Raw genomic sequence first — 72,089 nt, 5'->3', positions numbered from 1 at the left:
TCACTGCTGAGCTGCTTGTTTACTTGCTGCTGCTGTTTGCGATATATATATATATATATATATATATATATATATATATAGGTTTTTTTTGTATTGCTGATATTTTGTTCGTGATTGCTCAACTAGACTCTCTAGGGAACGCTAGTCGAACACTTGTAGAAGTTTGTGTGCCTTCTTTTGTTTTCTTGCACCTTTTTCCTCTTTTTGTGGTTAGATACTGTAAATTAGTATGATACCGTAAACCAACTGAGTTTGTTTTCTAGGCAGTGTGTGTTTTTTTTTTCTATTTTTATTTTGTTATTTTTTAGTCTCCATGACCTTGGTCCTGCTTCCTCTAGTTTTCCACAATGTAAATTGGTTCCTTTTTATTATCTTATAGTTTAACAAAATGAGGGGTTGACTGTGGTGGCGAAGTGGAAAAAAACAAGATTTCTTTTGGCCTCAGTCACACAGGCTTAGAGACTTGTGAGCTTCCTGGCTGGTCGCTAAAGAAAATAATTCCCAACTGGTTGACAAGTGATTGCTCAAAGGTAATGGCTGTAGCTGTGTAAAATTGGACACATGAAGCATGCTGTATCAAAAAACACCTTGTGATTACTTTGGTCACCCACAGTTTATGTGCAAGATGCTGACTGCAAACATTCGCTAACTAACCATCGAGCCAGAGTGAAACTTGAAAGAATGTGACACAAATCATTTTATTCTGTGCCTTTTCAAAGGTCTTTGTTTTAATTGTAAGGTTTTAAAAGGCACAACTTTTGCATGGAAAGCAAGCAATGTCTGTTTACCATTCTTCACCATTTTCCCCTATGTTGCAATAACTTGTCAAGTATTTTTGGCAAGAGGTAGGTAATGTGGCATCTGGTTTTCAGTGCAGCACCGTATATCTCCTGATAACCAATTTCACCTAGCAACAGCAAGAAACCTTTTTTAACCACTCACCAACTCGTTGGCTGTTACAATTTTTTTCCCCCCCTAGCAAATGTTGGTGGTCTTCAGGTGTGCATAATTTGGGTTTAGCAGTCTTCTTTAAAACAAGTGCCTACAACCTCCAGGAACCACTCACAACTGGGAATAGTAAAGGCAGTAAAGACAGAACTCAACACTTCTTTGTTAATATTTTTTTAGATGAAGCCAGTTGAGAGTTTGAGAAAGGCGAGTGGATTTGTTGGGATTAGTCAGAAGTTTAATGAACCTCCTGGGTTCTTGTGATTACTTGAAAAAGAGACAACTCTTCTAACCAACCCAGCATAAACAACATGTGAAATTAATTTAGAAATACTAATAGACTTCCCAATGAAACCCCACTAATCCATCAATATGTTTTGTGCCATGTTGGTGTAGATTAGATGACTTGAGGTGTCTCCTTTAAGCTGTTTATCTCAGGTGCTCATTAAGTGCAAGAGATCAATGCATTGATTAAATATCACCAAAGATATATTTAGCTTGATATAAGCCTCTTATCAAGGCTTTAGGTACTGTCTCCAGATGAGGCATAATTACATGCACAAATGAGCCACAAATGCAGAAGAGGGTGACTAATAATAAACACTTAGTCTACTGCCAACCAGTCTCCGGTTAGAATGTTGGCTATAAGGGGGCTGCTTTTCAAGGTAATGGGTAATTGCTCAATGTTATATATGTGTGTGTGTGTGTGTGTGTGTATATGTGTGTGTGTGTGTGTGTGTGTGTGTATGTATGTATGTATGTGTGTATATATATTTGGAGTGTGTGCATGCATATGTGTGAAAATCTCATTGTTAAGACTGACCTTTAAATGATATTTTTAGCTTTTTCCTTTCTTACTTGAACACATTAGTTCCCAGCTAGCATTTAAAATTACACACAGCTGCTTAATTCACACAAATGCTGTCATTAAGCAAAAAAAGATGTTGGTGAAAAAAAAAGAAACTTTCATTTTGCTATCATCATCACAACTACTTAAAGGTAACCATTGTAATAATAAGCAGAACATTCCCCGGACTACATCGACCTTTTCCTGTGGCCTTTTCCTGTGAAGAATGCTGTGAGACAGCAGCTCTTAGCAGGATTAAATTGCTGAGTAAAGCCCATTTTATCCTGACCACCGCCTCAGGATGTATAGATACTACCATGAAGCAGAGACTTGGCATTTCATTCCCTGGGCTGCAGGTCCAGGATATTTCATCACAGCAAATATTTGCGATTACACAGATGACTAAAGCACTTTCAAATGACACTGAGCATATTATGAGTGTAACATTTGGTTATCTTCTAAAAAATTGTGTAATAGATTATCTGCAATTATACAGTGCTATGATGCTGATTGCTATTTGCATACATAAACAAATATTAGTTTTTTTTTTACAGCCGCTAGGACACATTTCACAATACTTAGGTCACTTTTGCAAAATTGATTCATTCCAGTAACATATATTGAAATTATAAAGAGAGATGTGTCCTTGTTTTACACAAGAAAACACTGTGTAATGCTACATGTTGTTAGTGTTTTTTAGGTCATTGTTTGGTGGGTGACAAAGTGTGTTTGTCGACTGTCAACCTTTGCTAGTGTTCTGGAAGAATGAGTTTATTTGAGACCTGAATAAAGTGTTTTGGTAGTTGTAGTGCATTTTGAATGTGAAATGAACTGCTTTGCCAAGCTGAAGGTCAGTTAGGAGAATTGTGTGAAGAGTTTTGCAAAAGTGACCTAAGTATTGAGAAATGTGTCCTAGCGGCTGTAAAAAAAAAACTGTAAAGTGGTAAACAACAGCCAGAAAGCTACTCTCCCTACTTTTTTCTCTCAGTAGCCAAAAGAGTTCCCCAGGGCTCCATATTAGATCACTATTCTCTCCATACATAAATAACCTTTGCAATAATGTCTCAAATGCTTCATTCCATTTATTGTTAATCTCCTTCAGTAGTACAAATCATGTTAGCAGTCTGCCTTTAATGCTGATCTTATAACTATCGAAGCATTATTACAGATCATAATGATTTCTAATGATGCCTTTCATTCTTCAACTCACACTAAAATGCTGGTGTGCAAGCTGAAACTTAAAATAGGTTGTTGCTTTTTGTTTTGTTTTTTTTTGTTTTGTTTTTTACAAATAAATCTTGTTTATGCTGCTCAGGGTGGTGTGCACACCTTGCCAGAGTTGAATATTGTCATATCATTGTGCTTCATGTTTTATTACTAGCTGTGAAAATTGTGTACATCACTGTTTTGTGTATACTGCTGCTAAATAGCCATCTCTGTATATCCGCAGACTTTCTAGTTCGTTGGCTTTGATCCATAAATCTCTGCTCGGGCTGGTTCCTTCTTATCTGTGTGCCTATATGTGTAAAAACCACAACAAGTATAGCTTCTCACAATATTATAAAAATGTGTGTCCCAAGAGTCAGAATAAGGAAAGGAGGCTTTTAATTACACTAGAATAATCTATAGAAAGAGCTGAAATCATCAGTATGGGTATGATGTGGGAGTTTTAAGTCCATTTAAAAGAAACAAGAGAATAGTGGCCACTGTGTTTGCTTTTAATGTCACTCTTATCATGATGTGTATTGTTTATGATTTTAATGTTTATGTTCACTTTTCTGTATGGAATATCAGTTGCATTTGTTTCTTTACTTGTTATATTGTTATGTGTTATATTTGTTGTAACATCTAGTGCCCTGTTGGCCAGGTTTCTCTTGAGAAAGAGATTTTAATCTCAATGAGACTTACCTGGATAACTCAAGGATAACAAGGATTATTTCAGCATTATAATGCCTCAGGCTATATTATAAACACTATATTATTATATTATTCATATCAGGTTTTGGCATTATAGTTAGATTTAATCATCACTACATTAAATAGTTTTAATTTCAAGTACCACACAGAAATTACCTTTTTATTGCTCACCCGTTTTCATATTGTTATCAATGTATTACTGTATTATTACTATCTGGTGTTCTCTCATATGCATTGTTACATTTTTTTCCACACCACTAGCCATTACGGCATAAAATACATTTTAGTTTTATGTTACTCAGCTAAATCCATAGCTGATACAGCGCTATTAATTGTTATTGCCTTGGTAATTACATAATAATTAAATTATGTGGTATTATTAACAGGTTTTTCTGTATTTGCCAGAATGTTACTGTCATGCTCTTACCTTGATAGATATGTGTGTGTGTGTGTGTTCTTGTTTTTCATTATTTTTAAGCTATGTATAACCAACATTAACTATGCCTTCAATTTATTACTGGTTACTGGGATAATGTGTTAAATATGCAGCCATTTGTGTGACATTGTGTAAAAAGGGGAAGTCATTTGTTTATGACATTAATTCCCTCTGAATTATAGTATCACCCACTCGTCAAAGTGAAAAGTCTGTGACTCTCTCAGTCTGGGAACTAAAGGGAAAAAATTAGATGACAGTGATGTCTCTTAAGTTGCTACACAGTGTACCAACCCTGGAGAAGGCTTTAGGAACACACTTGCATCTGTTTGAGCACTGATGTAAGCAGAACAAGACCTGTGTTATCCCTGTTACGAAGCTTTTTAAGACTAGCCTGAGCCTCGCACTTCCAATATTATTTTCTCGTCATGGAGCTGTAGAGTCATACAGCTCAATGTAAGACTGACTCTACCGCTCATCCTGAACTACTGTAACTGCTGTAACATTTTCGCTTCACAGATACAGTGTGCTGCTCATTTCATGCCACAGTACTTTTCGAGTGAATCTATACTTTTTTTTTTCCTGTTGACTTTTATGCAGTCATGCCACCTCTAAAATATGCTCCTCATTTTGTCTGAACACACCTCTGGTTCTTTGGGAAGCAGAATTCACAGTAGATATGAGTATAATATATTTGACTAGAAGGATTTGGTACTTGATACTGCGTATCCTATAAATTAGGGTGTATTTTACAGATGGACATAGTAATTCTATTGGGTTTGGTCTTAGAGCAGAGATTAGACAAAACCTTAAACTAATAAGTCATGGTGGTAACCCTCAGTAAATGTCACCTTGTGTGACATTAAGAGTAATAAGGTTAATTAACCAGAACAAAATTATTGCATTCATAGAAAAGGGTACAGTATTACCACTTAATTACAAAACATCCCTTGCTGGAGTGTCTCACTGGAGTTATTTTATGTGTGTCAGTTCAAGTGGGAGTGCATGTTTGGGTGGATACCAGTGCGTGTTTGTGTGAGTGTTTTTGTGTGATTAATGGATTAGAGGTGGCTAGAGATGGTGCTGTCATGTTAGATTATATGCAGTGACAAGCTTCACTGCATCTTCTCATAGATCATATCATACATACCACTCACATTCCTGCCAATTTTCAGCATCAGTGCATGTGCTCCTCAAAACTGTATGAGTGTGTGTGTTTGTGTTTGTGTGTGTGTGATTTATCCATTATCACTTCAGCACAGTGCAAACACTACCATAACTACTGTTCAGCTGAAACCTCCAGTAATTTTCAGGACTCTTTAGGACACCAGAGCTGCGAGTCATCTTAAAGGTACATGAAGTTTTTATTTGGCCACATGGCAGAAGATGACCTAACAGCCTTTTTTCATTCTTGGCCTGCCTGTTAAGGCTGTTTTATTGTGGTGTCCTTTAGTTTAATTCTGAGTTTGATGCATCCAGTTATTGCATAACTTTCAGAGTGTTACATTTAATTGTGCAGGGTTACTTTTTTAAAGGGCTAAACCTAACCAAGAGTTTGGTTAGGTTTAGCCCAAGTTTTTGTACATAAATCTGGCCCAGTGAACAACAAAACACAATCAAAATGAAAAAACAACAAACAAAAACAACTATGCACCCACCAACCCTCTAGCCTCTTACCACAGAGTTTCTAGGTCTCTATTTGGCAGCCAATATTACATCAACACAATAGTGCATCAAGGCACTGGGATGAGAAAATGATGGATCTTCGTAAAACTGATGGACAAAGTACTTTTTTTGTCTTTTAAAGCTGTGAACATTAAATCAAATTGGATCCAAGTGACATTCCTCAAAGATCTCCCAGAGGAGACCCATCAAAATGACTTCAGCGTTTTTGATATTTGGTCATAGTGGAACAGAACAGCTAAAGGCACAAAAGAGAAAGTTTAAAAAGTGTAAGTATAAGAATTAAACAAGAAAGAAACACCAAAGAATGATGTCGTGAAAATGTTAGCTCATCTAACATGAGTGAAATTGTGGGGTTTAAAATGCAAATGAAATGCACATCCTTGAAAGGTAATAAAGACAAAACAATGAGTCAAATTAAACATAACTAATACTGATCTTCTGTTCCCCGAGTTTCACAAGTTTAATAACTCAGGTAGTTTATTAATATCTGGGAAACGTAATGCATTTTCTTCACAAGTAATGCCAGTTTTTCCCAGCTCAGAAATTAAACTTGGGGGTTGACTACAGTTGTAAGAAGCATTGGTCCATGTGTAGTGAAGTGAGTGAATCAATGTCACCTGATCTGACCAATATCGAAGGATTTTTCTGTTGGGTTTTTTCCTAATTGTCATGGTCCCTGTGCCCCGCTGGTCAATCCTCTATTGGGCAATATGTTTGTGGTTTGTTTTCTCTCTCTCTCGCTCGCTCTCTCTCTCTCGCCACGGCGACGCTCATTGCGGGCTCCCGCTGCTGGCCCACACACCTGCTCATCACCACACCGGCCGCTGATCCCAGCTGATTACTGCACTACTTAGATGGCGAGTCTGCACTAGTCTTCGCTGGATCGTTGAGCTATCAGTGTCAGTTAAACTCGTGTATCCGCCAACCTGTATTTTGAGAATCTCTTGTAATTATCCCGCTAACCCGACTTTTTGTGTTTAGATCGTTTTTTTGGAACCCGATTCTGAGAGGAGTGATTGAGGAGGAACATTTGTACAGAAAGTGTGGAGCACCCTTCTCCCAACCCTGTTTCCCACGAACCCTGGCGACCCGGACCCGTTTCCCCTGCACGTTGTATATAGCCACTTGGTGAATGTGTTCACTGTAAATAAACGCACTGTTCTTCGCTTAAAGGAATACCCTGGCCTGCGCCTGAGTCTCTTTCGGAAACCTTATCACTAATAATTTTAGAAACTGCTGCCATGAAATGTTTAGTGAGAATCCAAAGGGAGGACTTGTAGACAAAGTAAAACAGATAAATAACTTTTTAACAACAGGAAGTCCAAACAGTGCAAAACTCCATCATGAGAACAAATTCAAGGAAAAGAAACAGGCATCACACAATGGAGGTACAGGGGGAGAGTAAACTGTTTATACACCCACAGGGCTAATCAGCAATGCACACAGTTGGTTGACACAGGTAAAGACAATCGGATAATCAAGGGCAGGGAGTCAACTCAAAATCAGGTATCATGTTTTACTAACCAAATAAAACATGAAAAAAACTAAACGGTAACTATAATGAGTAACCATGAATATACTAAGCTTGAACTGACTAATTTAAAAGTATTCAGAAGAACATTACACAACTCAGTTTGGAAGAAAAGAGGAAACAAGAGAACTTTAATAAAACAAGGGCCTAATATACACAAAACTGACCCTATGATGAAGGTTGGGGGATATGTATGCCTACCATAAACTGAGAATAAAAAGCTTAACCTAATAAACTTCCAATTAGAATCATATGAGCACAAAATCAAAACAGGAATAGAAAAAGAGTAGGAATTCAAATTCAAATAACTGGAATAACAATGAAAACCAAATTCACAAGAAAAACCTAGGACCGTGACAACATTAGTGCCTGTTATGGATGGATGTCATGTTTAAATTCAAACAAATGAATAAAGATAGTTTGGGGTATTCTTTGTAGCTGGTGTTAATTTTACACAATCCTTTCTCAATTCCCCTTAATTAATTTGAGCTATTGCTATAATTGTCTAGCATTAATAATATGAAGTTAATTTAGAGCAGAGAGCCATGGTGTCTGAGTTTACTGTCAGATTACACCATCCAGCCCATCAGAAAGGTGAAATTAACATTGACCACTATATATAAAAATTTTTACTCGTGATGTCATAAAATTCAGAGTTCACTATTAGAATTTTGCAGTAGTCTTTAGTGTGGATGCACTAGAAGCACTAGAAGCAGGGTTGGTACCTGGTATAGCAAGCACAGAACATAAAAAGTGAATGAGATTCTGCAACGTCAAGTAAAATAACCACTTGTGATAGAGTCGCTGTCGGCAGCAAAGAGATCTAAATCACTTCTAGTGTGTACACAGCCTAGGCAAACCTCTGCACATCACTGTGTGTGTAGCCTTTCCTGTGTAAACCATTTTGTTGACCCTCTGACACTTTTGACAGCAGACTCACTAACATCACTTCATAACTTAAACTTCAATTTTGGAGAATTCTATCCTGGGTATATCTGTCTCCATTTCCAACTGCCATAAACAAGCTACTGGGATAAATCTGGCTGACTATTTGTCAGAGTTGGTAGAGAACATTTAAAGTGGTTGGTTTCCTGGTATAGACATGGATTTTAGGCATAATTTCAATAAGGCCGAGGTCGGGACTTTGGCAAGGCCATCCCAGAAACTTAATGTTAGCAGCCAGTTCTGTCCCAGTTTCAACTGTGTAGCTGCTGATTTGATGTGAAGTTGAAGAATTTGGAGATAGTCCTCCTTCTTCGTTATTCCATCCAGTTTGTCCAATATACCAATACCACAAGACCCAGATTATGATGGTACCACCTCCATGCTTGATTGTTTCTATAGTTCTTGGTTGCCCTTATGTTTTAAAAGCCTCACCTTTATTTCTCCACACTTCTTGCACTTGTGGCCGAACAGCCACTCATCTACGAGTATTTGACTCATCTATGTGGTCATCTGCCAATTTCATTCTATCTTATAGGTGTTCACTTCATGGCAGGCGTGAGCCTTGGTTATTCCTGAGTTCTTCCTGAACATTCTCTTATCTGAGGGTGTCAGGTTGGGTGTTGTTGTACAACGTACAGTTGTTTGCAATGATAATTTTTGAATCTGCAGTTGTTTAGAAATGTCTCTACTAGTCTTCCTAAATAGTGTTCCCAAAGCCCTGACATCATCTGTGTTGAAAATTTATGGACTGTGTTTAAGAGCCAGGTTCATATTGTGAAATCAAACAATTTAAATGAACTCCAGCCAGAATTTTGCTAAAAGCTTCTTGATGGCTTCCAACAGGGCTTAGCTAAGGTGCAACTGGCTAGGGAAATTTAAACAAATATTAGCGAAGGTCTATGTATAAGTTTAAGACTGTGTGCATGCTTTTGGCCCTGTGTGGATTAGAGAAAATGCAAAATAAATTTGAATTTCTGCACTTGGTTTTTAAAGACTTTGAAGATCTATGCTGTATAATTATTCCACTCTGAAAAAATAGCAGTTCAAAGAAATCATTAAAAGCCCAAATTACCATGCCATTCATAACCTGATGATTGTATGTAACCTTTTAACCACAACTGTATGTGCTTTCTCTGCGTTCCATCTCCACCATCACAACAAGCCTCACATAACTAGCAACCACAGGTGGGCTTTGAAGTTCAAAATAGTTAAAAAGTATCTTTATTACAGGGAGCTTGGGGCAACAAACGTGCTAGTTTGGACTGAATTATTAAAAATATAATTAAAATCTAATGTCTCGTCACCTGTAATTTTAATGTCTGTAAAATGCAGGGCATGTTCAGATATTGCTCTGTCTTTTTTTCTTTTCTTTTTCATGGCTACTGGTGTAATTATTGTGTGTAGTCTTGGTGTTAGATTAGCAATTCTCAACAACCGGCGGGATCACACCTCCTGAGAGTACATTTAGTTCAGCAGCCTCCCTCTCATCTCATCAACACCCTCCCTTTGGGATTTTCCATGCAATTATAAAACAAATTGGTTATGAAACCAGGAACAGGCCTACAATTCTTACTAAGTAGAGCACTTTTTATTTTTTTCTTGTTATACTTGGTATTAAAGGCAGCCATAACTTCATAAAATCTTCTTATCTCTCTCTTCTTTCACTTTATTTTTCTGTTTCGTGGATGAATGAACTTCAAAACTAGACATCTGATATGATCAGCCATATGTTGTTGTTGTTATACCCTTTTCATCTATCTGATTATTTAGTCTTCAAAAGGCTTTTGATAGATTCTGGTGTCCATTTTGTGCAGTCTGGGCTTTTGTTTTGCATTAGAAAGGTTTTTTTTTTAATATCCTTTTGGCACTCTTTTCTGATATGTGTTTTCTAAAATGGTACAATGTTCATCCATCATTAATTTAATTTTCAAATTGTAACACTAAGCAGAGCAAACTGTCAGCTGTGAACGGTCCGTTCAAAGTAAATGTCTATAACATGGGTGCAGGGTGCTGCAGTAGCTTTGCTGATCTGGTGGTTACACATGATGACTGTTAACTGTGCAATAATGTGGAACAATTTTACAACGGAACCCATATTTTATTTGTCTTTTTTTTTTTTTTTTTTTACTTTTTATTTTCATTTTTTAAATTGAAAACAATCAACAACCAAACAGAAACAAACAATAAAAGACATTCACAGTTATGGGACAGAGTAGGTATCATCAACTAGCCAAAGCTTGACTGGCCATTATGACCAAAAAAAAAAAAAAAAATTCTCAGGAACACACTCTAGTATCTTTATCTTTCAAACATAGCCTCAACCATCTGAGGACCGAGCACAGAAAATACGGGCGTATTAATAATAATAATAATAAATAATAATTATAATAGTAAAAGTATTGGTAATTACAGAAATTTAAAACAAAAAAATAAAAAAAATAAAAATAAAAAGCAAAAACACAAAAAAAAAGAAAAAGGAAAAAAAGAAAAACATATCGTGTGAACCCCTCCCACCATCCCCCCACCCCTTTACCCCTGTATGGCTCTCAACTTCATTACATTCGTGTATCTAAACAGCCCATATTTACACCCGTGTATACACAAGAATCAGCACAACATTCAAGAATTCTGATCAAAAGGGCCTAACCGAGGATCAATTCAGGGTAAACCCAGAGGAATTTACGTCATCTCTATATTCTGTCAAGTCCAAAGACGGTAATACTGAAAGAAATGGTCCCCAAATTTTTTTAAAGGTTCCGTATTTCCCTTTTACACTATGCGATATCTTCTCAGGTGTACAGTAGGATGCTAACTCATTAATCCAATATCTCAGTGTTGGAGAATTTTCAGATTTCCAATGTGTCAGAATACATTTTTTAACTGCAGTACTCGTAAGTAAAATAAAATATTTCTTGTGGTAATCCACATTTATAGAATCTATGTCACCTAAAATCCATAGTTTTGGGTCCATTTCGACTTGGATCCCAATTACCCTTGAAATTATTTCAGTAGTCCGTCTCCAGAACTCCTCTATTACTGGGCAATTCCACAGCATATGAAGGAGATCACCATCTATCACCTTACATCTCAAACATTTGGGAGAGTAATTAATATCAATTTTATGTAATCTGTAAGGTGTATAATATGTCCTGTGGAATATATTAAATTGCATTTGTCTATGATTTGTAGAAATTAACATGGTCTGTGCCTGTTCCATTAGATGGTACCATTCTACCTCTTCATAAACATAGCCCAGATCTGCCTCCCATTTTCTTTTCAGAGACGTTTTGTTGCAGTCAGGTAATTTTTCATTAATAATAGTGTATATTGAAGATGCTATTCCTTTTATTGACTTCCATGGTTTGGTGCAAAGATGCGTTTCAAAAGGACTTTCTTTAGGAATCTCAGGGAATGTTCCTTTGGTTTTTTCTTTGATCCAGTCTCTTATTTGTAGAAATTTTAAAAAATTTTGGTCTGGAAGTTTAAATTTTTCCTTTAGTTGTTGGAAGTCAATAAATGTATCATTATTGTATAGATCGGCAACAGTTCGAATATTTCTATCCTTCCATCCCCGCAATATGGAGTCAGAAATATGATGTGAGAGATCAGGATTGCCCCATAGGGGTGTCCTTCTAAGAAAATAAATATTTATTTTTAGAAGTGAGTGGGATTCCTGCCAGGCACGGAAGGTGTTTAATATTATCGGGTTATTTGTGAGCTTAGATAAACATTTTTTCGTACCTAGAAATGGGACGTCTTTTAATGATATGGGATTCATCTCATATTGTTCTATTGGAACCCATCGAACCTCACTCCTCTCTGCATGTAACCAGATCAAAATTGATCGGTATTGGGAGGCCAGATAATAATTCCTAAAGTTTGGTAGGTTGAGTCCTCCCCTTGAATAAGGGGCCTGTAATGAGGAGAGTTTAACTCTTGGGTTTTTCTTTTGCCATATGAAGGAGGTTATAAGTTTATTTAATTCTTTGAAGAAACTTTTAGGAACATTTATAGGGAGACATTGAAATATATTTGTCTTTTTTTTGCGCAAATGTAATTTCTGTGGTAATGTCAACCTTCCTTGTCACCAATTTGGTAGATATTGATTTTGATTGATTTTGATATTGATAGAATTTGATTCAAAAATAAATTTTATGCAGAAGACAAATGTCTGTGAATCCTTATGAAGTTGGCATCAGCCACTTTGTTAGGTAAACCTGTTGAACTGTACTAATATCTGGGGACACACTGATGCCGATAGGCCAGTTTGAAAATAGATGCCTCAAAATGTATCAAATTAACCGCTATGTTAGCTGTTGGGGCTGCTGCACTGTGAGCAGTAGTCTGAGGAACAGCTAGTAACCAGGCCACCCGGACCAAATTGTGACTAGTTAGTAGGGATGGGTATCGTGTAGGTTTTATCCGATACCAGTGCCAAACCGGTACTTTTGAAACGGTGCCGGTGCTTAATGAATGGAAAACACAAACTTTGTCCAAAAACCTCTCATGTTTAACTGTTTTCCACTTTTTCTTTGGTCATTTTAGCCTTTTTGGCCAGGGTGAAGGGAGTATCTGCCATCAAACAAGAAGACAGCCGCATGTAACTACGACGATGTTTGCTAGTTCACCTTGCATGCATTAATTTAATAACGTGGTTAGCCTACTCAACATAAATTACATATGAACAACATTAAGCTACTCACCCAGAGAAGAACGGCTGCTGCTGCCATCATCATCTGTCATCATTTCTCTCGCAGCAGCTACCAAATACGGCGCATTTAAAAAAACGCTATGCGTCACCAGGTTCGTCGTCAGATTCGAGGTTTTACCTCCTTTTCACAGTATCACCTTAAATCACTTCTTGCAGGCTGCTGAGTTTGCATCTTTTGCTGTGAAGTACAGCCAGACTTTTGACTGTTTCGCCTTGGGCGTTTTTAATCTGTAGCTCTGCTTTAAAAGAACGTACGTACCTGGGCCCACCTACTACGCTTGCAAAGCTAAAATGACTGGCTAAAATCCAAAGTGTATGACATCTCAGGGGAAAAAAGCACCAAAATGTGCGCTGCTTTTCGGTCTGGTTACTACCGTTTATGCCCATCCCTACTAATTAGTGATTTACTGTGATTTTTCCTGTACAACCTTTATTTGTGTGTTTGTAGTCAAAAGAAGAAAAAATATTTCATATTGGAAAAATGTTGTTCTGACTGCTACTGGTGGTACTGTAATGGTGTGGGCGATATTTTTATGGTGCCCCTTAGCAGCAAATGAGCATAGTTTAAATGCACACCCTACTTGAGTATTGATGTAGACCATGTTCATCTCTTTGTGATCACACTGCATCCATTTACTCATAGTAGAAAATACGTTTTCCATGTCACAAAGTTCAAATTATCTCCATGGCCTGCACAGTCACAATATCTCAATCCCGCAAGGTGTACCTAACAAAATGGGCAGTGAATGTATATTTCCTGCCTGATACATTTACAAGTAAATACTTGATGACTATGATTAATTAATTCAACAATAAATTAATTCAGTTCATTTATTCAATTAACTTTTCATATTTCTGTATTTTACTATTCATTGGCACTTTATAGCACTTTCCTCTGGATAATCATTCATGGCTAAATATCTGTTGACATTATTACCATTTTTTTAAACAACACCTGCAAATAAATAGTTTCAAGAATATAAAAATCCCTATAAATGATGGATCTGAAGATGTGAAACAGTGTCATCTTCACAGTGCTTCGGTTAGGGTAGCAATGTTTGATAAACCTCTGGAAAACGTCCTTATCCCATTGCTAACTGTAAGAGAGTGTTTGCGTACAGAGCATAGTTAGCTCAGAGAAGAAATCATTTCCCCTGGTTCTCTTGTGTGTGGTGAACACGAGAGAAAGAAGAACAACAAAACAAAAATTCATTTTAAAAAATAAAATAAATTAACAAACACATAAAATAAAAAGTCCCAAGGACACCAAACAGCTTGTCCGTCTTCATCTTCCCTCTGCATCTGTTGTTGGGTGACACCAAGCAATCACAACACCCACCAGTCTCACATACACACGCGCGCGCACACACACACACACACACACACACACACACACAACGTAAGGAAAGACACAGACAGGAGAGTGCAGGTGAGAGGCAGTTGTAAACACTGGGTAAACACTTGCCTCCTGTGAAATGGAAAGCATAGACAAGCTCCACTGGTTGAATTAGTGACCCCAGGAGAGAGTGACTGCTAGAACTACAGACACACAATCAACCAGCAAACACACATTTTTCTCACTATCGAGCTACTTGCATTTGCAGAAAAGATACCTTTTGTGCTGCTCACTAAATCCCAGTCGATACAGATGCCTCTGTAGAAATGCCATTTACAAGTCAATATGTGGATGTGGTGGCATTTTCCAGAAAGATAGTACAGTTTGTATTGTTGATACTGTGTGTGTCCTAGATTTGTACCAGACATAGACACAGCACAGTAGTAGTAACATAATCCCAAATGCTGACAAGAAGAAGACAGTGACAGAATGTCCAACCCTGGCACAGCAGGTATAATTATCTACTCATTTTGTCACAAAAGCTGCTCGTGAGACTTGTGAGATGGGGGGCGAGATGGCGAGAGGAGACATGAAGAGAGAGGACAAAAGAGTAAGAAACACAGACACACCGAGGATTTAAAGAAAAAAGAAAAAAGAGCAACCATTAAAATAACTGAGGAGGAAAGGGGATTGGATCAAGAAGTATAACCGAGTTACACGGGGTTGTGCAGAAAAAAAAATGAGACAAACAACAGAACAATCGAGTTTAACAGAGCGCGGGCAGGAGAAAGGGTGAGAAAAATACATGAAGACAAATTGCAGCTCGACTCAGTTACCTATGAGGAAAATATTAAAACATACAATATCAATATTTCTCTCCTTTCTTTGTTTCCCCCAGTTGGATACTTTATACAACATCTTCAAAAGTTCACCAGAGAAAAAGGCTTGTTTACAAAACCCTGTCTCCAAATATGAAGATATTTAAGAAGTAAATATCTTGCACTCGAGGAAGTCCAGTAAAAAGCTGTGGTTGAAACATTTTTTTTTACAAGGATTTGTTGTATACAGTAAGCTGTAAAGCTACTTTCAGCTACTTCCTTATCCACAGTGGTCACTACAACATGTGACACCAAGTTTTGTGAAGTCCTCCGAAATATATGTTGAATGGTGAAAAAAATTCATGTGAATTTCTTTCTCATAAAGCTGTTGCTGCTCATATAGCCTTCTGTTTACTGCATGGCATAAAAAGCTAAAAGAAAAAAAAACCATGTCAAATGACATCATAATAGGAAATTAATTCAAATTTGTGAGATCTCCCTCAAGGCTACATCTATATGTGTAAAACTGTGGAAGTATATCTCTACAGAGCCAGTGTAAAGGTTTTTGGAGGTTGCACCACATCAGTAAAGAAAGACCTGACCTCACAGTGCTAGATGTTAAGTACAGTTCTCTGCACGTTTTTGTTGCCACTGAGTTTGCTGATGGACATCCTTTCAGTCCTTTTTAGATTAACAGCAGAACCTTCAACCTCTGTGATTTTCCTGGCTGGCTCTTTGCTGGTTGCTGATGACCCTCTTTCATCAGCTCAGTGTGAGGCTGCTGGCTATAAGCAATGACAACAGTGATCCTAAAGCTGCTATTAGCACTGTGTGTAGTCTATTTCCTGGATTCACTCCCTGAGTTTCTGCTTCCTATCTATTGTCCTCCCCTTTCTGTCTTTTTCTTTTTCCTGTCGATAACTGTCACTCTAACTGTTGGTTTTCCATGCAGATCAGGATGAAGTAAAACTGAAGCACAGAATCTCAAAAGGGTGGATGTGGGGAACGGTGGTGGGGCCATGCACTGACTCTGAAGCATTCAGCTAAGAGTTTTATTGGAGACAGAAGACCCAGACAAGCCTGGTGTTTAAACGTACAAAATGTCGTGCCATTATTTATTTGTTATCTCTATTATAACAGCTGACCACTTTTACGGTTGCATTCAGTGTAATCTTTTAAAGGGTAGATCTCTATAAAATTTTGAAAATAAAAACCTCACACTTTTAAGGGTTTGGAAAATGCCGTGGCACCCCTCAACCCTTAGGCTGCAATCAGTTTCCGATCAAATGAAAGGCACTAAACTCACATGGCCTTAAATTTCACGTGAGTTTACTTGGCAGTTTACTTGACACATATTAAAAAAAGCAAAAATTAAGTTTTACTACAAGCTCTAGAAGAGAGAGAGAGAGAGAGGGGGAGAGAGAGAGAGAGAGAGAAATGCAGGAAAAGATGTGTTGGTATATGCGATTTCTAGTGGCATAGCAGATGACATCTCAGCAGCGATAGGCCTCAAACTTGTAAGCCTAGTTTCATTATGCTGTCACCAAACTTTGAAAAAGAAATGCTTTGTAATAAAAAAGCAAAATAACAAGAGTAAATAAACAGCCATCTAAGTCTCAGACGTAATTCTGTGAACGTTTGTGTTTCATTTTCTTCTTAATTATTCAAAGTATGGCCAATCCATTAGATAGATCAAGTCAAATTTGTCACGTTAGGGTTCATAGTCTGACAATGAAATGGAAATGCTAAACCACTCGGTGACAACAAATCTAACAAGGTGAATCAAAAGATCATGTCCAGTCTCAATCTGTAATTGCCCTTGCTGAAATGCAGATATTCCTGTACAAACAAACACATCCCCCATCATTATTTAGGGAATAGATAACTGAGAAATGGAATAACTAGCAGGTAGAAAAGGAGCCAGACATGCTGCGTCCCTCCTCATGCTCATGGCTGTCTTGTTTTGAGACACTGATGGAAGACAGGCTGCCATTTTTCTGTTTGCTTGTCATCATTATGTGAATTGACAGGGCCTTGGCATCATTTTGTTTGCCTGCTATCTTGCTAACATAGATTTTCTGAATGTTGGTAGACAGTCTGCTTGTTGTATGCAGCAGAGTTTGAATGGAGATTCATGAGTTGCATTTTTTAAAAACTTTCCAACAAGCACTATTTCATTATCTACCCGTTTACTCTAAAATGCTGGAAAGACTAGGTGGGGTTCGGGGCTGGGGGGAGTATTGTTGACAAACTATTACAATAACTGCACTATAAAATGTCAGTATTTTGCTCTCACTTTGCTATTGTTAAGTGCATATTTATGCCCATTCAAATCTATATGTATAGCTAGAAATTGTCCACTTTAGGTAAAAAGTTCCCATATTTAATTTAATTTACATAAACTGTATGTAAAGATGAACGCAATGATAGTTCCTGAAAAGTGAAGCATATAATTTCTGATCAAAAACTCTTTGCAGAAGCAAAATATATTTTAGCCTTAAAATGCTTAACAGTATAGCCTCCATTTGGTAATTATTTGCATTTGTGAAATTATAGAGTTAAAATAATGAAATTCTTTTAATTTTTTCACATATTTTGTTAGCAGTTAACACATAGTTTGAAGTTATGTAGACCACAATATTACCCATTTGTACCTGCAAATGCATAACCCCCGACAGGGCAACAGCAATGCCTAGAAAGTAGGAGGGGCCCGGTAAAGATGATAACGAACGAGCACCCTCCTCTTCATGAAAATGGATCTTTATAGCGACAATATTTTTGGTAAATTAAACAAATTATATGTTTAACTCATGGTTCTATCTTGTAAAACTTAAACTAACTTAGTTTCTAATAATGATCAGCTGATGTTGGTGAGACTAAACATTTTTACAACTGTATAGAATCAGTTACAACAACTGTAGATGGGCTAAAAAGGCCTTTAGATCTACAGGTTGTAACGGCGGTCTGGCGAGGAAGGAGCAGCTAGCAGGTCCAGCAGGCATGGAGGTTAGCAACTCGGAGGCCAGTCAGTTAGATAGAACAACAAACCTTTATTGGGCGTTAACAGAACAAGACCATACAAGCCAGATCTCCACGGCTCTTCGCTATCCGTACATATATGTGCCAGTGTTAGGTAGCTGCCGGCGCCAACCCATTACAATGGTATGGTCTCTCTAAACAGACGCACAGAGGGCAGCATGCTCGACTGTAATGGATGACGCTGCACTCACACTAGGAGACTCCCCAACTACTCCAATAATAGGACGAAACCCTTAAGCGGTGCAATGCCATCACCACACAATAGGTTGTTACAAAGTCATCATAGTTTTTCAGTTTTAATTATTAAACTGAAGTTGTAAAAGAGAGGTGCATTATTGACAGCTAAGTCTCAAGGAAACCTGCTTATCTTCTGTTTTTTATTTGTGTAGAATAGGATGTTATGAGGACATTCAGCATTTATTTTGCTTAATATGAAATAGTTAAATGTTGATTACATTCTGCTGTTAAAAAATAAAGCATGAACTGCATTCCTAATTAAAAGCATAAAGAGATAATGTAATGTCTTTATATGTGGTTTGTGATCCTGGACAGTGATAAGAGAATCCAACATATGATATATGTGCTGCACTATACAGCTAAAACAAAATAATTACCCAATGAGAGATTGTTGAAAGTAGAGCGCCTACACTAACACAGAAAGTGTGCCCACAGACTGAACACAATCACAGCCTTCATGCATGAGTGGGCTGTCTTGATGAGCTGCTGTGTTTGTGTACTTCACATAAATACAACAAAAGACACAGGAACAAACTTTACTGAAGACATATGCAGTTCTATTTTTTTTTTTCAAAGAGATTGGGACTGACCTCTTTATTTTGACTCTGTTCTGCCCTTCAGACTTTGAAATACCACTTCAGAGGATTTCAAAGTTTAGGTGTTTTCTTGAATTGCTTTATTAGCTAGATTTTAATGGTCCCATTTCTAAAATGTTATATTTCTCTTTCAACCATTCTTCTTCTTCAGGCTGTTCCCTTTTAAAATACTGGCAGCGCCCAATGGTACCTCTCAGCCTCCTAGTAGATACACCTATGGTATCAATTTCAAAATCCTGCGTCGCCTTATTCTCAAGTTATCACATTCATGAGATTGTCAGACAACTTGACCTCTGACCTTGAGGTCGAGATCACTGAGATTCTAACTCATCTGAGATTTTTAGCAGATACAGACACCTGTAATGTCAATTTGAAACGTCTAAATCGCTTCATTCTCAAGTTATCACATTCACAAACTTGGGTGCCTGCCCATCCACGAGGGTGATGACAATAAGCTATCAGCCTGTTTTGGCTGATGGAGTATTCCCTGACATTCATGCACCCTCTCTTTTCATCTCTCTCCTGCTCTGTCCATTGTTTCGGATGGTTGAAGCCAGGTATTTAAACTCATGTACCTTTAAACTCACTGTCTCTACATCTCATGGCTTCACTGTTACACCCGTCTCCTTCTCGTTCACACACATGTATTCTGTCTTGCTTCTACTTACTTTCATATCTCTTCTCTCCAGAACATACCTCCACCTCTCTGCACTCTCGTCCACCTGCTCTGAACTCTCACAACAGATCACAATGTCATCTGCAAACATCATAGCACACCAGAATTCCTGCCTGACCTCATCTGTCAGCCTGTCTATCACCACTGCAGATCCATAAAGACACTCCATTAGCACTAGCATTTTCTTGACATGAAGCCATACTGCTGCTTGAAGTCCTTTTTTTGTTTTTTCTTCTTCTTCTTACTTAGTGTCTAGCCTACATGTAAATATTACTATTTATTAATACGTCCTACTGTTCTAGTAGAAAAAAGTTGCTTCTCATAAACGTAATCAATTGTGATTGCTTTAATTTGCTTCATTGTTTTGGTGCCAATTCTTTGTAACATGGAAGACTTAAGCCTTGAGTAAATTGCTATTTCTCCTTGCACACTCATTTACACCAGTAAATTAAAATAAATATGAATGTGATGCTGAAGGATTTGCCCAAAGTGCTTAACTGACATGGTGATCAATGGTCATTCATGGTAAACAAATAAAGGAATTTCAGTTATTGGAACACATTAACAACGGAGAAAAACTACAATATCTGACAACACCACAAAATCCAGGATTAACTTTAACAGTAAAATGCAAATGTTCTGTATTTTCAGTGGTTATATCTGTGCATGGCAATGTGCAATGGTTATAGACAGCAAAAGACCCAACAAATAATAACAAACACTCCTTGCAACGGCTTTACCAGTAAACAGTGCAAACGTACAGAGTTCTGTTCTTTCGATAGAGAGGTCAGTCAAAAGTATTTGAAGAAAAAGATTTAATTTAGTGCACAGCAGAAAAAGTTCTCAAAATAACAGCTTGGCACATTTCAGATGGTTACCCTCCTGAGAAGCACGAGGTCTACACATCCCACAGACCTCACTGTTACTCCTGATTGTTCCATCAGTCATTTTGCACACTGCAAAAATGGCTAGTCTATATTTAGGAAAAAAAATACTACATTTGATACAAAAAGCACTGAAAACAAGTGAAATTATCTGTCCATGCAGCAAGTTTATTTTACTTAATAAGAAATCTTGAAATAAGATTTTTTAATCCAGAAATAAAAGAACACATTTGAGAATTGAAGAGGGTTAAAATAAGCTTTAAAAAGCTCAATTTAAGATAAAATTACTTTATATCAAGTCCCAAAAGTAAGTTAAATATGCTAAATTACAGTCTTTTTTTTATGTTTTGAATTCTTACTTGCAGCAAATGAATGCACTGCAACGAGAAAAATAGTTCTAATACTATGAAAAACTACTCAATATTAGTGAAGTATGATTAATTTGTTTCTTGATTCAGGTTGGCTTATCTTAAAATAGAGCTGAATCAATATTAAATCCAGGCAAAAAGACCTTAAAACAGACCTTTTTCCTAGAATACTCCTTGGCTTCTACTGAAATCACAACCAGGACAGGAGTGATATATGTCAACATTTATTTCTCTCATGAGAACAAAATTCTTTTTTTAAACAATATAGGGCTGCTGCACAATCCCTAAAAGTCTAAATCAACCCTTTAAAAGGCCTAAACAGAGAAAAGAAATTACATTTTTGGCCTTAAACTTTTGTGACAGTCACATAGTCTCACAATGTTGTAAATAATGGCATTACTGACTTAAAACTTTACATGCCTCAGGTAAAGTGTCACTAAGAAAAAAAAACAACAACTTTCATTTGTAAAGCATTATAAGTACAGCCGTTTCTCAGGACATTGCTAGGCAAATTAGGAACAAAGTTGTACAAACGTACTACAAAACTAAACAAACTGCAAATGACCTGATAAAATCCTGCTTGGTATTCACCTATTTTTCAAAGAACGACTTCCACTCAGCTATTGCTTTCTTATATTCACTAGTGGCATCTTGATCATGGATGGCATCAGTTATTACCTCAGTTTGTATGACAGAGAGGACCGTTGCAACACATTTTGGGTATGTTAAGTGCAAGGTGTAGTAATATGCCATCAACACCAACATTCCTTCCCAGAAATCCTCCAAGGAGAGAGTGGTCACTGGTATGTTTCCTACAGCAACAATGCTGGTTGTTCCATCAAAAAGCAGCACTGGGGAGGAGAGAGGCCGCTTCTCCAGGTATAGCATTGCATCTTCACCCGGCTAGAAAAGCACAAAAAAAGGACAAATTCTTCAAGATTTTCAATGAAAGGGTTGCTGTGCATCCAAACAGCTTAAGACACAAAAAGCAATATCAAGAGTTTAGAATGCTCCAACTGATTTACTGTTGGAATAGAAGAAATAAATGTAAAATATCTGACTTACATAAATATGAAATTTTGGAAATGTACACAGCAAAATCTCCAGTGTTAAATTAACACTGGAGAGTGTCTATATGGGTCCACTCCTCTGAGTGTTAAATACAACACTGTTGAGTGTTAAATTAACACTTTGACAGTGTTATATGTTTAAAAGTAACCTAGTCAGTTTTGAAGATTAACAATGGCTAACACTGAGCAGTGCTGATTTTCTAACACTGGAATATTTCTAACATTTTGATTTATTTTCCAGTGTTAGAAAATCAGCACTGCTCAGTGTTAGTCTTTGTTAATCTTCAAAACTGACTAGGTTACTTTTAAACATATAACACTGTCAAAGGTGTTAATTTAACACTGGAGATTTTGCTGTGTATTAATTCTGAGCATGAATTTTCTCTAGTTTGCAGCATTTTTATCATGTCTATTTGTGCTTTTTTTCTCATTTGTTTTTTAAAACTATTTCTTTTAACTTTGTTACATATTCTAGTTTTTGAAGGCCTTTTTAAATATATCATTTTACTGCTTCTACTTGTATCCTAACTGCAATGTGCTTTTGCTCTGTGCTGCCTCTCTGGAGTAGGTTTTGAATAACAATTAAGAAATCCTGAATAAGGAGTAATTTAATCCCTGCTGAATTGAACTTCAACCCACTCTTATTAAGCAGGAAAAGCAAAATAATAATATTAATAATAACAATACAAGTAAATGGAGTACAAGTTACAGTGGCTGGTATTGCAGCTGTTCGCACCTTGAGGATATGAAGGAGAGCCTCACTGGCACTTCCCAGCCGCTTTGGTGGTGTAGTTTTTGAAGGAAAAAGAGATGGAAGTGCATTGAAGAGAGTGACAGTAAAATCCACTGTGAACGGAGAAAAGTATCTCAACAAAGCAATCCGAACATATCTGATGTGTGGATTTAATGTATGAAAAGGCCACTTACCTCCACGTACATCCAAGGGGAGAGGAGGTTTCAGGACCTTCTTCCAAATGCCATAGAACTGCACCTTCGAACAAAACTCTGCCCATCGACCCTTCATTTGATCTATGTATTTGCAGTTGGAGCCACCAATGATGCGACGCAGTTCATCCATCGCCTATGACAAAGTTGTGCTCAGTTAGTCAAGAACTAACTAAACCTATCCAGAGAAAGCAAGGAATTTAACTGAAGGTAGTTGAACTTACATTTCGTATGTCTTTGAAGCACGGGTATGCTTCAAATATTTTTCTAGGCCTGTCTTCTTCCCTTGTAACATCTGCGTCAATAAAAGCTCGTCTGGCCTCAAACTCCAGGTCCAAAATTTGAGCGACGTCACTTTGGTTGGGTTTTGCATTGGGTTTCCTGTACATGTTGCTCAAGGTTTTGTAATGTCTTGCCTGCATCTTCAGGCTGTCATGGTCTGCTAGGGAAAGCAAAGAGCAATTGTAAGACATGGTGTAACTAGACTAAATTCAGATTTTTCTAATCAGTCATTTCTAGTAAGGTTGCATGGTTGTTTTTAAGTATAATATTTATGAGAATTAATGTTTAGGTTAAATATGTTTGAGTAATGAACTGACCCTATATGTCCTGATCATTTCCCTTTGTGTCCTTTTCTTATAATGATCATGGATTTATGTTAATTGTTAGTTTGAACAGAATCAAATATTAAAACGAAAGTTTAAGATGCCCGTGAATAAAACTGTGGTGAAAATAAGGTAAAGGTTGTTTACTGTGTATATCGTTCACATCAGTGTGAACAGTGATTATGAGCTGATGGATAAAAATCTTTTAGGTAATTTGATCTATGACAGAAACACTGTGATAAGGCATGATAGATGTGACCAGCATGAGGATTTACATGTGTAAATAATCAGCACTGAGTAACACCCATTACAACACAAAGTGGTAAAATACTTACTATGGCTAACTGGCAAACTGGAATGAGGGATCTATCATATGTTGATTTTACACACCAACTCGAGTTAATGCCAAACCACTATGATTTTTGGAATAAACACTTAGAACGGGGTTCATTGCTGCAACCATATTTTGGAAAGAGCTGTAAGAGGAACCACAGTCAGACTGAGAGGTAGATAAGGGTGATGGTGGACTTACCAACAACATCATCTGGAGGTGCAGTTGAAGGACCTATATCAGACCTGGGTGCAGAGCATGAGGCTGACTTGGATAATAGTGGTAAAGCCAGCGTAGTATTGTTTGACGTAGTTGGTACAGTGGAGGGTAGCGGCAATTGGGATTCTTTCTCTGAGGAAAAAACAGAAGATGAACAGAATGTAATAACAGGGAATAGCTAGAAAGTTAAGGAAAATACTCAACACTGTATAAATCTTGTGATGCACTCTGAACAGAAAACTGAGGGCAGGTGGTCTCTTTGAAGTTTTAGATGTCCAAAAGTCATTAGTACAGCAGACCAAAGTACACACCTGCATTTGAGTTATCCTCGCTGAGGTCATCATTGCTCTCAAGAAGTATGGTACAGTCACTTGAACCACTTGCTTCACCACTTAGGTCACCTTCAGTCCCATTGTCTGTGTCATCTGAGCTGAAAAGAGTCTTCCTGGGCCTGCCTCGTTGTGGCATGGAGCCCTGCCTCTTCCTTGGAGACTTCATATTTTGGAGTCGTTTGTACAGTTTGGTGTAGATGGTCAGCTGTGGTAAAATAATATATATTTGTACATCATTTTATTATCTCACTCAATTTTAGATATTGTAGTGGGTAAAGAATGACTTACGTATGGCATGTGTGTGTCAGCATCACGTAACATGGGGTAATAGTCGACAATCTTCTGTGACATTGCTCTCATTTCGAGTTTGGAGGGGTGTCTTACTTCTTTCCCCATGGGACTAACACGGAGGATTGCAACCATGCTGGTGACTGTGTTCCTTACAAGTCTGCAACAGAGCTCCTTCGACATCCTGCAGTCCTTTTCCTTTCCACTGTGGAGCAATGCAAAGTACTGACTGCGCACCATGTCCAACTCTGAATCTGTATACACCACATACTCTGGTGGGTCTGGCATTTTCATTTTTTTGTCAGCAGTGTAGGAAATGGGAGTGGAAGTTTGAGGCTGACATTGTGACACATCAAAGCCGAAGGGGTTACTCTCGCTTCGATGGAAAGTGTTGGCATCTTGGTCAGTACTCTTAAACTATAACAGTTGTGGGATATAAACAAAAATACACAATTAGGCAAATTAATGCTAGACAATATGGACAGTAATCATCTTCTTAGTGGTATAATGTGTATTTACCTTTTGGCTGATAAAATCCCAAATCTTCTTTCTACGGAAGAAATTTTCATGGCCCGGAAAAAGATCCTTTAGGTCATCCCGGGTAAAGCTTCTCAAAGTTTCCTCATCAATATTCGCAGCTGTAAAAGAGAAAAACAACTTCAAAAGTGATATTTATTTCTCTTTTCCTGGGCGTGGCTTATTACATGTCGAGGTCATTTTTTGTCAATAAATGTATTTTAGCAATAAGTAATATTAACAGGATAAAATGTCAAACTTAAAACAGTTTATCAAATTTTTGGGAATGCAATAAAACTATTTTTGGGTGTCTTCAAGAATGATGTTCCAAGTCTATTTAGGCAAAGACAGCTCAAGGCTATAATGTGGATAAAGGTCAGAGTAGAGTGCAATCCTAGCTCCAAGTTTCAGAAATGATGCTAACAGATGCTAAGGCTGCTTAGCTAACGTACCAAAATAACTGAAAATTAAGACTTACCCTGCAACACAGACAGTATGGCATCGTCAAACTTGTCCATGCCGTGACAGCAGTTCTCTAGTTCGTTCCAAAGCCTCCACTCACAGTGCCTGGAAATATCTTACAGCTTAAATAAGATCATTTAGCTAAAGTTAACACATTAGCTAGATTGCTAACTAGCAGCAGCCCTCACAAAACACGACTTTATCTTAATAACACCGTTGTACCATAGTATTTTTCAAATCAACTTAATGTTACCAACCTTAAATTACTGTTCACTTTGTTTAGATAAATAATTTTGATCTTCCTAACGGTCCTGATGGTTAACAAAGCAGGGGAAAAGAGTTTGTCCCGCGTGAAAGTAACGTCACGACAGGAACTGAGAATGCGCATGCAGAAAATTATTTATATTTAATTTTTTTTAAGTAAAAAAAAAGAAAAGAAAAATATAAATTCAGTCTTAAACACTTATTGCCTAAAAATAAATATAACTGATGTAATTTAAACCTGAAAAATTGGATAATTAAGGATACATATATTTTAAAAATTGCCTACCTTTCCCATGGTCCCACACTCTCATCTGTGGCCTTCAGTGGAGAGCGGTAAAGTATGCTGTATGGCTACAGCGCGAAAACAGTTCACCATGGCGCTCTGGAGATGTATGATCTGTTTTATCTTTGTTTCTTTAACTCTGAAGGTGCTCCTTAGCCACATAAATGCAGCTCATGGTCGAAGGCAGGATTTTTGGGTTTACTGTGGAATAGATGGCTGTGAACAAGATTTCAGAGTTTTTAACTCATTCTTTCGCCACATTAAACGGACGCACCCTCTGTATTTGACGAATGGAAGCCCACCAAGAGGATGGAGGATCCCCCCAACATCCCACTCTTTAGGATCGGAAAATGTTGGTGTTTCAGTCTTTGCCAACTGTAGTACTGCAACAACAACCAGCACCGTGGAAATATCAACTGGTGGATCTTTGGCTGAAGTGCAGGAGCCTCAGGTTGTTGACAGCCCGATCACGGTAAGTGTTAAACTAAATAAAATGTAGTGTGGCTTCTGATGACAAATTTAGCTATGTCTAACTCCTCGTATTTGGTCCTATATTACTTTTAATCCTTTTCTCCATTTTTAGTCAAGAGAAATTTAACGAGATCTCGCGATATTATACCGCTAGATATTGTTCTTCAAACTGTTACAAGCGATTTCCACTATGGTTGGATTTTAAATCACAATTTCATCCTGCAGGATGAAATAAAAAATAAATAAACAGAATAGCAGTTCAGTGTAGATAGTACAGGCTATGCTGCAGCCGGAGAAGGCACACACTCTGCGGCTGGCATGTCTCCTGGTGAAGTTTGCATCAAAGACACTCTCAGCGCGCTTAAATCTTTCAATGTGGCAGCAATTTGGGTATCTCGTAGGAATTATAAGTGGTGAATACGGTTTCAGGTAAGACACAGAGTATTTGGAAGCACTGTAAAAAAAATCTGTTGGCCAGAAATACTGCCAAAACATGGATAAGAATGATTTTCTTGAAAATTAAATAAATTAATAAATGCATACAATAAAATATATCCATATACTAATACTAACATAAATTCTGAGTGCAAATCTAAATTACGTGATTTAAAAATACATAAATAATTTAATAAATACAACAAACATGTAAAGAAACTAATATCTAAGTGCAAACAAAAATTCATTATTTAAAAAGATAAAATCTCATTCTCATGAATCCAATCCCTAGCCTCATCAAAAAAATGGACAACCCCTTTTTTATTGTTTCTTTGTCTTTGATTTCTTTTCCATTTCTTTTTTCTTTATTCCAAAGAATGAATATTATATTATCTTATATTATATTGAATATTCACAACTGTAACACTAGTCACTGTCATGCACTTTGTTTTTTAATGGACCAATCATTAGGTGTAACTGATTATACCTGTTATGTAAGAATTTCTATAATTGGCCAGGAATTTGGAGTAACTTTGTTTTTCTGCTCTAAAGGAAGAAGCTGTTGCTACAACATCCTTTACCAGACATGATATTACCAGATCTGCTGCAGCTTTTGCTATCTGTGTTCAAGAACAGTGCCACTTATCACAGGTATGTTATAGTCTTAATGGATCAATACATTACATAAGGCAATCAATGTCTTACTTGTTCATAATGGAATTCAGAATTATTATTATTTTATATAAATGCAGAATAAGTTACTTTTGTTTCAAATGTTTTCACAGAGAACGGTCAAACATATCATCTCAGGAGTGCAACAGTATCAGGCTGTTCTTTTGGATACGCTCAAGGAAAGAATGAAGACAGTGTTTGAAGATAATGCCGAGGGAACCACTCAGCTTCAAGATGAGGCTTTGGCTACATTTGATAAATTCATGGATCCTTTCTCCACCATTGCATATGGACAGAGTAGAGCCATAGGGGAAATGTTCTGTCCAGTCAACGCAGAGGAAGTAGTAGTATCCCAGAAGATATGTTGGGTAAAGCAAGGTCTTTCAAGGGTCATGTCTTTAAGGAACAAAAGTTTTTACTATGTACCATTAATTGAAAGTCTAAAGCAGTTAATGACTAATGAGAGAATCTTTACCATGTTGAACACTGCACCACAAAGAAGCAGAGAGGGATTCTTCTATGATTTTAGAGACGGGTCCCTCTTTACATCTCACCCCTTGTTTTCTCAGAGGCCAAATGCATTGCAATTAATACTGTACACAGATGAAATTGAAATATGTAACCCCTTAGGGTCCCATGCTTCTGCAAACAAATTGGTCATGTTTTATTATACTTTAGGAAATATTGATCCAAAATTTAGGTCAAAGTTAGCTGCAATACGACTTCTTGCTATTGCTAAAGCAAATGACATTTCTCAGTGGGGTATTGATGTTGTACTGAAAAGAATACTTCAAGATCTATCACTGCTTTACAATGGTGTAAGGATTAAAATGTCAAATGGTGAAATTGAATTGTTTGGTGCTGTTATAGCCATTTGCGGAGACACGCTAGCCCAGCATGAGATTGCTGGCTTTAAAGAAGGGATTGGTTTTGCTTATAGCAAATGTAGACACTGTGAATGCAACTTTGATGATATGCAAAGTGTTTTTGAGGAGAAGAAGTTTGTTCACAGAACTCTGGAGAAACATATCAGGCAGTGTTTTGAAATAGATAAAGCAAGCACAGATTTATTGAAAGCGTCCCTCAAAACTACTTATGGAATTAATAGAAGAAGCAGACTAGTTGATGTTCCTGCATTTGACCTGATCAAACAAACTCCACAGGACATAATGCATGTTATTTTTGAAGGTGTTGCATCAATGGAAGTTAAATTTGTATTAAAACACCTAATTCTCTCAGGACAATTAGAATTAGACAAGTTTAATTCAGACATTCAAAATTTTCCTTACTCACCTCTTGAAATACGGGATAAACCATGTCCTATTAGCTTTGGCACTTTAGCGGCTAATGACAACAAATTGAAACAGTCTTGTGGACAGATGCTAATTCTTTTAAAAATATTACTTTTTCTTTTGTATGGTGTGGAGAGTGAGTATGTTGTATTTATTAGAAAGTTAATTATGATAATTCAAATAGTTCTTGCTCCCATTATTTCTTTACAAACTGTATTGCAACTGAGAAGTATGATTGAAGAACACCTGTATCAGTTCAAGCAACTTTTTCCCGAAGCCAATATAATACCTAAGCAACATTATATGTTGCATCTTCCCAGTCAAATCTTATCGCTTGGACCTTTAATAAGGAGTATGTGCATGCGCTTTGAGGCAAAGCACTCCTATTTTAAACAGTGGGCTTCTAAGTTAAATTTTAAAAATATTTGTAAATCCCTTGCAAACCACAATCAATTTCTTGAGTGTTGTCAAAATGAAATAGGCACTGAACATCCTATTTTTGCGAAAGAAAAGGAATCCGGGCCAGTATCAGCTAAAAATAATGAATATGTTAGGAAAAAAATTAAAGAATTTTTTGGAATAGATGTCATGCAGTCTGTTGTCTCAGTGAAATGGTATGTTCTAAATGGCAATAAATACATTGCTGGGAAGTCCATGATTATTGCAGACGTGGATGGCACTTTCCCTGTGTTTGGACTGATAAAGGATATCTTTTTGATTGACTCATCTTTTATTGCTTTTGAGTACCAACGCTATGAAACTTTGAATTTAAATGAAGACTTATTGGCATATGAAGTAACTGTGCCCATTGTTGCTCAAACTACAGAATTAGCCCATGAGCTCATTGATTATACTTCATACTTTTCTATTAGTTTTAGGGACAGTGTGTTTGTGCCAATCAAATACAGTCTTTCTGATATTATTTCCCATAGAAATCACCCTTAAGATTAGGGTTGCACCAAGTATTGGCTTAGTGTAGTTTGTGATGATATCAGTTGACAGTCATTAAATGTTCCCTAAACCAATGTCAATGTTGTACCACATAATGCTGGCATGCTGTGACAAACAGCTGTCTTTGAAATGTGATTTGTATCATAAATTGTGGTTAATTTTTTTCCTTTATATGTACAACTTTGAAGTCAGACATGATTTTGAATAAATCATATTTTCAACAGGTGCCTTGTGTGAATTTCCTAAATCAAGCAAATTGAGTTTGTCACTCTATCTTGAAACAAGTGATATTTTGAGAGACATCTGGTGAGAGACCTAATGTAGGCTATTTTAAGAGTTATTCTTCCCATTTCTGGATTTCTGTACTAATATAGACACAATTATATGGTTATTCTCAATTTAAGTTTATTATCTAAAATCCAGACTTAGAAACAAGTAAATCTTTTTTAAAACAAGGCAAATAATCTGGCCTGTCTAAAAATAGGATTTTAAATCATGGCAAGCACCAGATAATTTGCAGTGCACACTTACTTTTGATGACTGATTGTGGTTAGTGCTTGCTGCTGTGGTAAACACTCTATCTTTCCATGTGTTCACCAGCTGAATATTGTGTCCTGTGGCACTGATTCCTAGTTTCGATTTGAAAGCCAGGCACCTTCTTTACCTTTCAGAATGGGCTTAGAACCTTGTTTTTTTTTTTGATAGATTGCAGTCGGGGCTAGCTCAGATGATTATGTACCACTGCTCAGTTAGGCTATTCTTAGGCTGCTGGGAGATCTCTCATGATAAACTTCATACTCTTTTCCCTTTCCCCATATTTTCATATGCCACCATTGCATGTTTGCAACTTTGTACGTTCACTCTCCCCTCTTTTGTGCTTTTTCTTCTCTGTCATCTGCATCATGTAACCCTGGCTGCAGAGCTGCATTTTCTCATATCTGTAGCCAACCTGTGGCTCCAGATATGAGACAACCAAGTGTTTCTCAAGTAAGAAGCATTGGGACTAGTCAAATTTGTGATATCATTTTAAGCTGTGTGACAAGGAATGAAAATGCTGTGTAATGCCACATAAAGAGGGATTTCTGGTCATCCTAACGCTACCTATAAAATATTTTCTAGTATTCATATATATATATATATATATATATATATATATAGATAGATATATATAGATAGATATAGATATATATTTAAAAAGGAATAGGTTGTGGACAGTATGTGAATACAGATATCCACTTTCGTCATCCTTTTAACCTCTGAGTGGTAGGTGACACTCACAGCATGTATTGACAAGGTCTGGGAGATAAGTATTAGTGTGGGGCTTAAACAATGGCCAAAGCCATGTGTGATTTTTAACAGACAGCTAGTTTAAAGAACCCACACACATAATTCATCTCAATCAACAATTTATGTGCACTATTGTGATCAGTGCTAATTAGTATACTCTTTTTGCCACACAGGTATCTTTGTTTTTCCTGTGCTCATGATCCAGAAGAAAGATAATGTGATGTAACAAGCTTTGTCAGAGTTAGACAAAAGTTAGTCCTGTGCTAACTCTATGAGTCTTTCCACAGCAATGTGTCAAATGAGTGACTAATGATCTAAATCAAAGTCATTCATCATGTTCAGGTTTTGTTTAGTTTTTTTCTGGCAAAGCTTACACATTTAGACAAGCTGCAGTTTCTTGATTATTAAACATTCCTTGTCTGTAAAAATAAATTTAAAAAATGCATCATAAAAGTAATAATAATAATTTCTGATTAATGTATACTTGCAAACCCGAAATTCCAAATAATTCTTTGACTATGTACGTTTTTGATTATCTCCCAAAATTTTGAATTTAAAAGTCTTTAACTACCAGGATCTTCTTAGGTTAATTCACATATCCAAAACTAGTAATTGACTAAGAAAGGTTTCAAGCAGGGAGGTGCCAAAGAATTCAACGTAATCACAGAGTTTCAAAAGTCCTCTGTAGAGCAGAGAACCTGCTGAACTATCTCATCACTCCATCAATCAAGCCTTTATGGCAGAGTGGCTGCAAGGAAGCTGTTTTGAATAAATGGCCCATGATAGCTTGCTTGCAGTTTTCTAAATTATTTTAAGCCTGTAAAGTACACTGACATCATGAAAAAAGATCTATTCATCTAAAGCATTCTTACTTCTACTGATGTGAGCTGATCATTTTCTAACTTGTATTATCTTGTTCCCTGATGGGGAATTGTGTGATGGATTTTATAATCATGTGACCTCCACCTATTAAGCTAGGTTTAAGTCCTATCTCGGACTACTATTGTTTTAAGTTTTTTCTCTCTCTCGTTTTATGTTTCACTTTTGTTTTTAACTTTTCAATTGGTGTTGCTGCTTGGATAGGTTAAGGAGCCCAAGCAGCTGGTTGGATACAGAAAAAGTTCAGTTATAATGCTTAATTTAACAATGTAAATCTGCATCAACCTTCATTGGTCATTGCAACAGTGACAACAAAAGCAGGGTACAGGTAACTTATGACATCTAAGAAAAATGTGATGCCGACAGCTCCTGTAAAAACAAGGTAAAAACAGTGCACCTCTCTTTGAAAATATGTAAAGGTTGCTTTCATCAGAAGCCTAGGCTCCTACGGCTGGCTAACATCTGGTACTGCCCATCACCTGGCTAATACCACACCTTGAGTAAAGCATGGTGAAGGCAGCACCGTAACAAGATCTTCCTTCTCAGCAGTGAGACATAGTGCAATTGACCTGAGATTGAAGTCACACTCCACCTTTAATTCAAAGTGTACACCCAGGAAAAGTCAGGAGTGGCTTCAGGTCAAGATTTTCATTATCCTCGAATAGCCAAGCCAAAGCCCAGACTTAAACCCTGTACTGTAGAGGGAACTGAAGACTGCAGTCTACTTTCCATCCAATCTAACACCTTTTGGGGATGTGTGCAAAGACATATCCCCAAAAGCCATTATGAATTACTGAGAGTAGACAGATGGCAAAATGACAGTTTAATTAATTTACAATAAAATCTGCAATTAAATGGGTTTGAATACACGCAGAATCCCCCGGATGCATATGTGCTATTCTTCTTTATGAGTTTATGAGATATGAAATCCAATAAATTCAGGATTCACTTGTCTTCCAGAAAAATGCAGATGAATCAGGTTCTTCCCAGCTGGAGGACAGAAATGGTCTGTATTTGTATAGCGCTTTACTCGGTCCTAAGGACCCCAAAGCGCTTTACACTATACGCAATCATCCACCCATTCACACACTGGTGATGGCAAGCTACATTGTAGCCACAGCCACCCTGGGGCGCACTGACAGAGGCGAGGCTGCCGGACACTGGTGCCAACAGGCCCTCTGACCACCACCAGTAGGCAACGGGTGAAGTGTCTTGCCCAAGGACACAACGACCGAGACTGTCAGAGCCGGGGCTCGAACCGGCAACCTTCCGATTACAAGACGAACGCCCAATTCTTGAGCCACGATCGCCCCAGTAGGGACAAAAAGCACAGTGTCTTTGCATATATAGTCTTATTGTCTCAGCAGTGTTGAAACAGTCTGTTCTTTGAGGTTAAAGTCAATGGTTTCGTTCAGATGTCGGTAGATGTTGTCCAATTTTGGCAAGGTGGCCAAGACAACAATAACATCCTGCCGCAGTAATGTAGAATTTAACCTTACACACAATGGGTGCACTGCAGAGCACCTCTTGGTCATAAATATGAAATTAATGAGTCAAGAAAGTAAAATATTAAATATCACACATAGCATCGAAACCACATTTTAACTCCTCTAGAAAAGTCAAAAGGTGAAGAACCTTCTGTTTTATAGTTGTACATACTAATGGACATGTGATGTTGCTACTAGTTCTGAGCAATGTTACAGCTCCCACTTTTTTTTTCTTTGTGTTCTAGTCTTTGAGATTTTAAAGAAGCAACTTTTCCCTTCTACCCCGACATCATGTGAAACATTGGTTGCATATATGTTCCTTTGGTAAATGTTGTTCTACTGGTCTTATATTACTGCTGTCTCTGGAATGGAGACACATGATATGCCTCGTATCAAAATACAGCTTAGTGTGCAAGGGATGTGCTCCGCTATGAGTCATATTGCATTAAACAATCAAAATCTGCTGCAAAATCTCAGAAAACAGATTGGCTGGCTATTATTAATTGCATCCTCAATTAAATGTGTCTGCGTGGGTTTTCTCTTTTTCTGCTCCAGCTTCCTCCCACAGTCCAAAAACGTGCATGTTAAGTTAACTTGTTTTCTAAACTGGCCGTAGGTGTGGATACAAGTGTTGCGTCTACGCTGGTATAGGGTTTAGCACCATGTGAACCTGGTTTTCTAAGCATTCCAGAAAATTGATGGATGGATTTTTGTCCTACTTAGACTGAATAAAATCTCTTTACAATACAGTGAAATATAAAGACGTTCAAGCCAGCTGCACATTCTTATTTTTTTTTTTACATTTCAGGAACCACATACAGAACAAATACAAACGGATCTACACCAAATATCTTGTTCGTAAGTCCTTTGTTATATAGCCTGACATTACAAGGTACTTTTGTTGTTTGCGCAATTGTCAAAAAAAAGCAGTATGCAGGCACAATAAGAAGCTTATGATATCAAATATTCGCTCCAAAATATCTGAGGGATATCCATCACAAATGTCACTCGTGCTGCATCTGGTGCTTACAGCACACGCTGAGGGATGGGCTCGCAGTCGAGCAGGAGAAAGCTGCCCACTGATCACATGGTGAAATGCTTTTAGTTTTAATGGACAGCACAAGCACTAGCACAAATATCGACAAAATTGGGAGAGGGTTTTTTTTTTCGCCCTCTGTTCCTTTATCCTCCATGTTGTTACAGGCCATCACAGGCTGATGCTGATCCCAGCTGTGCTCTGTGTGACAGGCAAATGAACAGAGGGGATAGGCAGACACAAACATACCTGTGGATAATTTAGACTTTCCAGATCACAAGATGTGTATGGCTATGTGAGAGGAAAACTACACCAACAAAGTATAGGGGAAAATATATATTTTTAGGGTTAGCGTGAGTAAAAGGAAGAAAAAAAAACCCTAGAAAATGTTTTTAATCTTTTCACTCTCCACACAGGAGGGATATTGGATTTAGTAACAAGCCAGTGCAATGTTTCAGTATTATAAGAAGATAAATACTCAGACAGATTTAAGATGATGCCGTTTAACTGAATTATACATCTTGAATTCATTAAAAGTCGACAAATCATCTGACATAAAGGAAAACTGTGATGCCTGCCAGAAATGAGTAGCCTCAAAATGCAGCATCCAGAGACGAGCGACAAAGCTAATTGTCTGTGTAGCTTCTCAGTCATCCAGGTCGTAGTAATTGGGCTTTCATCAAATCAGCAAAGATGCACAGTAAAGAAGGTCAGACAACAACTAGGGAGAAACAGAATGACAAATGGAACAACGTTGTCATCCCTTATGTAGCAGGTTTATCAGACAACTCAGGAAAGTCTTCACCAAGCACAACATCTTAGTGCACTTCAAACCCAGCCACACACTCAGACAAAAACTGGTTCATCCCAAGGACAAAACTCCCAAACACAAACTAAACAACAGAGTATGATGTGCTGTGCAGCAAGGAGTGCTCAGGCGTCTACAATGGAGAAACGCATGGCACAACATAGTAGCGCCACCTTGACAAGACAAGTCTCAGCTGTACATCTGAATCTAAAGGATAAAGGTAACTGTTTCGAGGATGCCAGTGTTCACATTTTTGACAGAGAAGATGGTTTCAAGTATGAGTGAAAGCCGCCATCTATGTCCACTGTAAATGACTATTTTTGAGATGGCTTATGACTCAAACTGTGTGCCACCTACAGTCCAGTTTTGAGATCCCTTCCCAAGCGCCTTAATGCCAAATTCACATCAGCTGATCTCTGTAAGTCACATAATAGGGTTTCACCCTAAATCTCTGCTGATAATGACCACACCCTTTTTCACACCTTGGCTCATGTGGTGAGGCACATGATCAATAGTGTGTCATTTGGTCTTAGAACTAAAGAAGCTCCTCAGATAAGAGGTGAAACGGTTGTTGATGCCAAAGTTCAAAATGGCGGCGCGCACAGACGCAGCGGCCCGGAGCTCCTACACTTTTGCACTTTTGGTGGTACTGTGTATCATTTCACACAGTCTGGGGTTACTTCAATATAATAGAGATGATCTACTACAACTAAGCCGTGGAGATCTTCAATTAACATCCGAGTATCTCATCCCCCCGGAGATCAACAAGCAACCCCCGGGGCTACCCGCAACAGCAAGCCGCAGGAGGAGACGCTGCGAGCGGAGGCAGAAGAGAGGCAGGCGGGGAGGCCCGTGGGCACGGCTAAAGGCTAGTCCGTTTAAACCACCACTCCCGACCATATTCCTCTCCAATGCCCGTTCAATCCGTTACAAACTGGATGAAATACGACTGCAGATCGCCACTCGACGGACTTTCAACAACTGTTCGTGCATGATTTTTACTGAAACCTGGCTGGACAGCGCCATTCCCGATGCGGCTATTGATCTAGCAGGCCGCACCGCCTATCGAGCCGACAGGTCTGCGGACTCGGGTAAGAAGACCGGCGGGGGGCTGTGCATCTATATTAACAACTTCTGGTGCACGAACGTCACGGTAACGGAAAGACTGTGCAGTACAGAGGTAGAACTGTTGGTGTTAAAGTGCCGTCCATTCTATCTCCCTCGGGAATTTTCTGCCGTTTACATCTGCGCTGTTTACATTCCACCAGATGCTAATGCTAAGCTAGCGTTAGCACAACTGAGCAGCAGCATTAATAACAGCCTGGTAGCACACCCGGACAGTGTCTTTATTGCGGCTGGGGATTTTAATCACGCGGACCTGAAATCTGTACTTCACAATTTCCACCGAAATGTGAAGTGTGCTACCAGAGGAGATAGAACTTTGGACCAGGTGTACACCAACATGGCGAACGCATACGGAGCCCAGGCCTATCCCCACCTGGGTCTGTCAGACCATCTCTCCCTTCTGCTACACCCAATATACACACAAAAGATCAAGAGCACTGGGATTACAACCAAAACCGTGAGAACATGGCCGCAGGATGCTATTCCGATGCTTCAGGACTGTTTCCACTGCACAGACTGGGAGGTATTTAAGGTGCAGGACACTGACAATCGTGTCGCATTGGACAGTTACACCTCCACTGTCTTGGACTACATCTGTTTCTGTGTGGACAATGTAACAACTTGGAAACGACTTCGTGTGTTCCCTAATAATCCACCCTGGATGACACACAGAGTTCAACAACTTATTCGAACGAGGAACAATGCTTTCAACTCCGGGGACCAGGAGGCATACAGTGCTGCCAGGGCTAACCTGAGAAGAGGCATCAAGACTGCCAAGCAGCAGCACAGGAGGCGTATCGAGGCCAGGTTTGAGAACATCACAAACCCAAAGCAGGTCTGGGAAGGCATCAGGGCTATCACGGACTACAAAAGGAGAACACCATCACCCTCAGCCGATAGTCCTACTCTGGCTGAGGACCTAAACCTCTTTTATGCCCGCTTTGATAGGGAGAACACCGACCCTGTCCTGTCCCCTCTCCCCTCAACCGACCCTGCTCCGGTCCTGAGCACTCATGAGCTGAGGCGTGTGTTCCGGAGCATTAACACCAGGAAGGCGGCCGGGCCAGATGGAGTGCTGGGCCGGGTGCTAAAAGACTGTGCTGCGGACCTGGCGGACGTCTTCACCTCTATATATGACACCTCGCTGTCCTGTTCACTGGTACCATCCTGTTTCAAAGCAGCAACAATCGTTCCCATCCCAAGACAGTCAAATGTCACATGTCTGAACGATTTCAGACCTGTGGCACTCACCCCCATTCCCGCCAAATGCCTGGAGAGACTGGTCATTAAACACATCAGAGCTGCTTTTCCACCATCTCTGGACCCGCACCAGTTTGCATACAGGGAGAACCGGTCAACTGAGGATGCGATCGCCATAGTGCTGCACACATTATTGAAGCACTTGGAACACAGGAACACCTATGCACGGCTCCTCTTTGTAGACTACAGCTCGGCTTTTAATACCATCCGGCCATATAAACTCCGTCCCAAACTCCACCAACTGGGACTCAACTCCTCTCTGTGCAACTGGATTGTGGACTTCCTCACTAACTGCGGACAGAGTGTCAGAGTGGGTAAGAACACCTCTTCCACCCTTGTGGTCAACACCGGTGCCCCTCAAGGGTGTGTTCTGAGCCCTCTGCTATACACTCTCTTCACCCATGACTGTATTTCCTCCTGCGCGTCCAATCTCATTGTTAAGTTTGCCGATGACACCACAGTGCTCGGACTTATATCCAACAACGATGAGACAAACTACAGGACAGAGGTGCAACAACTAGAGTCATGGTGCCACGACAATAACTTGGTCTTAAACACCAAAAAGACCAAGGAGATCATTGTAGATTTCCGGAGGAAGGGTCATAACAACCATCTGCCTCTCTTCATTGGTAGTAAGGCGGTGGAGAGGGTGAGCAGTTTTAAATTCTTGGGGGTAACTGTGACTGAGGACCTGTCCTGGGGCAACCATATCACCTTAGTTGCACGGAAGGCCCAACAGCGCCTCTACTACCTGAGGAGACTGCGGAGCGCACACATTCCCAGACCTCTGATGTTGAACTTCTACAACTGTGCCATCAGCAGCGTTCTGACGCATGGATTTCTAGTGTGGTTCCCCAGCTGCACCAAGGCCGACCAGCAAGCACTCCAGCGGGTGGTGAAAGAAGCTGGCAGAATTATTGGAACAATTCTGCCAGAGATTAGTAATATCTTCCCCACTCGCTGTCTGAGGAGGGTGCACAGTATCCTGCGGGACCAACATCACCCTGTGCGCCACCTTTTCCACCTGCTGCCCTCAGGGAGAAGGTACAGGTCTATACAGGCCAGAACATCCAGACTGGCCAACAGCCTGTATCCACAGGCTGTGAGGCTCCTGAATTCTGCCCCCCTCCCCTCTCTGCCCCCCTCTCACGGACAATAACCATATCCAACTTCTTAATAGCACTGAACTGGTTTGCATTGGTGCATTATATCTTTATTCCCCCCCCCCCTCTTTCTTAAATAGACAACCATCATATCTCACAGTACAATAATATTGAACGGGTTGCATTGTTGCATTTTGTCATGTTTCTCAGGTCTTTGTCTGAATGTCCTATGAACATTACCTGTCTTGTTCTCATGTTGTTGCTAAGGATTGTCTCATTGCACTGAAGTCACACTGGGTTAAATATTTACACTTGGGTTTTAAGGGGTATTTGTTTTGTTTTTTTGTTTTTTTACGGGTTGTACGGAAGCCCCAAACACAATTTCATTGTTCTTTGACAATGACAATAAATAAATACTTGACTTGACTTGAAACGGCATCAAGAAACTTAAAGAAGTCCAGATGCTTTTCTGTCCAAACTCCCTAGATGACAAAACTAATTCATCACCCAGAGGTCAAGTGTGACCATTAGATCTATTAATCCAAAACACACTTTGGGAGAAACGTGCTTTGTCATGATTTCAAAGCAGGAAAATGTTACTGGCAAATGAACCATTAATATGGCTGACTTCGTTTCGTATTGGCTTCACTTCAGTGATGTGTTGGGCACTTTAAAAAACAAGAAGATAAATACGCTGCAATGAAAGAAATGACTGGATTAATCTAGGTCAGGCTATTCTACAGCAGTCAGATAAGTGCTTTCTTTCAAAAGCCTTCATTGTTACTGAGTGGTGTCCAGAGAGACAGTAAGTCAGATCCATTTGCAGACACGGCTCTTTGATCAGCTCTATTATGCTCACAAGCATGTGTTGGTTTTGGCTTTGCCTGTATCAGACAGGCAGATAGAGAAGGAGTTTGTTCACAAAAAAGTATTTCCAGAGAGACAGAAGTCATATGTGAAGCACAGCATTGTGATCTTTTTGCAGGGCTTTTAAGGTTAAATTAAACAGAGCAGTTACACAGAAGGGTGATCTTGTCAATGCTGTTATTCCTGAGCGGACTCTAACTAAATTTACTTTAGAATGTGCACACACCAACAGACATATCTGTCACTTCAACGGAGATTGCATTGATTTACATTTCTTTTGTGAAGATCGCCCAAGTATACCTAATACCAGCGTAAACCTAGCTTTCACCATAACTTTCATAAACACTGCACTAAAATAAGATGATTTACACTGGATGGCTGCTTTTAATCCCTAAAGGGGATTCAGTTCCATGTAATGTGACTGTGCAAACACATTTGTATGTCCACATGTTACTATATATATGAACACACCATTTCAACAATCATAACAAAAAAAATGTGCTGTTATCCCTGTTAATTTAATGTAGGACTCTTTCAGAAGCAGGCAGAAATACACTGTGAATTTATCACTTTGCTCCAGTCAGTCATTTTAATCCTTTGAAAGTTTGCTGAGAAGCTCTGAATTCATCTATATTTTTTTGAAAGGTGCGTGGGGAACCCTGTTTTCATCTACCAACTATCACTTTCAAATTCAAATTCAAATTCAAATTTTATTTGTCACGTACACAGTCATACACAGTACGATATGTAGTGAAATGCTTGGACAACTGCTCGTGACCTAAAGAAAACAAAAAAGGAAAAGGCTATGAATAAGAAAGGAAATAAATATGAAAAATTAAAAAGGGTAAATTTAACTAGGAAGGAATAAAATATAAATTAAGGTTAAAAATGAAATAACTGTACAACACAAATTAGAATGAAGGGTAAATTTAACTGGGAAGAATAAGATAAAGATAAATATATAAATTAAAGTTGAAAATAAAATAACTGTACAACAAAATACACAATACACAATATAGAACTATATAAGAATGTATGAAGAAATCTAAATATAAATAAATATATACACAATAACAGCAGCTGTACAAGTATTAACCGGAAATGAAGAATATAGTGACCAGTGTTGTGCAAAACCAAAGTCCAGAAAGTCCAGTGTGTGTGTAAGAACTGTATGTGTGGGTCAGTACTGTGTGGTGGTGTGATTGAGAGACCGTATCGCCTGCGGGAAGAAGCTCCTCAGTCTCTCTGTGTTGGTCTTCAGGGAGCGGAATCGCTTTCCTGACCTCAGCAGAGAGAACAGTCTGTTGTTGGGATGGCTGAGGTCCTTCACGATCTTCCTGGCCTTGGTCCAGCACCGCCTGCTGTAGATTGAGTGCAGGTCAGGGAGCTCGGAGCGGATGGTGCGCTCAGCTGATCGCACAACCCTCTGTAGAGCTCGTCTGTCCTGCATGGTGCTGTTCCCGAACCAGGTTGAGATGTTTCCCGTCAGGATGCTCTCTATGGTGCACGAGTAAAAGTTCCTGAGCACCTTGGAGGGCAGTTGGAAGTCTCTCAAGCGTCTGAGGTGGTAGAGACGCTGTCGGGCCTTTTTCACCACGGTGTTGATGTGACAGGACCATGACAGGTCCTGCGTGATGTGAACTCCGAGGTATTTGAAGCTGTCCACTCTCTCCACTGGGCACTCGTTGATGACGGGGGTCTGGTAGTTCCTCTCCTGCTTAGTGCTGAAGTCCACTATCAGCTCCTTTGTCTTACTGACGTTTAGAAGGAGGTTGTTCCTCTGGCACCAGTTCTCCAGATTCCTAATCTCCTTCAGGTAGGCCGTCTCGTTGTTATCAGAGATCAGGCCCACCACGACGGTGTCGTCAGCAAACTTGATGATGGTGGTGGAGCTGGTAGTGGCCACACAGTCATATGTGTACAAAGAGTACAGCAGGGGGCTCAGAACACACCCCTGGGGGGCTCCAGTGCTGAGAGTGGTGGAGGCTGAGACATGTCCGCCCATCCTTACTGCCTGTGGTCTGCCAGTTAGGAAGTTGGAGATCCACTGACACATAGATGAGCTGAGTCCCAGATGCTCCAGCTTGGTGGTGAGTGTGGAGGGAATTATGGTGTTAAATGCAGAGCTGTAGTCTATGAAGAGCATTTTAACATAATTCCCCCTTCTAGTGTCCAAGTGAGTGAGTGATGTGTGGAGGAGATGAGAGATGGCATCGTCTGTGGAACGATTTGGACGGTAAGCGAACTGTAGTGGGTCCAGTGTGTCTGGTAGTGAAGAAATGATGAAGTCTCTGACCAGGCGTTCAAAGCACTTCATCACTACTGAGGTGAGGGCTACAGGGCGATAGTCATTGAGAGAAGCAGGGTGGGGTTTCTTCGGGACAGGAACAATGATGGACTCTTTGAAGCATGTGGGGATCACCGACTGAGATAAAGAGATGTTGAATATCTCAGTGAACACAGGAGCTAGCTGGTATGCGCAGTCTCTTAGGATACGACCTGGGATGCCGTCTGGTCCTGCTGCTTTCCTGGTGTTCACTCTCTTGAAGGCTCTCCTTACTTCATGCTCGGAGATGACGAGCACGTTTCCGGTGCTGGCAGTATCTTCCTGTCTGCAGCCGTTAGCGCCGCTAACACTAGCATTGTTGGAGACCTTAGCTGCAGCCTCGAAGCGAGCATAGAAAGTGTTCAGCTCGTCTGCCAGAGTCACGGCCGCGTTCGTCATACCGGTTGTTGGTGCTTTATAGTCCGTTATTGTCCTTAGTCCCCGCCACAGGCTCCTAGAGTCACTCTGTTGGAGTTGTGACTCTAGTTTCCTCCCGTAGCGCTGCTTCGCCTCTTTCACCGCCCTCCGCACGTTATATGACGCGGCTTTGTACGGGTCCATGTCCCCCGTCATGAGTCCCGTGTTGTAGGCAGCGGTGCGGGATCTCAGAGCGTCGCGGATGGTTTTATCCACCCACGGCTTCTGGTTGGGAAACGTTGTGATAGTCTTTGTCTCCACGGTATCATCCGCTAGTTTCCCGATGAATCCCACAACCGCTTCCGTAAACACGTTGACGTCATCGTCGGAGCTGTTTCTGAACATGCCCCAGTCTGCGTCATCGAGTGCGTCCTGTAACGCGGCCACCGATTGATCCGTCCAGCGCGCGACCTTCCTCTGAACCGGAACTTCCTGTTTCAGCCTTTGTTTGTATTTTGGCATGAGGAAGATGGCGGCGTGATCAGATTTGCCAAACGGGGGGCGGGATTGTGCCTTGTAGCCGTCCTTGACCGTAGTGTAGCAGTGGTCCAGTGTCCTTTCACCCCTGGTGGGGCAGGTGATGTGTTGATAAAAGTTCGGCGCTGCGCGTTTGAGGTTGGCGCTATTAAAGTCCCCCGTCACAATAAGCGCAGCGTCCCGGTGTTGTGTCTGGTGCTGTGTGAGTGCCTCATGCAGCTCGCATAAGGCGGTGACCGTGTCCGCTTGTGGTGGAATATAAACGGCACTTACAATGACCGATGTAAATTCCCGAGGTAGATAAAAAGGACGACACATGATGGACAGTAGTTCCAGATTTGGTGTGCAGGAGCGTGTGAGAGGAACAACGTTCGCACTGTTGCACCAGTTGTTGTTCACCATTAAACACACGCCGCCTCCCCTTGACTTCCCCGAGTCCCGTGTCCTGTCCATGCGGTGAACCGAGAAGAACTCGGCCGGCTGGATGGCGTGGTCCGGCACCGCTGGGTTCAGCCATGTCTCGGTGAAGCAGAGGAGATTGCAGTCCCGAATGTCTCTCTGGAACTTTATCCTGGCCCTGAGGTCGTCAAGCTTGTTCTCCAGTGACTGGACGTTGGCGAGCAGGATGCTAGGCAGAGGTGTGCGGTGTGCACGAGCTCTCAGCCTGTTCCTGACGCCGGCTCGCTTCCCTCTAGGCCGCCGCCGCTTCCCTTTGTTCTCCCTCGAGATCTCACTCGGCCAGCTCGGATCCGGAGTTAAAAACTTCGAATTGTGAGTACATTGTATACCAATAGAAACAAGAGTGTCACTGTCATACCTAATGTACCCAATGGTGATGATTTTGCCGATTTAGAAACGCTGAAAACTAACTTAAAAAACAAAGACAAAGAAAAAGTGGTCGGAGCAGTCGTGACGGCAGCCGACCTCACCGGCGCCATCTTCCTTGAAATCACCAAGTCATCTAAAGTGGCAGTTAAATAAATTGCCTTTGCAAAGTTTTCTTTTAGCAGAAACACAGCAGGTTCCTGGACAATGCTCTAAGTATATGTTTCAACTGCTAGTTTTAGTAATACTAAAAATAAACTTTATTTATATAGCACTTTTCTTAAAAAAGCTACAAAGTACTTTGGAGAAAGATGTATTATTAAATCTAGGAAATAGTTAAAAACAGAAAAACAAGAAAAATATCAGGAATATAGAAGAGCAATAAAACCAGCATTGCCACTTTTAAAAGTATTCATAAAAGCTTTATGAAAAATAAATGTTTTAAGAAGAGTTTTAAAAGCTATTATTAAGGAAGTTCACACCGTGATCCCGAAGGGCAGACTGTTCCACAGTTTGGAAGCTTGAACATAAAAGGCCCACTGACCCTCGTGTACTACCCAATCGTGTCCAGGCACAAAGAGGATTACCAAGTCCTTGATATAATTTTGAGCAAGGCCATTTAATTCTTTAAAAGTGCTTAGTAAGATTTTAACTCCATAGTGTAGTGCACATATTTGTCTAATAAGTGAAAAATCCTCAATTTCATCATTGGAAGGCAGACAGTTCCCTTTGAGGTTGCATCAGGAAGGCCATTGGTTAGGATGTCTGTGAAGGTTCTCAGTCATCCAGGTCATCGTAGTCAAAGGAGCTTGCAAAGAAAAGTGTCTGGACTTCTTTAAGTTGCCTGAAGACGTTTCACCTCTCATCCGAGAAGCTTCTTCAGTTCCAAGGTCAAATGGTGGAGAGTCCCAGATATAAACCTAGTGGGAGTAACCCCCCACAGAGGGACAAAAGGACCCCCTGATGATCCTCTAATTGCCTGAGCCAAGGTGTGAAACTGGGTGTGGGTCCCAATCAGCCAGAGTTTCGGGTGTGTTCATTGTGAAACCTGGCCCCACCTTATCATGCGAATTCCTGAGGTCAGATGGCCCAGGATGTGAGTGGGTGTTAAGGCGTCTGGGAAGGGATCTCAAAACTGGATTATAGATGGCAGAGAGTTGGTGTCGTAAACCCCCGCCTCTGTTCAAAGATGGTCGCTCACAGTGGACATAGATGGCTTCTTTCACTCCTCTTTCAAACCATCTGTCCTCTCTGTCCAAAATGTGAACATTGGCATCCTCGAAAGAGTGTCCTTTATCCTTAAGATGCAGATGGACTGCTGAGTCTTGTCCTGTGGAGGTGGCTCTTCTGTGTTGTGCCATGCGCTTGTGAAGTGGCTGTTTGGTCTCTCCAATGTAGAGGTCTGAGCATTCCTCGCTGCACTGTACAGCATACACCACATTGTTAAGTCTGTGTTTTGGCGTTTTGTCTTTCGGGTGAACCAGTTTTTGTCTGAGCGTGTTGCTGGGTCTATATCTGGGTTTATATCTGGGACTCTCCACCATTTGACCTTAGAACTGAAGAAGCTTCTCGGATGAGAGGTGAAACGTCTTCAAGCAACTTAAAGAAGTCCAGACACTTTTCTTTGCAAGCTCCTTTGACATTGGTTAGGATCCTAGGTTTCTTGGCCATGTGCTTCGAGTTTTTATGGTTTGGGACTTGTTTTCGATTTTGTGAAATGTCTTAGGTTCTGGTTCTATGATGTTCTGTCTTCGAGTTTAATTATATTTCCCCTGTGCTCTCAAGTTTTGTTATTTATATTCTTAGTCCTTTACACAAGACAAGGAGCAGGTCTTGTGTAACTTCCTGTCTGTCACCTGTGGTGATGTGTGGGTGTTCATGTGCCAATGGGGTTTTGCCAGTAGGGGGCGCTGTATTTGAGAGGGCTCATGAATGCCTCTATAAAAGAAGACTGACTTGTGAATGAAATAAGAAAATGTTTGGAGCAGACGCTCGCAAAACACAAGTGGATACTGTGTAATTATTCAAAGCTATACGAAGACAACACATGGTACCAGGAGTAAAAGTGGGAGAGCGGAAGCGATAGTAGCTCAAAGTTCTGTTTGAGATGGAAAGTTTGAAGCCTCCGGAAGGACTGAAACTGGTGGGGAATGTGGACAGCAACTGGCGGTGTTTTAAGCAGCAGTTTGAGCTGTACATGGCTGCCATGGGACTGGACTCTAAACCCGATGCCAGGAAAATTGCATTGCTGCTCACGGTAGCTGGTCCTCAAGCCATTGAAGTCTTCAACACGTTTGAGTTTGAGGAAGTTGGTGACAGGAATAAGTATGACAGAGTGATTGAAAAGTTTGATGCACACTGTTCACCACAGAAGAACACAGTATATGAAAGGTATTTTTTCCGATCTCGGATGCAGCAACCAGAAGAGACTTTTGATTGCTTTGTGACTGATTTGAAGCTGAAGGCACAGTCATGTGATTTTGGAGAGCTGAAAGATTCTATGGTTCGTGATCAAATTGTGTATGGGATCCATGATAAACGGACTAGAGAACGGATGCTCAGAGATTCCAAGTTAACTCTGGATGAAGCAGAAAGACTGTGTCATGCAAGTGAGTTAGCCCTGCAGCATGCAAAGACATTTAATGAGACAAGCGTCGCTGCAGTACATGATAGTGCAAGAATAGCTGTGGTTAAAAAGAAAATGAGGAAGAATATGTCGCAGAAGCCCAGCAAAGAGGATACAGTGTACTCCTGTAAGCGATGTGGTAGCAGACATGAACCTAGACAGTGTCCAGCTTATGGCAAAAGATGTTTGAAATGCGATGGAAAAAATCATTTTGCCAAACAATGTCTGTCGAAAGCCAAACCCAAATCAGTGCATGTAGTTGAAGAGACTGACTTAAGCGAGACTTTCTTTGTGGGCATAGTGTCACTTGAGGATGTAAAAAGTGAGCATAACGAAGCAGAGGACAGTGAGCGATGCTCAGATTATGAAGACACGTGGATTGTTTCACTCCCAATACAAGGAGCTTTGGTGGCACTAAGGATTGATACAGGTGCGCAGGCGAACCTAATCAGCATGACAGAGATCCATGCCATGAAACCAAAGCCCAAAATAATAAAGAAAAGAGTACCTCTAAAAGACTACAATGGAAAGTATATTGAGAGCAGTGGTCAATGCAGGCTTAAAGTGACAATAAAACATAAAGATTATGATGTATTTTTTAATGTTGTTCCAGAAGGTCGTGAATCACTGCTGGGTGGCGTGACATCCAAAAGATTGAACCTAGTAGAAAGAGTGTATCACATCAGCTGTCCAGAAACAGAAAGTGGACAGCGAGGAGCAGTTGACTCCATTGTACAGCATTATGAGGATATCTTCAAAGGTTTGGGATGTCTACCATGCAATTACAGTATCCAGCTGAAAGAGGATGCAAAGCCAGTGATCCATGCACCACGTAGAGTCCCAGCTCCACTGAAGGACCGTTTAAAGAAAGAACTTAACAGGATGTTACAGTTGCAGGTCATTACAAAAGTGGAAGAACCGACTGCGTGGGTAAACTCAATGGTGTGTGTGGATAAAAGAAATAAAAACAAATCCAGTCATAGCTTTACAGATTAAGCCTAACTGGTCTCTTGACCTTACGCTCTGTGGTAAGGATAAAAGGAATAAAAACAATGATTTGAGAATATGCATGGACCCTGGCGATTTAAATCAAGCCATAAAACGTGAGCACTACCAAATACCAAAGCGTGAAGAGGTTGCAAGTGAAATGGCAGGCGCCAAATACTTTTCAAAGCTAGATGCAGCACAGGGTTTTTGGCAAATAAAGCTGGATGAGAAAAGTTCAAAATACTGTATTTTCAATACACCTTTTGGCAGGTATAGATTCCTCAGAATGCCATTTGGCATAATCTCAGCATCTGAGATTTTTCATCGTGCCATGGACAACATGTTAGAGGGTTTACAAGGTGTTCGCTGTTATGTTGATGATGTGGTTATATGGGGCTCCACCCTACAGGAACATAATGAAAGACTGGTGAAGGTGCTGCAGCGGATGAGGGAGAATGGATTAAAGCTAAATCGTGACAAGTGTCATTTTGGTGTGAAGGAAATAACATTTCTGGGAGACAAATTCTCTGCTGGAGGTATTGAGCCAGATGAAAGAAAAGTAAAAGCCATCGCAACAATGCCACGCCCGACAGATAAGAGAGGTGTGCTCAGAGTGATGGGAATGATAAACTTTGTAGGAAAATTCATACCTAACTTGTCAGTGAGAACATCAGCACTAAGGGAGTTACTTCGTGATTCCATAGAATTTAAATGGTCAGCGAGGCATGAACAAGAATGGAATGATTTGAAAACCACACTGACAACGCGCCCAGTGCTTGCATATTATGATCCAACTAAGAGTCTGAAAATCTCAACAGATGCCTCAAAGGATGGGCTTGGAGCTGTTTTACTTCAAGCTGAAGAGGGGAGTTGGAAACCAGTTGCTTATGCTTCTAGATCCATGACTAAGTCTGAAACCAGATATGCTCAGATTGAGAAAGAATGTCTCGGACTGGCATATGGACTTGATATTTTTCACTGTTATGTTTATGGTCTTCCTACCTTTACAGTTGAGACAGATCATCGTCCTTTGGTGTCAATCATTAAGAAACATCTGAACGAGATGTCGCCGAGGATTCAACGTCTCATGATGAAACTGCAAAGGTACAGCTTTGACTTGATATACACACCAGGAAAGCATTTAGCTTTAGCGGATGCACTGTCGCGAGCATCAGAGGTGTGTCACGCAAGCTCCACTGAGAAAGAAGTAGACGATCATGTTAATATGATAGTGGAGTCTCTGCCAGTGTCTGACGCAAAGATAAAACAAATATGCGAGGAGACAGCTGCAGACAGGGAGCTGCAAACGGTGATGGAAAATATCCAAGGAGACTGGCCCAAAGGGTCTTGTTCAAAGTATTATCATGTTAGATCGGAGCTCAATGTGGTAGATGGACTGCTGTTGAGAGGCAATAGGATTGTGATACCACATAGTCTGAGACAGCTGATACTTCAAAGAATACATGAGGGACATCTGGGAATAGAAAAGTGTAAAAGGAGAGCTAGAGACACTGTGTACTGGCCTGGCATTAATAAAGACATTGAGACCATGGTTGGAAAGTGTGAAACATGTAACAAGTTTCAGAGCAGACAGGCAAGAGAACCCATGATGATTCCTGAACTTCCTACAGCGCCTTGGAGGAAAGTCGGAACAGATTTATTTCATTTTAATGGGAAAGACTATCTGTTGGTGATAGATTATTACTCTAACTTTCCTGAGATTGCTCTGCTTACAAGTACAACTGCTAATAATGTGATCACACATGTGAAGTCTATCTTTTCCAGGCACGGAATACCTGAAACTGTCATTAGTGACAATGGTCCTTGCTATAATTGCAAAGAATGGCAGAATTTCGCAAGAGAATACGGCTTTAAACATGTCACATCAAGTCCTCAACATCCACAGGCAAATGGCAAGGCTGAAAAAGGAGTGCATATCATCAAGCAGCTTCTGAAGAAGGCTACAGACAGTCGATCAGATCCTTATTTAGCTATGCTGAGCTACAGGACTGCTCCTCTTGACTGTGGTTTATCCCCTGCAGAATTGCTGATGAATCGTAAGCTACACACAACTTTGCCCTGCTATGCAGAAAGTAAGAAGAGTGAAGAAATTATAAAAAAGCAGGAGCATCTGAAATGGAAGCAAAAACTGCAATACGACAAGGGAACAAGAGCACTTGGATTGCTTGCAAAGGATGATGTAGTGAGAATCCAAGATCAGAATGCATGGAGCAGGAAAGCCATTGTTCTTCAGGAAGCAGGTCCGAGATCATATGACGTAAGAACTGAAGAAGGTCATGTGTTCAGAAGGAACCGTCGTAACTTGCTGAAGACTAAAGAGACATTTCAGGAGGAACAATATGGTGAGGAAGATGAAAATGTTGATGTGTCACATGCAGAGATAGTGTCTGGTTTAAAACCACTGGATGGACATGAGCATGTGGAGAAAAGTGCAGTTGTTTCAGAACCTGTATTGAGGAGGTCAGAGCGTAAGGTCAAGAGACCAGTTAGGCTTAATCTGTAAAGCTATGACTGGATTTGTTTTTATTTTATATTCTGATGGTGTTGAGAGAAAAAAAAATTATTGTTGTAATACAAATATGTGTATATGTTGATTCGTGGGACCTATGTTGTCAGAGAAAAGGGGATGTGGTGATGTGTGGGTGTTCATGTGCCAATGGGGTTTTGCCAGTAGGGGGCGCTGTATTTGAGAGGGCTCATGAATGCCTCTATAAAAGAAGACTGACTTGTGAATGAAATAAGAAAATGTTTGGAGCAGACGCTCGCAAAACACAAGTGGATACTGTGTAATTATTCAAAGCTATACGAAGACAACACAATTTAGATTCTTTTCAGCCATGTTCCCCGGGCGTTTCCTCTACCCTGATTCTCTCCTGTGTATTTATTGTGTGAGTCTCCCTCTGGTCTTTGTCACATTTTCCAGAACCTAAACCTGACAGTTTAGAAATGGGCCAGTAATTATTAAGTAAGTGGTCATTATTCAGGCTTTTTACATAAAGCCTGAATAATGACCCATATACTTAGACATACATACACATACATACATACATATGGGCACCTGAGTTTCCAAGCTTTTTTATCCTGAGGTTTAACAGCTTCCTTCTACCACCTGCTGCTGGATCAGAGACTTCCTGTCAGACTGTGTACAGAAAGTGGGGCCTCATCTCTCCTCAGCCCTCAGCCTTAACACCGGCTCTCCATAAGGCTGTGTACTGAATCCCCTACTGTACACTCTGTACACACATGACTGTGTTAGCTCCCACCCAGTTAACACAGTCATTAAATTTGCAGATGATACCACCGTGGTGGGGCTCATCTCTGGGGGAGACAAAACGGTGTACAGAGCTGAGGTTCAGAGGCTGTCAGATTGGTGTGTAGACAACAACCTGGACCTCAGTATCACCAAGACAAAAGAACTGGTAGTCGACTTCAGAAGGAGGAAGTCTGAGCTGCGGCCTGTCAGCATGAACGGGGAGTGTGTAAAGGGTGTCCAGTTTCAAGCTAGCAACAATAACAATAATAATAATAATATTAAGCTGGATTTTAATTACAGTAATAGCAGCATAACACACTGAAAAAACTTGGGTAATTGTGACTGTAATTATTTCTAAAGATTGGGTAAAAACAAGTAACCTGCATAAAAGCAGCATCCTATAAGCATCATTTAGAACCAAGTACGTGTAGAAGGAAAAATATAACCAGATTAATTTTATAATTAAATTCATGTATGTATTTAGTAAGTTGTAAATCTGTAGATAGTGAACATATCATTATGGACAGCTTTAAACATTTTTCCAGCAAAAGATTTTGCACAGTAATTATTTAGTAACTGTACCATCCCAACTTTTAACCTTTTTGCTTTACCCTAAACCTGTCCAGTTTTGGTTGTTTCTATTTTGCCATTGACCCTTTCTGGAAAAAAAATATAGATCCTTGTTCATTTAAAACCTGCTGCCTCTAAAAATCTATGTTTTTTTTTTTTTAATTTAGACAGTAGAAGGGAGCTTTGTGAATTTATCCCTCTGACCCTCTGGTAAATAAGCCCCCAGAATCATCTTTATATCCTGGGCCTTGTGTTGAGCATCTCTTTGTTCCCTTTAAAAGGCAAAATGATCCCTATAACTCCCTGTAACTCACCTCATCTCTCTGCAACCTTTTTGTCCAGCTCTCGTTCCTGGCATCTTTACCACTCTGAGCTAGTCAATCAATCTCAATCTCAGCCTCCCCCTCTCTCTTTCTCACTCTCTCTTTCTGTATTTTGTATTCCTTTCAGTGCCAGTGAAGATTCCAGACAGACTGCTGGAGATGAGGAGTTCTTGTGGAGCAATAGTCTATTACAAGTCATTTCTCATATATGGTGTCACTGGTTCCCAGCTAGTCCCTTCACTCAGTCACTCAGTGAATGAAGGCGCATAATGAACAGAAAAAGGCCATTCCTTTAGTTAGACACTGAGTTGTACCCACATTTGTAAAATGCACACATGGGCACACTAAAAAACGTTCTTACCTCTGCTTCAGTGCTTTTCTATGGGGCAAAGGGATGACTCATCTTCAAATGCATTGAAAACTGACGTGATCCAGACTGACTTGTCATTTTATTTGGATGAACTGGCTGTAGCCCATAATATACTGTGTGGCATTTAAACTGTGTTAGTCGAAGCACTAAAGAGCTATACTTAAAATAATTACAGTAATCAAAACAGTTATGATCCTTTTGACAATATGCATTATTAGCCTGTTACTTTCTTAAACTAAACCTAAGTAGACTGTTAAGTATTACTGACCAAAGTGCTTTGCACCACAAGCTACATTCACACTTTATGCACTGATGAACATTGTTCACTTAAAAAACTTTTCTCTATAAATCCACATCTAAGGTCAGTTTGGAAGTATCCAGTATCACACAGGAAGTGCTTTGTGATACTGGGGATTTTGGTATTGGACCAAAATCAAGTATTGGTATTGGTATCAGGGACCTTACTGATACCAATACCGATACAGGCACTTTCAACTTATAATGGTAGCTTATGTAGGCAAAACCAATGTGTTATGATTCACAAGATAAATCATCATCACTTTGCAAATTCTGAACACATTTTAATGATCACTTTTTACAATAATGAGTTACAATAAAACACATCTTTCAGGTTTTCATGTATTTTGAAACTGAGTTTTTTGGAGAAATGGAACAGAAACGTGTCTGACTTTAACAGACATTGGGTCATTTAAAAAAATAAAACGGAGGTGATGGTCAACACAAAAGGTTCAGAGATTTTTCATAGATTGTATATTTTTATACTCTGGCTCCCTCCCACATTCCAAAGACATGCAGCTAGTGGGGTTAGGTTAATTGGTAACTCTAAATTGCCCATAGATATGAATGTAGGTGTGAATGGTTGTTTGTCTCTCTGTGTTAGCCCTGCGACAGACTGGCGACCTGTCCAGGGTGTACCCTGCCTCTTGCCCTAAGACAGCTGGGATAGGCTCCAGCTCCCCCACGACCCTGACAAGGATAAGTGGAAGAGAATGGATGGATGGACAATTCAATGGGCTACATACTAAACTTATAGGAAAGAAACAAAATACTGATCCTGTTGCACTAGTATCAATCCAATATCAATAGCAGCGTTGGTATTTATGCATTATGTATTTGGATTGTTCTGCCCGTCTTTAGAAGTAAACCAATGCAAGGAACTTGGACAAAATGCAAACTTAACAAAAAATATTCTTACCTACTTGTGCTATGCTACAGCATGAAATGCAGTTGTTGCAGCTCAAACAGATATGTTCTTTTGTTTTGTTTTTGCAAATTATGCAAGGCTTTCCTCATAATGTCCAAGCCCATTAAGAAAATATATTGCATGAAACACAATGAAATACACATTTACCCTAACCTTTAATTGGTTTTACATTTCAGCATTACATACCTGAGAAAGTCAAAGTAAAATCTAATCAATGCAGTTTTGTAATAAGCCTAATTTTAAATATGCTTTAAAATTAGGTTTTTAATGAACAGTGCATGTGTTTGTTACTTCTTATTTCTTCATCAGGGAATTTGTTTGGATCTTCTGAGTAAAACTGAAAGCACAGTGGATCTCTGCCTGAGTCTGAGCTGAGGTTAATCCATTGTGCCTGTGGTTCTCTGTTTTCTATCAACAGTTACAATGATTTCACGCCAGCACAGATTATTTTCAAGTAATCTCTCTTCCAGTTAAAAGTACAAGAATTATAGACAACAGGTTTTTGCAAATACATTCATAATTGGTGTCATTAAAGCAATATATGTTACTGTCCTCTTAAAAATGGATGCATGCATTATGATTCAGCTTCTTCTTGTCTCCTGTTAGGGGTCATCACAGCAGATAATCTGTTCCCATTTCTTGCTGTCCTCTAGATCTTCCTCTGTCATTTGAACGACCTACATATCCTCTCTCCCCACATCCATAAACCAACTCTTTGGCCTTCCTCCTTTCCTCTTACCTGGCAGCTCCATCTTCCACAGATTTCTCCTAGTATCTCTCGTCTGCACAGTTCAGCCTCACCTCTTACTATGTCCCTGAACTGTCCAACCTTCTGTTGCAAATTACTCTCGACTTTCCCCTCCATCCACTCCACCCTGCCTGCACTTCTCCAAACCCTGTTACTCTGGACAATTGACCTCAAGTACTTAAACTCAACCACCTTCTACAATACAAAATTAGGGATGATTTTGACCTTGATATAAATGTGTATTTCTTATTAAAAAGCTAAAAAAATAATTTTTTTTGTCACAAATAATCATTGTATCACTCTTTAAAGGCACTTGAGTATCCTTCATAGGATTAGCAATGCAGCCCTCAATGCATCTATATAAATGTGTCTATTTGAAAGAAATACAGCTCTTTACCAAGTTTTAAGCATTTTGCTATAAAGGTGACTGCACTTTCAAAGTAATGGGATGGGACGATCGTGGCTCAAGAGTTGGGAGTTCGCCTTGTAATCGGAAGGTTGCTGGTTCGAGCCCTGGCTTGGACAGTCTCGGTTCGTTGTGTCCTTGGGCAAGACACTTCACCCGTTGCCTACTGGTGGTGGTCAGAGGGCACGGTGGCGCCAGTGTCCGGCAGCCTCGCCTCTGTCAGTGCGCCCCAGGGTGGCTGTGGCTACAATGTAGCTGCAATCACCAGTGTGAGAATGTGTGTGTGAATGGGTGGATGACTGGATGTGTAAAGCGCTTTGGGGTCCTTAGGGACTAGTAAAGCGCTATATAAAATACAGGCCATTTACCATTTACCATAATTATTATATACTGTGAAAAACAAATCTGGTAGTTAATGACCTAAAGTCTTCTCTTTTTTTTTTCCTCTTTTTTTAAAAAAAAAAAGGCTTCTAATAAAATCTTCAGCAATATCTTTTAAACAAATCCGCTTGCTCCTTAACAGTCACTACACATCCAAACTACACACTTCAGGCCTTAAAGGGACTGGAGTATGAAAATCAAAAGTCACATTTCAAAGTTAATCTTTCATGTTGGACAGCTTTAAAAAAAAAAAAGAAAATCTGCATAATTTTGACAGAGTGGATTTTGCATTGCAGTGTTGTCATGAATATTCATGCAAATGTGACCTCTACCTGATCTGGTTCTGAAAGTAGCTTCTGATCACAGACTTTACAATCACCCATGTGAATAAACCAGCAAGACTACAGCAAAATGACAGCAATTGTGACCACATGGGGAAACGCCAACATTAGGCATCTAAGGAATGTTATTATGACATGTTGAGACTCCTGACAGTGTAATATTTGTACATGGATATTTTAACACTTACAAAGACAGATCCACATATCTCTTCACACAATGAACTTGTGATGCTATTTCAGAAAAAATGAAGCTCAAGACTAACCAAACAGCATAAGAGTTAAGATTTAATAGGTAATGATCCTTTCTTTTCTTTTGATTATTTTGAAGCCTGTCTCAAAATTTACACCACTCCTCTAGAGTTATATCACTGGAAGTACATTAAGCGTGGGATCCAAAATTCTTTCCTTTTTTTTTTTTTTTTTTTTTTGTGTCCCGTTTGGATCTTTAGCCATCAGAATTGTTGTCTTAAGGCCAAGAAAGATGCCAAGCGGATTTATTTTACCAAGTGGATCATCATGGCCTTGCCATATTGGTCCATTTGATTGACCTTTATTATAATTATGAATTTATTTTATTTTCAGTTCCTACAAGCGGGACAGACATGACTGGGGGATAGGACAGGGAGAAAGAATGAAAGAAAGAGAGGGAGAGAAAGAAAACCAAAGGGGAGAAGAGACGGTGAGAAGGGGGGGGAAGAAAAAAAAACAAAAAAAAACAAACAACAACAAAAAAAAAACACCTGGGTCACCTGTATGGAGAAAAAAAACAGAAGAGAAAGCAAACAACAAAGAGCAACATAATAAAAAAAACGGCACCATCACAATAAACTAGCTAGCAGTAAATATCAGTAGATACTAAATAATAAACGATATTGTGCAGCACGCAAGATAGACCGCGCACAATGTGCTTTGAGGCAGCAGCCAAGAAAGCTGTAGTCCGCGTCTGTGAATACCCGTGTGTACACCTGTGTGCATACCTGTGTGGATCAGCATGCTTGCATTCCAAAGGTTTCTCCATGTAACGATCTGCTAGGGAGTGTGGGGGGCCACAGCCCCATCCTCCAGGGTATGAAGCAGGTATGGAGGAGATCAAAACTCAAGACATCCAGAGGCCCCCAGAACACAAGAGACCAAGGAAGACCAACAGAGGGGCAGCCGCGCCACTGTCTCTGTTGGATCCAAAATTCTTTCCATTAAATTTCCCACTATTCTTTACCATCACTGCAGCATTTGTTTATGCACAGCTCTCTTAGAGTCCAGCCACAGCATTTCAGTCAGGTTGAAGCCTGAGCTCTGACTGGGTCACAGCAACACTTTGATTCTTTCTTAGTTATTCTATTATGGATTTATGGATTATTATTATGGATTTGGCTTTCCACCTTGGTATGTTGGTATGAGGTATTTGGGCTGGTATACTATGTTTGTTTTTCTTCAGATGTGGTTCTGTGAATTATGGCCATTATATCCACTTCTCTGCTGTCCAAAGGACAATGTTTTTTCATACATGTTGACTCTTTTTGTAATGGTACTATTATGAACTTGAACATTTAACTATCTAACTGAAGCCTTTAGAGTCTCAGATGTATCTTCTGAGTTTTTACAATTTCTTTGAGTACTATACAGTCTGATCATGGGGTGGATTTGCTGGATATCACCTTCTGGGAACATAGGCAGCTGTCCAGAATGTTTTCCACTTGTTGATAATCCTTCTCACTGTACAATGATGGACTTCAAATTGTTTGGAATTGGCCTTATAACCCTTTGATGGACAGCAACAATTGGTTCTCTGAGGTCATTGCTGACGTCTTAGCTCCTTGGTATTGTTTGGAACACTTAAATGTTCCAAACCAGCAAACCTGGCTACTGCTTGCCTTCCTGCATTTTATGTCATTTATAATAATAATAATAATAATAATAATAATAATAATAATAATAATAATATTCACCTTCACACTAGCTCACCTTTACAGTAATTGTCACCGTAGTGGTGTTTGAGGGGTATGGCACTGGGAAGAAGCAATTGACCTATAGGGCATCTGATCCTTGACCTGTAGTCCTCCCGTCTTGTGAATGATTGTTTTCTCTGTATTTGTCTACTGAAAACTTAAAATATCACCCTATTATGATTTCTTTTTTATATTATCATTTTCTTGGTTTAATAAACTAAGTTTTCAACCTTGACTTGTCCTCTGTTTTAATATTTAACCTAAATTAAATTTTCCTAACGATAAAATGTGCTTTTTACGAGGCCAAACTTTGATTTTTTGCTCAGCCTAGCACATGGTAAGGTTAATGACAAGATCAGTATGAATAATAATGTTATCACTTAACAAAATGGATTTGGTAAAAAGTGATTCGCAACGTTTTTAGAAAGCTCCAAGGTTGTGGAGTCAGATCAAAAATTGCTTCAGTGTGTACTGGTGTAGAAATTATGCAAATTTTTTCTGTGCAATTTGGAGGACTTTTTTTCCTCCTAACAGTTTAACATGCATTTTTCACTCATCACTGGTTACTCAAGTAAGAATTTTAAGTTTGTGATAGGATGTTCCTCCCTTAATTAGACCTTGGGAGTCACTTTATCAAATGATAGCTTCGCATGACTGTGATTTTCACAATGTGACTTTAAGGGCACTGCATACTGCCATATTTCAGCCCTTTATGAGAATTGCATATTAAATACAACTTCAACTCTCACTTTAAAACCAGGAATTGGCAGCAATAGAGAGAAACACGACGAAGAAAAAGTGGGCCACTATGAATGTTAATTCATGAGTTATTGCTTGCCCCTACTGTATATTAATAATGTTTATCAAGGAAAAACCATTAGTGATCTGCCTGAGGAACACCAGAGAGGAGGAATGATGAGGAATCTGAAAACAAATGCTACCGAGCCATTATAACTGTCCCACTTAATTATCCAACTAATGTTTCATGAGGAGAGCATGAATGTCAAAAACATGTAAAAATCTGGCTTTGAGAGAAATTATTCATAAACACACACACAGGTCAAACAGGCGAGCAATTTGCACTTTGTTTTGCTTCGATTTCCCCTGATGCATTTCTTTTTCCATGTTCTTTTTACGTTTGCTCTCAATTGCCACTTGATCAGGATTAGGCATTGAAAGCTACTTGGCTAGATTTTGGATAAGATTGTGTTTTTGACTTTAATGTGCACCTTTACAATAATATGTGCACCTCTACAATATTTTTCAACATGCGGGGTTACCGCATGTTGAAAAATGATGGTTCCCAGTGGATTTAAATATCATGGCAGTAGGTCTACGTAGGTGCTCAATTGTAACAGTTGGAATGATGGGCCTGGCTCGCTACTGCCAAAACCTGGTGTGTCATGGCAGAACCTAGTGTGCATATCTGAAAAAATTGCCTTGAGGCCCTGAGAATGAGAATGGGCTGCTGGGCAGTGATTTTTATCAATATCTTTGGTATATAATCTGGTCCCTGCTGCTTTACTTGTATCTGAGGAAAAGGACAAACAGCTGTAGTTGTTGATTTTGAGGACTTGTTGCTTTTTTGTGCAAGTAATTTTAACACAGGATTCAAACCCCAGTGTCAGGTTATAAACCAGGCAAACAGACTTCTTGTACTTCTTGGTTGCACACACTGTATATGTACGGTTTTCTGTAGACATTAAAAACTGCTATTGTCCTCAAATCCTCTGTAATTAAGAATACTCAACAGAACAGAACACAACAGAAATTCTACAAAGAGTAAATAATGGCAACACTTACATGGATGTATACCAGATCTTTACAACACTTATGTATAGAGGAGCAACTGAGGACACTCATATGGTTGAGCCCTGGGGTGGACTGACTGGGCTACAGTGAGAAAGTTAATCCTAAAACTGAATGATCAAAGAATCTGGATGCTGTTTTGTTGCAGCCTGCTACTGGCACTGGCACAGTCTGGTGCACACAGCATGGATTTATGGATCCATCCTGTCTAGTATCAGCAGTGCAGATTGAAATTGGTGGTATAACAGTATAGCCAATGATTTCTCAGCACAAACAGTGCCTGTCATTACTGGCCAAGCATTTGCTGGATTCAAGAGTATCAATAAGCCCATTAATTCTACACCTACATAATGCACCATGCCTGCAAGCATGTACAGGTTCCAACAACATGACAAGGGCTTCTTTATAAAGGGCCAAGACCTCAACTGGATGGAGCATCTTTGGAATAAAGTGAAATAGGATTTTAACAGCATGAATGCATCACTGGGATTTCTGCAGGAAACTGTGATATTATCAAACTAACATGAACCAAAATCCCTGTGGAGGATTTCTGTCACCTGTTTTGACTGCCTTAGAGTTCTGCTTCACAGGCTGCTCTAGAAGCAAAAAGATTTACTGTACTGAACATTAGTTAGTGTGCTAAATTTGGATACACAGTATACACTGCCTATTTATGTAATAGACATACATACTTTATCATTTCACCCAGGATTGCTTATAGAACAATATCCTCTGTTTTTGTCATGGTCCTGGGTCTCTTGACCCAGCGTTTTAAGTTTGAGTTTATTTTGTTCATTAGGTTATCTAAGTTCATTTGGTTATTAGACTCCTTGTGTTCTCTTCCCCTGTATTTAAGCTTCCCCTCACCCTTCGTGTTTCATGCTGCGTGTCTTATGTTATCAAGTTTGTATTATTATGCCTAAGTGTTTCTAGTTATTATTTTCCCCTCGTGTTTCCAACCATGTTAAATCTCCCCTGCTCTTCATGCGTTTCATGTCTGTGTCTTACGTTGTCAAGTTCGGGTTGTCATGTCTATGTCTCATTATGTTTCCTGTTTTATTGTGAAGAGGTCTGGTGTTCTGTGTTCATCATGTTCAGTTTTACTCTCCCACTGTGACGTCATTATGTTCATGTGTGCCAGCTGTTTCCTCATGTGTCTCCACTTCCCCTAATCACCTCCTGTGTATTTAAGTCCTCTGTTTTCAGTGTGTGATTGTCAGGTCGTCTGTTGTCCACGCCATGTTTCCTATGCCATGCTTCCAAGTTTCTTGTCTAGGTTTTTCTTATTGTTTGTTTAGATTTCCCAGTTTAGGTTTGTGTTAATTTTGCTTCAGTTTGCCTTGCCCTTTGTTTGTACCTTTTTTTTCCAGCCATATTAAACGGCTCGCTTTTTGTTAACATTCAAGTTTTGTTCCCTGTTCCTTGGAGTCTGCATTTTGGGTCCTTTTTCAATTCATACAGTCTGCCCTCGCCAGACTGTGACAGTTTTAGTGGCAAATGTTTTTTTTATATGTTGTTTCCACTGCTTTGTTACTTCATAGGGAAAATGATTGAAGGGTAGTGCACTCCAATAAATGAGAACAAATTTTAAAGCAGAGATCAACCTACTACACAATAAACTACTGTTTTCAAGGTTTCAAATGCAAGCTTGTGTGGCACTGGAATTATTTTCAAGACAAACAGGAATGATTATAGCAAAATAACATGTGCAAAAAAACAAAACAATCAAACCCTCGAAAACAACAGAGAAATAACAATGTTTGTTGGACTGTTTGCGAAAAAATATCTTACTAAAAGCAGGTCCTATTTTCCCGTCTCATCTGACACTGACGTGATATGGGTGTCAGTGATAGTTTTTCAGTTTTTCAGGGCTGTCTGTTTCATATCTCTGCTTCGGCACTTGCCCTTTGAAGTGATTATCACGTCAGATGTCAACACTGTAACAGGGAAATGCTGGCTAGATTCCTTAATCTTACACTCAACATGTGGCTTATGTGCTGTATTCGCAGTACGGGATGTGTGAGAGTATTTGGTCATATTTTGGGTATTATGTTGCTGGGTGACCGTGGCTCAGGGGATTGGGAAGCTCATCTGTAACCGGAAGGTTGCCGGTTCGATCCCCCTGCTCTCTCTGTCCTGGTCGTTGTGTCCTTGGGCAAGACACTTTACCCTACCGCCTACTGGTGTTGGAGGGGCCGACATGGCAGCCTCGCTTCTGCTGTGGCTACAACTGTAGCTTGCCTCTACCAGTGTGTGAATGTGAGAGTGAATGAATAGTGGAATTGTAGAGCACTTTGGGTGCCTAGAAAAGTGCTATATAAAAATGCAATCCATTATTGTGTGGGTGAGTGCGTCAAAAATGCTTTTTTTGTTGATGCTTGGTCGCCAATACTACAAATCCAGTCCTCTGTTATGTTGGCTATAATTATTTGTAACTATCAGGATAAGGAAAGCAGTTTTGAAAGTGTTATCATATCTGTTATTATATCATTTTTATTGGAATCCTTACAAAAATAATCCACAAAACACTTTGTTGCATGCCTCATAATAGAAATGTCTGATAATATTATTTATTCAAAAGTTGCTCTTTTGCATTTTCTCACTAAATATAATTTGAGAAGTTAAGCATGATTCAACTAAACCCCAAGTGTTATTTTCATGAGCAGTGTGTGCCTAAAACAGTATTATTACCTTTATTTAACCAGAAAGTCCCACTGAGATCAAATCTCTTTTAAAAACTGAGATAAGGCTATACATACATTCATATGTGTCCAACTGTTCCATTCTGAGTCCCACAGGAAGAAGAAAGTAAAGGTAATTATTGGTACTTGGACAGAGAATGGTACAAAAGTGCCACTGAAAGTTTACCTATTATTGCTTTATAAAGAAAAATATGTTTTTTGTTAATGGGCAGGGATGGCCAGCCCAACAAATCATAAAAAATGCAATGGTGAGTCAGACTTTTCATTTGCAAAGAAAAGTAGCTTTCCTTAGAATAAATAGTAGAGCAACATTTATTTTAGAAAAAGTGAATTTATACTTTGAGCTTCCTAACTAAGATCACTGATGTGCATATTAACAAAATGCTCTGAGACTCCATCCAGTAAAGTTAAACAACCATTCGTGACTTAAATTTAGCTCGTGTTCCCTTGTGATGATTGTGTGAAAGTTTAGTTATAACTGCTTATTGAACCTAAAGAGCTGATATTTTCATGTCGAAAATCATCACAAATGATCATAGGTGGGCGTTCATCCATAACCCAGAGATCAAAAAGCTGCTTGTTGCTGAAAGCTTTGCAGTTTCCAAGCGTGAAAGCCAAACAGGTCAGATGCTTGACCAAGAGCATCACTTAATTTTTTTCCAAGATTTGCCAAGTACGAGGTCATACATTAAAAAGTTATAGTCTCAGTATAGAGTTCTATGAAACGGCCTGAGGCAATATAGAGATAATTTATCATATTTAAATTAAAAGCCTCATATATCCTGCATGCCATTGTACACCCATCTACAATTTGAAAAGGCTTTTTTTAATCATACCAACAGGATTTCTGTTTGCCACCTAGCCTGATTCAACTTCCTGTGAATACATTCTTGAAGTTAACTTCCCTGAAGTCTCCCTGGTGGAGATTTACCATGATTGACAGAGGCATAGTAAAAACAGTGCCCCTTCTGGAGGCAGGTCATAGGTGCATGAGAAGGTCATCCAAAGCCTAATTTAAATTAGATATATATATTTTTTTATTTTTACAGGCAAAGTCAAGGAACTTTATGATCAGGTCATGGACCATGTGCTACTTCATAGAGATTCCTTAAACTTTTACAGCAAATACTTTTAACACCGAATAGGGTTTTCAAATGTCTGGTTCCCAAAGTACACCAAAGGGCAAAGCCAACATTTCACATATGTTGTATTTATGCAAAAGAGTTTATATGCCAACTGAAATGTTCTTATGATTAAATAGTTGTTCTTTTGATTGTATGGCCAAGATATGGGTAATTTTTGCAAAATTATTGCTATTTTATGAGGTTTCATCTGGCTTGCAGTAACCTCCTCTAGCCTGTAGTTTGCCTCAATTGGCATACGCTTTCACACCACAAATGGTCTCACTGTTTCTGGTCCAGATCCAGCACTCTTATGAAGCAGTCCAAGTTTTTCTCAGAAGGTTTGTTTTCCAAGTGCCTGTTTAACTTTGTTCCCCGCATGTTACAATTTAGCCATCTTCTTCTGACAGATGACAAAGTTTGGGCCTGAGAGCTGTTGACTGACAGTCTGGGCCCTTGATAGGTCATGGGCTCATTTTTCTCACCATCTGATCATATTTAGGTAAAAGGATTTGCTTCTGTATGGACAACATATTATCCTAACAAGTTCAGATGCAGTAAGTTAAAAGATTCATTCATGTCTCTTTCTTCCGTAATAATACATAGTTTCAAAAGGTCCCTGATACATCTGGAGTTACCTCACAGCATATCAGTGCTCCTCTGATCAGTACCAGCATGTAGTATAGGCATATAGACATGTTATTCTGATACAGGTGTGATACCATCACTGTATTTTGTGATCTATTTTTCGACAATACCTACAATTCCAACTCGTGATTTTTGCAAAGGTGTTTGATATCAATCTCCCCCTATCTCTTGCATCCTCTCCTGTCACACCAACCCTCTCTGCTTCCTCTTTCACTCCATCCATCCATCTCTTACTCTTTTACTCCAAACTCTTTTGTCTCCAAATCACCCCACTTCCTCTGATGTACTCATTTGTAATCTTGTCCATCCTGGTCACCCTCAATAAAAATCTTAGCATCTTCATCAGCTCTGCCGCTGTCCTGTCTGATGCACGCTTTGCAGGTTTTCTGTTTGTAACTTTTTGCAGCTCACTTTTTTTCCCACGCTGTTAGAAGCATTGACGTGTCAGTGTGCAGTGATGAACACTACGGCAGTAATATTTTACAGTTTTTTGAGATTTAATTACACTGCAATCAAAAGCAATTAAATGTCTGTGCTACAACTCCCAAAATAAGAGGGGTGTTTTTCCACATACGCATCAGTGACAACAGAATTAAATCGTAAATCAGTTTCTGACAGGGGCAGCTGCCATGCTGACAGAGGGCACATATAAATGATAGAACTGTACTAAAAAGCAGGAAAGAAAGAGGGGGCAGCATTTGTAGCACATGGTTGTCATGGCTCAACACTTCACCAATAATAACAGAGATCATGTCTTCCAGGGCCTTCTGGCATCACTCTCCTCTTTCCTGATTTCAAACCAGCAGCTGTTTGTTCGTTTTGCTCAACCATCTATCAGATCTCAGACTTATTAGGTGTCAGGAACAGTGTGCTTAATCATCACTGCAAGTCTTGTTTTCTTTGTGTCGTTTTGAAAAATGAAAAACAGAAAATGCAGACCTGACTTTATTCCAGGTGATTAATTCTGCTATTGCTGCTTAAGCTAGGCTTGGGATTCGCTGACTGATCCCTGTAGGCAACAGTGATTACAGTATTTCCACTGTTTGCTCACTCTATCATATGTTCATGCTTTCAATAGTTTGTCACTGCAATATTAACATTAGATTGTTAATGAATGGCAGCTAGATGAGAACAAAGAATAGCTCTCAGTGGTACTGAAAACAGGTGAGCTTGATCAGTTGGTAAACCTCCTGAAATAGTTATGTGCTGACATTTTGGAGGAACTGCTTGACTAGCATTAATTTCTGATATTTTTCTCCTCCATTTGTGCTATTGAGTTTGTCTATCTTTTCTGTGTTACTTTTACATTGAGTGTATGTGCTTCACACATCAACTGATTACTACTCCCCCGGTTTAGTTCAGTCATTTCATTAAAAAAGTGCACAGACTTCAGTGAACAAAAGACATTTTCTCTGCCATTTTAATTAACTTATCACCATTTATCTGTTTGTTTACATCTCTTTTTAGTGATGTTTAATATCACAGGCCCCAATCTAGTCAAATCTTTTGAAAACGTTGACATAATCTCCTGAAGACATCTGTCATTTATCCTTGGATTATACAGATATATGAAATACCACATTTATTTACAGACCAGTCAATGACAAATACAAAAAGATTGTAAAGTTTTTTCACCTTTCTTTGTTGAAATTGTTTGTTGCTCATTATAACATTATGAAAGCAAAACGTTTTTATTGAAGCTGGTAGAAGAGAATGCTGTTCAACTAAATAATTTGCACAAATGTTCTTTCAACTGAATCTGCAATTTTCGAAACAGGAAACTGTGGTCCCATAGATCCAGTTTTTCCTTAACAATTAGGAAAGAACAGATGATGCTAATTAAAGTCAAACTGCATAATCACTGCCCTGAAATATTCCCAGAAACACTCAGTTACAATGTGGTGTTTAAATGATGCTATTTTCAGTTATATTCACTATTCAGATCTAACTTGACAAATCAAAGCCTATGACCAATATGGTATTATCAAACAACAAGTAATGCACTTTATAGCCATAGGGTTTTTAACTTACTATAACTATAATGAGCCACATGACTGCAACAGCAGTGTATTAATACAAACACTGCTTTTAAAAGCTCGTTTGATGTGTTACGGTTGGTTGTATCATGTCTGTCATGCCTCTAGTATACAGTGGTTATGAGTATATAATTATGGCTTCTGTTTCTCTCTTTCCTCCTGCCTTCATACCTGTCATAATCATTGTTTTGGAAAGACACGACAGCAGAAAGGACTGGATTTAATAAATAGAGTTCCTCAGCATTATAGCCTACCTTTCCTGTAGCCCTGAGCCGTTGCTAGCTCTATTGCCTCTGGGTACAGACAGAGCCTGGGGACTGTGGCGCCACACAAACACCATTATCCTCCGTCAGCTCTCCTCTCATCTTCTTATCCTCCTCTCTCTCTCTTAGCCATGCTCGTTTCCCCCCACCTATCCTTTTCTAGCCCAGGTGGTGGACTGTGAAATCATATCCTCGTTATTGGGCCTTCTGTACGATGCCTTGCAGCATCCTGGGCCAATCCACACAAGTGATCATTTCTCACAAACTGTTGGTGGGGGTGAAAGAAGAGGAGAAAGCAGTGCGGCTGTCAATGTTGCTCTAGAACAGAATGGGAAGAATAATATGCATGTCACCTACACAAAGCTTGGCAACAAACAAATTGCAGTGCATAACAAATTACCAAAGCCATTTGGTGACATTATTTGTATGACAAAGCATGTTAGCTGAACAGACTGGGAGACCTATAATGAGATTTAAAGAGGCACATTGCGTAACGCCAAATTATCTTGAAACACCAACCTCCAATTTTCTCTGTGAGTGAAAATTAAAAAGAAGAGAAAAGAAGAGGGGTGGCGAACCCAATGGTGAACGCAACTCTGGTGACACTTAAACTATTAGATGAATCAGATCAAGAAAATTTACCTGATCCCCTGTGTTATTATTCTTCCCTTAGGGGCTACAGGTTAACTCAGGATTCTGGCCTTAAGCTCTCAGTGTTTGTCTGTTCATTAAAGCCAAGACAGGTTGCCTGCTTAACTTGGACTGAACAGAGTTCAATTATTTCCCAATCAATACTCTATACAGGTACCTCATTGTAGCTCATATATAATCAATTTGCCACAGAGCATTACAGCTGAACTTCACCTCTTTAGCTTTTACACAAAACATGCTTTCACACCTGTCACAGGGAATTGAGCCAATGTGCTAAATGAATTCTTCAGCTAAATATTCCCAACAGCATCAGCTGTGTAGAGACAGCATATGCTGGATGCTTTGTACAAACAATAATAGAGCGTGGGACAATAGATCATTTTTCATAAAGTAAAAGTGAAACACTACTCAAAATCTATCTTTTCAGTTCCAAACACACACCTTATCTCAGCTGAAAGGGAGGCTATATATGAGGTTTTATTCCTGTTAAAGGAGTAAAGCAGAAATAGTGAGTTTAATTTTAATGTGTGGCGTGTTTTCATGCTTAAAAGGAATATCAATAGAAACATCTTAACTTGTGATTTGTCAACCGAGTCTTGTGGCAGTTTTTGATACAGTCACAACCTGCAGTCTATTGATTTTGGTTGCTGGACACTACTATTGAGTTCCTCATAACAAATCTGGCATCATCATTTCACGTCGAATTATATCTCAAATTTTTTATTTAAGAACTCAAAACTTCAATTTATTTCCGTCAATTTTGAGTTCTTTTGTCAGAAGTATGTGTTAGTATTTTATCTCTTGTCTAATTATTGTAACTCCCTACACCTCTGTGTCCGACTGTCTCTTTCAACACGATTGCAGATGGTGGAGAATTTGGCACCTTGAATGCTGACAGGTGCTAAAAAATATGGGCACATCACTCCAGCCCTGCCTTCTCTGCATTGGTTTACTTTTTTTGGATTCAGTGTAAGATTTTACTCATTGTTTTTAAGGCTGTTAATGTGCAGCCTCCAGCTTATATTACTAGTATTATTTGCTCTCTCAGATGCACTGGTAAAGATCTCTTACATGTTCCAAGATCACACCTTAAGCAAAATGGTGACAGAGCGTCTGCAGTCACTGCTTCACGATTGTGGAATCCGCTACTGCCGGATATAAAAAGAGCATCTTCCATCTCTGCTTTTAAGTCTGGGCTCAAATTTCACTTTTATTCTCTGGCCTTTTCAACCCACCAACCTCTCATTTGTTGTTATATGTGTAAATCTAAGGATTTAAGAGTTTATTTATGTTCTAATTCTGTATTATTTAGTCATAAGTACTAGTGATGTGTCGGTCGCGAACGAAATGGCTCTTAGAGCCGGATCTTTGACGTGAACGACGTGAGCCGGCTCCTTATCGTGAGCTGTGTTTTTTTTTTTTCTCTCACCCTGTGGAGGTATGTAATAACGACAGGAGAGGTCTCAGTGTCTCACTCCAACTTTATTAACTGACTCTCAGAACTTCACATATAGTAAGCGCCAAAATCTCCACCCCAGCACTTCCCTTCAACTTGGGTGTGAGTGGAGCCACCTGGTGGTCCGCCACACATTTACCCCCCCCCCCCCCCCCCCCAAACACACAGTTAGGTCTCTATTCAGTCCAGGACCCTGGGCCTAAGCAAACGACCCGAACAACTGAACCTGGGAGGGAGAGAACAGGCAGAGGAAGGTCCATCCTGTGAACGAGGCTGGTGAAGGCGAGCAGGAAAGGCAGGAGGAGGCTCAAACGCCGGTGGTCCGGGGGTAGTCCTGGGGGGAAAACAGAGTCTGTCAACCCCATCGAAGGAGGGCGGCCACGGCGAGGGGCCGGCACTACATTACTGTCCGGAAGAACATGTGCAGGTTTAAGTCTGTCAACACACACAGTCTCCCTTCGACCCCCAAAATCCAAAACAAAATGTTTCTGGCCCGGTTCGATAACCCTGAATGGGCCGTCATACAGCGGCTGCAGCGGTGTCCTGCGGGCATCGTGCCTGACAAAAACAAACTTAGCAGTCTCTAAAGTCTTTTGGAACAAAAGTGTCAGGCACGCAATGGTGCACCGGACCAGGAACCCAAAGCGAGTGCAAAAGCGGGTTGAGAGATAGCACCGATGGATCGAAGCAGGGAGGAGGATTTTCGGGCAAGAATTCTCCAGGCACGCAGAGGGGCTGACCAAACACTAGCTCAGCTGGGGAAGCGCCGAGATCCTCCTTAACCCTTTAAGACCTACCATAGAACCAAGTCCGCCAGAGCTTATATCATATTTTTACATGCTGTGGAGCCATTTTTGGGAGCATTTCAAGTTGCTATACATCAATACAACCATTATAGCCCAGATTTTAATAATATGTATTCATTAAGTGCATAGTAATTACATAAATTGCAAAAAAGTGCAATAAACTACAAAAAAATTGAAAATCCTTTTTGCTTTTTTAACATATATTTGTAGTTAGAGAAATTTAAGAGGCTTATCCCTCAAAACTGTAAATACAAAAAAGTTGCACAAAATAGTTTCCCACCACAGGAAATTTATTTTGAGTGTCTTCATAGTTTTATTTTTGAAATACACCAATTTTTATATACTGCAGGAAAAACGAAAATAAATATTATACTGCAAATTTGCAAAAAAGCAGCATATGCACCAAAATAAACTATTTCCAGCAGTGCAATATGAGTCCTAAGCATCCCAGAAAAGACACAGAAAGTCATAAAGTCAAAGATAACTTTTAAAAAGACGAGTATAGGCCCTGAGGCCCTGATAGTAAAAAAGACTACATTTCCGCGAAAATGACGTCACTTCCGGTTTCGGGCAGGTAATGGTGGAAATGCAAAAGTTCGCGCTGACGTCTATTCCAACGTAGGAAGTGTTATGACCAGCTGATTGGATCGGTAAAGCGTGTTTCTGGAATATTATGTTTTTGTTCCTGCAAGCGCTTTTTATGCAGTTTTTGCAAAGCTTTATGTGGAAGGAAACCGTGACCTAGGACAAGCTGATGGCATAAGATGTAAGTACAACTCCTCCGGTTTCATATGCAAAAAAAAATTTTGCGCTAGCTTACGTGGTTGCAGTGCTACCGGGATTTAAAAATAGTTATGCAAAACAGAGCGTGCCCGCTCCAATCGGCTGTAAAGGGTTAACCGCAGAGCGCAGCCCAAGCAAAACCCACGGGAGGCGGTCAACCCAATTGCCATCCTTTAAGGAGGCGCGAAAAGCAGCCTTAAGCGACCAGTGGAACCGTTCACACATCCCATTAGCTTGCGGGTTGTATGCCGTTGTGCGGTGGACTTTAGCCCCCAGTCCATCAGCCATGGCCGACCAAAGCTCGGAAATGAACTGGGGGCCTCTGTCTGACGTAATGTCCGCGGGTGGGCCGAAACGCGAGACCCAGGTTGACAAAAACGCCTTGGCCACCACTGCTGCGGTAGTGGACGCCAGGGGGACCGCCTCCGGCCACCTGGTGGTCCGATCAACAACAGTCAAAAGGTGCGTAAAACCTTGTGAATGTGGCAGAGGACCCACCAGATCGACATGCACATGATCGAAACGTTTGCCGGGTATGAAGAACGGCTCCAGGGGCGCCTTGGTGTGTTTATGAACCTTCGCACGCTGGCAGGGAATGTACGCCGACGCCCATTCCTTAACAGATTTGCGAAGGCCTGGCCAAACAAATTTAGAGCTGACCAGTTTAACAGAGGCCCGGACCCCCGGATGAGAGAGAGCATGTACCGAGTCCAAAACTTGACAACGCCAGGAAACGGGAACCACTGGGTGAGGGCGGCCGGTGGAAACGTCACAGACGAGGAGGGGACCACCGTCCCACACGGGTCTGTCCTCCAGTATGAGGCCCGTCTGGGTGGATTTAAGCGCGAGGATGTCCGGGTCACCGCTCTGATCGGCAGTCTATGCCGAGAAAGACGGGAGAAACCAGCGCACGGGACAAACAGTCAGCCACATGATTGGATTTACCAGCCACGTGCCGAATGTCCGTGGTAAACTCAGAAATGGCTGCCAACTGGCGCTGCTGGCGTGCACTCCACTCGAGAAAAAAATGGAAATGACGAGTCGCCAGGTGGAGCGCCAGTAGTTCCCTGTCAAAAACACTGTAATTGCGTTCGCTGTCATGCAGCGTACGGCTGAAAAAGGCGAGCGGTTGCCAGACACCCAAGATTCGCTGTTCCAGCACCGCACCCACCGCTATGTCTGACGCATCGGTGGTCAACACAATCGGCGCTGAGGGGGATGGGTGGGCCAGAAGGGCAGCATTAGCTAACGCTGACTTAGCATCAGAAAACGCTTGGATGCTTTCCGGAAACCAGTCAACGGAGTCATTAGCTTTCTTACCTTTTAACGCCCAATAAAGGGGCTTCAGCAGATGTGCCGCTCTGGGGAGAAAGCGGTTGTAAAAATTCACCATCCCCAAAAATTCCTGCAGTGCCTTAACATTCGTGGGACGCGGAAATTCCGAAACAGCTCGGACTTTGTCAGGCAACGGAACCGAGCCCTCGGCGGAAATACGCTGCCCAAGGAAATCGAGAACCGGCAACCCAAACTGGCATTTAGACGGATTAATAATCAGTCCATGCTCCGCCAAACGCTGAAAAACCTGACGCAGATGGAACATGTGCTGCTCCTTCGAGCTGCTGGCCACCAGTATATCATCAAGATATACAAAAACAAAGGGCAGCCCGCGCAAGACCGAGTCCATCAACCGCTGGAAGGTTTGGGCGGCACCTTTCAGGCCAAACAGCATGCGCAGAAACTCGAAAAGGCCGAAAGGTGTAATTACGGCAGTTTTGGGGACATCCTCCACGCGCACGGGAACCTGGTGATATCCCCGTACCAAATCGATCTTCGAAAAAACCGAGGTCCCCGCAAGATGGGCGGAAAAATCTTGGATGTGGGGAATGGGATAACGATCGTTCTCTGTGACATTATTAAGATGGCGGAAATCCCCACAAGGTCGCCACCGACCATCAGATTTAGGCACCATGTGTAACGGGGAAGCCCAGGCACTATTCGAACGCTGCACGATGCCCAGACGCTCCATCGTGGCAAAGTCGTCCCTAGCGACAGCCAGTTTGGCAGGGTCGAGGCGGCGCGCGTGCAAACACCGGGGGCCCTACTGTAGTTATGTAATGCTCCACCCCATGCTTCGTCACCGTGCTCGAGAAAGTGGTGACAGTGAGTGAGGGAAACTCAGAAAGCAAACACTGAAAAACGTCACCCGAATCTACTGAGTTAGCATGCACCACGAGCTGAGCACCCCGAGTAAAACAGGGTAATGAGGAAAATGACACAGCATCAATTAAACGTCTGTTAGCAACATCAACCAGCAGTCCGTGAGCACAAAGAAAATCAGCGCCTATTATAGGCACAGAGCTAGCAGCAACAACAAAGTTCCACTGAAAGTCACGGTCATGAAAGCAAACAGTCACCAACCTTTCACCGAAGGTTTTGATGGGAGAGCCATTAGCCGCTGTTAGCAATGGCCCGCAGCCCTCAGCTAGCCTGTCCGAGCCAGCCGGGGGAAGAAGGCTCTTCTGTGAGCTGGAGTCCACCAGGAAACGCCTCCCCGAGCGTGAGTCCTCTAAGAAAAGCAGCCCTTCCTTGTTGCCAGCGGTCGCGGCTGCTAC

The 72,089-nt window shown here is 40.1% G+C and overlaps 2 protein-coding genes across 4 annotated transcripts; one reads left to right on the top strand and one right to left on the bottom strand.

The window, feature by feature from the left end:
* Positions 1-21,563: 21,563 nt before the first annotated feature.
* LOC146628799 (uncharacterized) lies at positions 21,564-26,128 on the bottom strand. Of its 3 annotated transcripts, XM_085358090.1 has the most exons (10): positions 25,998-26,128; positions 25,757-25,845; positions 25,282-25,400; positions 24,763-25,179; positions 24,454-24,679; positions 24,125-24,274; positions 23,212-23,429; positions 22,970-23,123; positions 22,779-22,888; positions 21,564-21,875 (listed from the first exon to the last, which is right to left on the bottom strand). In XM_085358090.1, the coding sequence occupies exons 1-10, from the start codon at positions 26,126-26,128 to the stop codon at positions 21,564-21,566; spliced, it is 1,926 nt and encodes a 641-aa protein (XP_085214216.1). The 3 variants fall into 3 exon arrangements, with proteins under 3 accessions (XP_085214216.1, XP_085214214.1, XP_085214215.1); XM_085358088.1 differs by lacking the exon at positions 25,998-26,128 and having other exon boundaries at positions 25,757-25,796; XM_085358089.1 differs by lacking the exons at positions 25,282-25,400; positions 25,757-25,845; positions 25,998-26,128 and having other exon boundaries at positions 23,212-23,426; positions 24,763-24,864.
* Positions 26,129-26,367: 239 nt separating this feature from the next.
* Positions 26,368-45,925, top strand: LOC146628798 (uncharacterized). The gene is made up of 5 exons (XM_085357082.1): positions 26,368-26,759; positions 27,746-27,844; positions 27,979-29,070; positions 36,366-36,758; positions 45,812-45,925. Exons 1-5 carry the CDS (start codon positions 26,379-26,381, stop codon positions 45,923-45,925), a joined length of 2,079 nt encoding a protein of 692 aa, XP_085213208.1. The 5' UTR covers positions 26,368-26,378.
* Positions 45,926-72,089: the final 26,164 nt, after the last annotated feature.

Source organism: Diplotaxodon limnothrissa, linkage group LG7, assembly GCF_057381915.1.
Source record: "Diplotaxodon limnothrissa isolate DT_005_m linkage group LG7, D_limnothrissa_male_GT1.1, whole genome shotgun sequence".
Lineage (NCBI taxonomy): Eukaryota > Metazoa > Chordata > Actinopteri > Cichliformes > Cichlidae > Diplotaxodon > Diplotaxodon limnothrissa.
Note: the sequence above shows the minus strand (reverse complement) of the source record. Positions and strands in the feature narration are given on the sequence as shown.

What these genes read in the sequence shown, in the direction of transcription:
- LOC146628798 (XM_085357082.1), top strand. Translation starts at nt 26,379, where the DNA reads ATGGCGCTCTGGAGATGTATGATCTGTTTTATCTTTGTTTCTTTAACT. An exon ending in AAGGTGTTGCATCAATGGAA is followed by an intron (nt 29,071 to 36,365) that starts GTTAAATTTGTA and finishes ATCCCCCCGGAG; the next exon opens with ATCAACAAGCAACCCCCGGG. An exon ending in TCTGGTGCACGAACGTCACG is followed by an intron (nt 36,759 to 45,811) that starts GTAACGGAAAGA and finishes TTATATTCTTAG; the next exon opens with TCCTTTACACAAGACAAGGA.
- LOC146628799 (XM_085358090.1), bottom strand. Translation starts at nt 26,128, where the DNA reads ATGCGCATTCTCAGTTCCTGTCGTGACGTTACTTTCACGCGGGACAAA. An exon ending in CGAGGATAACTCAAATGCAG is followed by an intron (nt 24,275 to 24,453) that starts GTGTGTACTTTG and finishes TTTTTTCCTCAG; the next exon opens with AGAAAGAATCCCAATTGCCG. An exon ending in GCTTCAAAGACATACGAAAT is followed by an intron (nt 23,124 to 23,211) that starts GTAAGTTCAACT and finishes ACTTTGTCATAG; the next exon opens with GCGATGGATGAACTGCGTCG.